The sequence below is a fragment of the Cibotium barometz genome, chromosome 1 (genome assembly GCF_041138505.1).
Source record: "Cibotium barometz isolate CiBa-2024 chromosome 1, ASM4113850v1, whole genome shotgun sequence".
NCBI classification, from domain to species: Eukaryota; Viridiplantae; Streptophyta; class Polypodiopsida; order Cyatheales; family Cibotiaceae; genus Cibotium; species Cibotium barometz.
The window spans coordinates 23,681,550-23,753,638 of NC_141046.1; the positions used below are offsets into that span (position 1 = coordinate 23,681,550).

At 42.6% G+C, this 72,089-nt stretch overlaps 1 protein-coding gene and 1 pseudogene across 1 annotated transcript; both read right to left on the minus strand.

Annotated features, from left to right (window-relative positions):
* Positions 1 to 15,839: 15,839 nt before the first annotated feature.
* LOC147641757 (uncharacterized) lies at positions 15,840 to 60,709 on the minus strand. Its single transcript, XM_086799179.1, has 6 exons — positions 59,779 to 60,709; positions 59,473 to 59,655; positions 58,180 to 58,376; positions 16,739 to 16,889; positions 16,516 to 16,635; positions 15,840 to 16,392 (listed from the first exon to the last, which is right to left on the minus strand). Exons 1-6 carry the CDS (start codon positions 60,619 to 60,621, stop codon positions 16,204 to 16,206), a joined length of 1,683 nt encoding a protein of 560 aa, XP_086655305.1. The 5' UTR covers positions 60,622 to 60,709; the 3' UTR covers positions 15,840 to 16,203.
* A 9,247-nt stretch (positions 60,710 to 69,956) lies between these two features.
* Positions 69,957 to 70,226, minus strand: LOC147641758 (small ribosomal subunit protein eS28-like; annotated as a pseudogene).
* Between the last annotated feature and the right edge of the window lie 1,863 nt (positions 70,227 to 72,089).

The window sequence follows — 72,089 nt, forward strand, 5'->3', positions numbered from 1 at the left end:
AACCGAACCCGGAAAAACTTCCCTTGCTCGGAAGGCACGGGCGATTCCACCAGGAAAATCATGTAACGGGAGAATTAATCTAATGAGTCAAGGTCTTACCTAACCAAACTGATCCAACAGAACCTGAAAGTCACATGGCCAGATCAAGGAAGAGACTTGCACTTGGTCCATGGAATCACCGCTTTTTCCCCCCTTTAACGAGGCACAGCCACGCTGATTCCCTCCCACAAAACAAGGGTCTTCCTAGAACTTAATCCAACTAACGTAACTTAATCGTATCTATTTGTAGCACAAGAATCCCCCAATCCAACTGGCCCATGGGTTAGCCAACCGCCCGACCACTGTATTGGTGCGACAACAACTAAACTATAGGTCAACACATCTAATCTTAAAGTTTGCATACCTAACCTTATGGGGCAGACATGATAAGGGATCCTATATAGTGAACTTAAAGTGGACACAACTAGTCGGTAAAGACTAGTGGACACAATAAGTCTCTTCGTGTGAGGAAAAATTAAAGTGGACACAACTGGTCAGTAAAGACTAGATTGGACACAGCAATTGGCTTCGTGTGAAGATAACCAAAGTGGACACAACTGGTCAGTAAGACCAGAATGGACACAGTAAGTGGCTTTTGTGTGTGAGATTAACTTAAAGTGGACACAACGGGTCATTGGTAAAGACTAGAGTGGACATAGTAACTGGATTTCTCTGATGAAAACTTAAAGTGGCCACAACTGGTCACTAAAGACCAAAGTGGACACAGTAAGTGGCTTCCTACAAATTGAACTTACTGTGGACACAACTGGTCCTCACCAAAGTGGACACAGTAAGTGGCTTCCTACAAATTGAACTTAAAGTGGACACTCTGGTCAGTAAAGACCAGAGTGGACATAGTAAGCTTAAACTTGAAGTGGACACAACTGGTCAGTAAAGACCAGAGTGGACACAGTAAGCTTAAACAACTATTAGTGTTTAACTAGAGTGGTCACACAACTACCCCATACGGGTGCTAGAGTGAACACAACTAGCTTTTTTCAAAAAAAAAAGCATAAAAACAAAAACAAAAATCAAAAAGCAAAAAGCAAAAAAAATGTCAAAAATAATACCTCCTAATCACCCTAAACTTGCACACTAATCACTCTCTTCACTCTCTCTCTAATCACTCTCTCTCTCACACACAGAAAGCTTTTGAAAAGATAATCGATCGAAAAGCTTTTGGATGCTTATAAAGCCAATTTTTTGATCGATAATATATCGATCAATAAAGTATTGATGATCGATATACTATCGATCGATATATTTTTTTATCATATAGATCAATAAATTTATCGATCTATAATGTATCGTGATCGATAATTTATAGATTAAAAATCTTATCAATTGAGAATGTTATCAAATCAATCAATAATTTTATCGATTGAAATAAAAAATAAAAAACGTTATTCGTCTATTTAAACGAGAAAACGACGAATAACCCATGTTATTCTTAGTAAATCCATTATATGACCCGTATAATGCTATGTAGTGTCACAGTAGAAACACTTTGCCTTAGATTTCTTCTTCTTTTGCATTAGGTTTACCACAGCCCTTCCCCTTTCCTTTCTTTGCATTTGTGGAGAATGCAACATCATTACCATCTCTAGCTTTGAAACGCATCTCCTCCTCCACCAACATTATTCCGAACTCCTTAAAAGTAAGAGGCAGGTTGTGCATGTATATGTTTAGTGAGATCACCAAACTATCATACTTTGGGGGTAGCAGGTTGATGAATCTTTATTCCAATTCTTCACTAGTCTTAGTGATCCCCACTGCCACCACATCTGATCTTAGAGATTCTTTATTTGTGATTTAAAAACCTGCTATTTTGCTTCTCCATTAGAATGAATTTGTTGCAAAATGAACCTCAAGGTTTTGAATCCTTCATCATCTCATAATGGTTCTTTAGAACTTGCGATGACCGTATAAAATATTTATTTTCTCTTAAATTTACAAAGCAATGTCTCTCATTCTTCCACATGTGAAACCAAAAGCCATCAACAAACCTCCTATCCTCCTTTAAACCGAGAGACAAAGCTTTCAAATTCCAAGTAAGTTAAGTTTTCATGTTATTTTTTCTTCTTCAAATTTTCTATAAAATTGATTTTTAAACAACTAAATTCCAATAAAAAACCAAATTGTTTATTAATATCCAACACATCAAATACATATTTCATACCTTTTGTGGGGCTAAAAATGTGTTTTTTTGCTTGCATATGTTTTGGTGAATTATGTCATGGAGGTAAGTGATTTGCCATCGTCGCATATATTTGAATTTAATATTTCTAAATTATTTTTATGTAAGAAGGAATTATGCAAAATTATGTTTTTAATATTTTGAAATTTTATTTGGTTTATGCCATGAGAAGCACATGGGATTTGGTTATTTATTGAGAGGTCTCCCATGCTTGGTAATTTGGGAAAGTTATGTCAAAAAATTTCAAAAATTCCATGCATGAAATTAGAGAATAAAACTAAAGCTTTATTTGATTCTAATTTGCAAACTCGACATGGAGATTCTAGTACTTTGACATCTTTTATTTTCTAGGTGCTTACAACTTAATCCTATATTTTTTGAAATCTTCCTTTATAATAGCCGACAAAAAGCAATCTTGACTTTGTTTAAAACAAAAAACCATATAAAAGATTTCTTTTCTCTCGAATTTACAAAGGCAAGGTCTCTCACTCTTCCGTATATGAAACCAAAAGCCATTAGCAAATCTCCTTTAAACCAAAAGATGAAGCTTTCCAATTCCAAGTAAGCGGAGTTTTTCATATTATTTTTTTCTTCTTCAATTTTTTTATAAAATTGATGTTAAAAAAATCACCTATATTCCAATAATAAACCAAATCATTATAAATATCCAACACATCATAATACATATTTCATACCTTTTTCTATGGTGGAGGTGAAAATGTGTATTTTTTCTTGAATATTTTTTGGTAAATTGTGTAATAGGGGTAAGTGATTTATTTACGGTCACATATATTTGAATTTAATATTTTTTAATTATGTTCATGTAGGAAGGTATTATGTATAATTATGTTGTTAATATTTTAAAATTTTATTTAGTTTGTGCCATGAGACGCACATGGGATTTGGTTAATTTATTGAAAGGTTTGCCATGCTTGGAAATCTAAGAAGTTATGTCAAAAATTTTCTAGAAATTTATGCATGAAATTTTAGAAATTTAAAGAAGAAAGCTAAATCTGTGTTCCATTTTATGGGTTGAGAAAGATGATTTACACATAAACCAAAGCTAATTTTTTAAAATTTGTTTGGCAGAAAATATGACAGCATCTTCTTCATTCCAACAAGTTCAAGATCTATAGAGTCAAGTAGCACAAAGTGAACAACCGTGGACAACCCCACAAATTGGGCCATTGGGTAATTTTGGGACGTATCCTCCTTTTACTTCAAAGTTATTTTTGGGGAGAAGAAGAACGTCATTCAGACTTTGTCGAAGCTTGAGTAAGTCATCGGGAGACACATTTCGCCATTGTTCCCAAAGGAGCATAAAATAATGACGATAGAAATGTTTTTAATAGGTTGTGTGTTCACTTGGTGGCAAGATCTCAATCAGAACTCACTGCTCCTAGGGTCTAGAAAAACTTCAAGATTGTGTTCTTAAGAGAACGTGATGAAACTATGGATTTTCACCAACTTCAAAAAATACAATTGGGAGGGAGGCCTTTTGAGGCTTTCATCCAAGAGTTTTGAGATCTTATAGCTAATTTCTTGGATCTCTCAAATCACTACATCCATCTATTCTTTCTTCAAGCTTTACCTCATGATTATCAAAATGAGGTAAGATAGAACATAATTAAGTCCTTTGAGAGTGCAGTAGTGCAATTTACACGTATTTATGATGATACAGTTACAGCAAGGACATTGCAAGTCCTTCAAACCAATGAATTGCAATGAAGAAGAAAAAGAAAGGTTAGAGAAACCACCAAGCAACGAGCAGTATCCTCTTTGAGGCCTAGTGAGTAGCCTTTTTGGGCAAACCTCATCATTGGAGTAGTACTAGGGACTATATCCTTATGATCGGCATAGACATCATCCCTATGTCCATGATCCACAAAGTTGTCCACATAGTGCTCATCACCCGAAACATCATCCTCAAGATGATCTGCATGCAGATCATCATGAACAATAGTGTCATGTATCACATCCCCTGTAGGCTGCTCACAATCATTAACATCATGCACAAGCATATACGTCATATGAAACAGCCTCATAAATATCACAATAATAAATCTCCCAATCCTTTATCAAAGATTGCTCGAACAATGGATTGCAATGGATCTTCCAATCCAAACTCAAGAATGGTTCAAACAATGCACTCTGACAAAAGTTCCAAGTGCCACCCAAGTCATGATCATCCGATGCATCATCACATATGTCACCAAAATATGCATCATCACGTGTCACCCACAAATGGGTCATCATCTGATGACCTCACCTCCTCAATGATCATGTCCTCATGAACTCGTGGCATCATATCATAGGCTGAAAATGCATCAATGGAAGCACCCATGGCTATTGTCCCAACACCTTCATTTTCCGTTTCCAAATGCATTCACTTATGCCTCTCTAGTTTCTTGTTTTTCCTTGATGTAACTGTATAAAAGAACCACTATCTTCAAGCTTTTGAATCCCCGGTTGAAACACATAGACCACATCTTTTTCCACATAGCCTACCTTGTAATTCTTCATGAAATTGCGAGAGTGAATGATATCCACCAATCCGTGGGAATCACTAAATTCATAGCCATGTAAGCACAAACTCATTCTTTACATATTTCTAGTGTTTCTCTTGTGGTCCACTAGAGAGCGGAATACCAAAAGCCACAAGTTTGTCCTTCCCATTACTTGTTGTATCATCCATCAAAAGTTCTTCAACCTTTTTGTCACTTACATCAATCCATGATTGTGCACCATGCACATGGGTAGAAGCATTTTCACACACATCATGGAAGTATGACCATAAATACTCCTATCCCTCCTACAAGGTACCATGGCACTAAAATCATTGAGGATCGTCCATGAGGATTATCCACGATCCTCATGGACAATCCCAACAAGATGATCTACATGGTTGTCCTCTTTTGAAAGTAGACATCATCACTTGAATCATTATCCATGCCCTCACTCTAAACAAGATATGCATCCACTTGCTCTTCTTTGACCTCATATTTTTTTTGAAGAGTCATGGATGTCCACGTGTTCGTTATTTAGCCCCACCATTACATGCATAAAATCCCCTTTGCACACCTCATTGGTGTCACCGTCTTCACAATAATGATGGTGTTCTAAGAGAACTATGGACTAAAGTGAAATCCTTGTGGAATGCCCACAAAGTGATGAATTATATGTGTGGAATAGTCCACACGATGCCAAAATATCATCAAGAGCAATGTCATCATCCTTGTCCACAATGCACTAAACCACTTCCTTGTTGAAACCTTTGTCTAGATTTTGCACAAAACTCTCAATGCTTTCCTTCTCATTGATGTGTGACACAAAGAAATAAATGTACCAATACTCCTTTGCATAGTTAGAGAGCGAATCCTCATATAGAAGTGGCATGAACCTCTCTCTAAAGTTCCTTTTCTTCGGAGCAGCCACAAAGTTTTACACAACTTCATAAGCTAACTTTTTCCAACACCAATCAAAGTCATGCATCATTTGCAACCACCAAATCTTGGCTTTTCCATAGAAGTGAGAAGTCACAATCTCAACTTGCTCTTGCTCAACACATGGAAAGACATGGAAGTATGCTTCCCAATTCTGCATCCGATCCACGAGACTCAAGCAAGTGAATTCTTTTCCATTGAATGCAAACTTAGCTTGCTCAAATGACACCCTACCATCAAACCAGAATGCAAACTTAGCTTGCTCAAATGACACCCTACCATCAAACCAAAGGTTTCCAGGTTGAGTAGTGACAAGTGTGATTTTTTTAAAGCTTCTACATGCGATATTTTTTTTAAATTTTTTTGAGCTTTTTTCCAATGCTCAAGACCATCACACCAAGTTTCTAACATCAAGATCAACATTATAGCAAGAATATATTTGCCTATCACTCGAAATGTTTACACATAACCTACATTATTTGAGGGGTTACACTATTTAAAAGAAAAAGGGGACTCTAATGGGTTTAAATGATACATTAAATTCAAAACTTATTTGGACTGTAGAATTTGAAAGTTTTGACATGAAAAATGAGCTCAGAAAGGCCCAAAAATGGTAGAATCGATTATAAACATGCTTGGGTTCAGACCATCTTTCTCCGATTAATGCTCAAGGAAAGGGAGTGCAATGCTGACGGTCTAGGGGCTAGCAACAACCCCCTTTCTTGAACATCAGTCGAAGAAAGATGGTCAGAGCCGAAGCTCATCTCGGATATTAAAAGTGCCAAATTCTACACCTAAAAAATTTAAATCTAATCATGGAATTTTGGGACTCCTTGAAGCCCTACTTTTTTAAAAGTGTGCTTCTTCTTTCTTTTAAAATTTTCCCCAATGATCTAGAGTTTTAAAAAAAAGCTCGTAAATGAAAAAATCTTACACATGGAAGCTCACAAAAAAATATTCTCGAGTAGTGATAGTCTTACTCCATACAATGCCTTCTAGCTCCACCTTTAAATAGGTGAGCTAGTGGACCATAAGTCCATTCAACCACACACCCTTCTTCTCCCCTTTTACAAGACCTTAGTCTCTTAATATTGTTGCCTCCACGAGTTGCTGGAGCTGCTCCACACACTGGCAGGAGGTTCAGCTCCACAAAGAAAAAAAATAATAGAGTTGACCTATTCTACACCACAAAATTGACCTAAGCAACCAAAGCTCTAGATACCATGTTATAATTTCGTGGTGCTCATGCTAGATCAAAGATGAGGAGGAGAGACTCTCACAAAATACAAGAAAATATCTTGCTTATTAAGTTGCTCTCAAAATACAACTAGGCTTCTTGCTCAATATAATGCCTTCTAGCTCCACCTCTTTAAATAGGTGAGCTAGTGGACCATAAGTCCATTCACACACACACCCTTCTCCTCCCCTTTTACATAACCTTAGTCTCTTAATATCCATGACCAATTATTGGTAATGGGAGTGCTTGCTTGTCCTCTGCTTAGCTAGCTCCACTTATCCTCACAAAGCTTCCCTTGGAGTATGATGCAGTTTCTCGAGCTTTGAAGTGCCAGGTCACAACCAGTCAACTAGATTTTGATGACCTCAACTCCATTCTCTTGGAAGAAGAGTCCGTCCTCATTTCTCATGGTAAGATCAAGGTGTCTCTTAATATTTCATATCAAGCACTTACTACACTTCAAAAGAAAAGTCAAAGTTGTTGCTTCTCGTGTGGGAAGAGAGGACATTTGTCTAAGGACTACTTGTCCAAGAAGAAGGATAAGACCAAGGGTAAGTCTTCATCTCACAAGAAGGGCAAAGACACAACATAGGACAGTGATATAGATACTTCTAGTGACTTATCTAGGGCTCCTAGTAGGGGCACTTCCATTTCGAGAGGACTAGGATTGTTTTCTTCTCTATCTATACAAAAAGTTCTCCCATGTGCTTCGAGCCAAAGTGGGCGGGAGAGGGGACTATTAATAGCTCCATTTTCAATTCATGGGAACCATGAGTCGGAGTTCCAAGCATTAAAAATCTGGCAAGACACGGTCAACTTTGGTGTAGTAGAGACTATGGACAAGATGTGTTCTAAGTTCATTGTTCAAGTTTTTTTTCTTGGACGTGATGTGTTCACAGTCCACTGTTGGGGGATAATGGACATAATGTGTCTAGCACTTCATCATTCTATACTTGGGAGCTCACTGCACACTAGTGTTGGAATGCGAAGCTAAGCAAATTTCTTTGTTGTTAAAGGTGGCATTCTATTTCGAGAATGTCACATGCACTCCAGCACTATAGTGCATGGTGACAAGATAGCTCATCATCACTGCAATAGTGTACAACAGTAGAACCCTTTAGGATTTGATATTTGTCATACGTCGTGACCCCATTGTAATCCTCGATCTAAAATATGTCAGGCACAAGCTAAGTAGGTCATTCCTTAGCCTTAGAGAGTCGGTCAGTCAATCAAAGTCCCTTAACCCACTTGGAGAGATTATTCATGCATATAGAAGTCATGGAAGCCTTAGGGTTTGCATGAGATCATGACTGCATTTTGCATATCATTCATCCCATATGCATATAGACCATCTAGATCATTGTAGAAGACTCAGAATATCATGTAGTATTTTTTCCATATTTTATATCATTTATCTGGCATTTTACCATATTATTATCAACATTATCCATTTAATGCAAGACATGATGCAATCGGCCAGCTTTCAACCAACAGATTACACATGAAAGGCATATAAATAGCCTAGCATTGCATTCATTCATATCATTCAATCATCAACAATCAAGCGTTTCTTCCTTTAGCACAAGGAGCATCCACGATTGAGAATTCACCATATCTTCATCAGAACATAGCACCTTCAGCATCATACAGCCACTACAGTACCTTGCATTTTCAACATTCACACAGTTTTCAGCATTCATCATATCATCGTTTTGCTACAGCCCTTCCGGTGAAGGTAAAACGCATTCATACATTCATTTTCAGCATACATTCATAGTCTAGAACAATCCTACTCAGCCCCTTCTCTCAGTCTCAGATTTACAGCCTTCCTACATTCCATTGGAAGAGTGCATAGGCTTGAGATCAGTCATCATTGGTGCTTCTACAGCCGTGTACAATTCAGCCTGACTCTTGGTCTTTCAAAGATCTTGTGTTTGGCTTATCTACAATCCAAAGTCAGTCCCTCTTTCATTCTCTTCAAAGATAATAAAGCAAATACTCCTAGCAATAGAAGATGGCCCTTCAATGGGTAATTTGGGACCAATAAGGTGTACAGATTTATATCTCTCTCTCTCTCTCTCTCATCTCTAAAGTTTGAAGTGATAAAAGTGGATTGCTAAAGACTTGCAAAACTCAAGATAAATAAGGCGTTGTGAGACTTGTGTGTGACAGGATCCTTCATTACGCATAATTCTGCTGCATGTTACATTTGTATCAGATTCAGCTTGTCCACACACACCGCATCCTAGCGTGAGAGCATCCTTGGATGGTTATAATTCGCTCCGCAACAACCACCGACTTCAGTAAGCATGTTTATAGATAAAGTACACATTAGCAGGAAGGGGTCCCCTCAAGGAGACCTTGCTCTTTCGCCTACTACAGATACCATAGCTCTACTTTGAGTACAGAACCAGCTTCTTATGGGAGTGTCTCAACTCTTGGAGGCAACAACAGTAAAACCCACTCCTCCAGTTACCCCGGACTTCGTCACCCTCTTCTTTCGGATGGAACAACAAAGACGAGAGGATGAAGCCAGATGCCAAGAAGAAAAAGCAGACATATGGGACTATGAGGAAGCCCAACACACAGGATTGACGAAGACCGACGTCAGGTTGAACTCGCCGCTCGGGAGCACCAACACGATCTCAATCAGAGAGTGCACATTACTTGAACACCAAAGGGAAAATAAGGCCATACATCTGAGGTATCAGCACCTCTCTTCAATATCCCCACCCATAGGTTCCACCGGCCAAAATCTCGCGACATCGATTACCATCATCTCAACTCAACCAATCTTTAGTAAGTATGTAGGTAAGTGTGATCATTTAGCTATTAATCAGTTTATTCATCAATTTAATGCTCATTTTCCTTTAGCTATTAATCAGTTTATTCATCAATTTAATGCTCATTTTCCTTTTGCTATTAATCAGTTTATTCATCAATTTAATGCTCATTTTCCTTTAGCTAGGATCACGGATTCTCAAGATAGAGTACACAACAGCTCCCCACCTTACGGGTGAGGCACTTGGTGGCAACATTAGTCTAGTCTCTATACATACTCGACCACAAGTCTAGCTTTTCGCTAGGATACCTTTGTCCCTGACCTTAAGACCAGATTTCTCCCTCCCCTGTATTTGACCAACCTGGCAAATGAGTTCTATGGACTCACATAGAACGGGTCACCCGAGCTTCAGTTTTTCGGTAAGGTTATAACTTTAGCACACAACAGTTAGGCTTATCTGAGCAAGCTAAGATGGATCAATTCATTCGTGGATTAGATTCTAACATCCGGTGCATAGTTCGTAACTTTGAACCCAGCACATATATGCTACTACCACAAACGCAGTTCAACTTTTAGCTTCTATGCATCCTATGCCATCTATGGTATTTGATGCTAAGTAGGAGGGTGAGAGTGATGCTGCACAAAAAAGCCTCATCCGAGCTTATGGCTCTACCAAGGGCTGCCAGTTGCTAGTCCTATTTGACATGGGAAATTCTGAGGATGTTGTCTCTCCCCAATTGGCTACCAAAATGAGCTGTACATTAGTGCCATATCATTTGGATGTGGACGGGTTCACACCTAGTCTCTGCACACCAACATATCTCAAAAGGCACAGCAAATTTTCCTTTGTAGTTCAAAAGGCCTCATTCCAATGAAAATTCATTGCCTCTCCTCTTCTGGGATGTGACATGATCTTAGGAATCCAATGGTTTCATTAGTATGAGCCTATTCCCAATTGGGGACATGACACTTTTACTATCTCTGTAAAGGTTTTCCTAAGCTCGTCATGATTCATGGGGATATAAACATTCTTGACATCCCGTTGATTTCTCATCTCCAGGTCCGACGAGCTATCCGCAAGGGAGTGGAAGGAGCATTGCTTTATGTTCGTGCTCAGACATCAAGACATTATGCTTAGGGATGATCTCCCGCCCACTCTCCCCCTATCTCGTCTTGAGAAACATCATATCGATTTGGTACATTGATCAAAACCTCCTAGCAAGTTTTCCTATCATCTTTCCAAGACTTTAGAGGGCGAGCTAGAATAGCAGTTATCTGAGCTCGTCTAAGCCGGATTTGTTTGGCCTCGCCATTGTTGCACCCATCCTATTTGTCCAAAAGAAGGACGAGTCTGCATGCCTTTGTGTAGACTACATGGCATTAAGCAAACTCACCATTAAGAATAAGTTTCCTATGCCAAGGATTGAGTACATTTTGGAGCATTTAGACAGTGCAAAATTTTTCACTGAGATCGACCTCAAGAGTGGTTACCATCAGGTCCACATTTCTTAAGCTGACATTCCAAAAACAGCTTTCTGGACAGAGCATGGTCACTACGAGTTCGTAGTCATGCCCTTTGGGCTTACTAATGAACCTACAACCTTCAATAAAATGATGTCCAAGATTTTCGCACTCCTCATTGGTAAGTGTTTTCATATTTCTTGATGACATACTCATATTCTCAGCCCCACTGCGGAGGAGCGGCGTGAGAAAGATGTGGAGAAAGTCTTGCAACTTTTTGAGATAATGTGCTCTACATAAATGCCAAAAAGTCTATCTTCGACATTACAGAGGTTCAATACTTGGGCTATATCATCGATTCTGATGGGATCCGATTGGACCCCTCAAAGGTTCAAGAAATCTTGGATTAGGACATCCCTCAGACCGCCCAAGAGATCCATTCTTTCGTAGGTCTTTGCCAAGCCTATAGCACTCATGTTCACCAGTTTTCCAACCTTACAGCACCTCTCACCGACTTGCTCAAGGGGGTGCAAACTCGTAGACAAAAAGTCACAGTCGCAGGCAAGGCGCTTGATGCATTCCATGCACTCCAGAGAGCAGCCTCAAAAATGCCTGTTCTGAAGTTAGCAAGGCTTGGGATGAACATTTCAAGGTCATTACCGATGCCAGCAATGTAGCCATAGGTGTCGTTCTTCAATAGGACAATAGACCCGTGGCTTACTACAGTAGAAAGTTGGATGTCGCCGAACAGAATTATTCGGTTTATGACAAGGAGCTTTTGCATGTGATCACAGCGCTAAAACATTGGAAGCCTTTCCTTTATGGATAGGTTTTCACAGTCAAAGCAGACCACCAAGCACTTAAGTGGCTTCAAACCATGCCAAGTGCCCAGTGTAGTGATCGACAAGCCAGATGGAGTCAGATCTTCCAACAATTTGGAAGAATGACTTAGATAGCATGAAAGATCAGTATGTCGATTCCCCTCAGTTTGGTACTTAATACAGTTTGGCCCTCACAACTCTGAGCCTGGCCATTACTCAGTGCAGAATGGACGCAGGTCTTCTCCATGATGCCCATAACTCCTTAGTTGGAGGACATAGAGGTATCGATAGTATACTCGAGAAATTGGAATGGTCCTTTTATTGGCCAAAAATGAGGCGTGATGTTTATTCACATGTTCAAGCCTGTAAGATTTGTCAAAAAGTTAAGGTTCCACATACGAAAAAGGTTGGATTACTTCAGCGACATTTCTATGGACTTTGTAGGGCCTCTACTAGTATCCACCGCATCTCGTAACTCTCAATGTTTTACCATTGTGGATCACTGCAATAAGTTCTGCATGCTTATCACATGCAAGCATACGGCCATAGTAGAGGACGTAGCACGCCTTTTTCTCAAGCATTGGTACCCCATTTGTGGTTTGCCTAGCACCATTACATCAGATAGGGATTCCAAGCTCACCTCGCATTTTTGGAGGGCATTATTCGAGAACTTTAGGACCAAGTTACAGTTGTCTAGCGCATTCCATCCACAAACAGACGGCCAGACAGAAATCTATAACCAGTTGGCCTTTGATGTTCTCAAGTCATATAGTCATGGACCAGAAGTCCAAATGGAAACATTATCTTCCATTGGTCCAAGCCATCTTGAACGATACTCATTCATCCAATGTCGGATGGACTCTGTAGTAAAGTTGAGCACTTGAGATGTGGTGGCTTGTTGTGATGTCATTGGAAATACCTAAAAAGAAATGGCAAATTATTTTTATTGATTTGGTGGTTAGATTACCACACGAACTTTGAGGGGGAATAATGCCATTTGGGTGATCGTTGGATCGACTCACCAAATTGGTAGATTCATCCCTACAAAAGAGAAAATCTCAGATGAACAGCTTGCTCATTTGTTTATTGAGAACTTATTTAGCCTTTATGGCTTGCCAATTGATATTGTAAGTGATTGAGATACAAAGTTCACTGGATATTTCTCACATGAAGTATTCAAGAAATTGGATACTAATTTGAGAACGGGTTTATCTGACCATCCTCAGTCCGATAGCCAGACATAACGTGTAAATCAGACATGGAAGATATGCTACATGCATATGCCTCTTTGAGGCAGTCTGATTGAGAAGATTACCTTCCATTAGTAGAGTTTGCTTATAATAGTGCTAAGAATTATGCTCCTAAGATGAGCCGTTTATACTCATGTATGGATCTCAGCCTAGAGCCCCATGGATGATTGGCTTACAGAAAGTCCAAGTTGGTGCTGCTGTTGGTTGATTTCTTGAAACAACAGCAAGACGTACTATAGTTTGCAAGAGAGAGCATAAAGAGTGCGCAAGATAGAGCACAATTTTATGCTAACCAAAAGCGATCACAACTAGAGTCCTAGAAGAAGGTCAATGGGTTTACTTAAGAATCCCAAAAGCCTTTCAAGTTATAAGGACTCGAAAAGTTTCTAAGTTGTCTCCGAGATTTGCTAGACTTTTATGATCTTCAAAAAGATTAATGAGATTGCTTATAGGTTCTCTCTCCCAGATTGAGTAAACGTGCATCCTGTCTTTCATGTTAGTAGACTCAAAGAGATGCTAGATGCAAGAGATAACTTAGTTTCTAACCAGGAGCTCACGAGACTTGAGAATCTATCTGTCTATGTTTCCCACCACGAACCAAAACCAGTAATGGGGAACATAGGAATCTATCTATCTATGTTCCCCACCACGAACGAGTGGCCACTGAGGATCGTCAAAATCAGATTATTCCTAAGTGGTTTATTAGATGGAGATATCATATTGATGAAGACAACACTTGGAAGAATATTGCTTCGCTTCAACGCCGCGAGTATCCTGAGTTTGCCTCCCTCTTGCTAGGAGGAAGAGAATGTTGTCCCGTGTTGTGAGGACATAACGTGGCTAGTGTTAGAGGCTGGTGGAACAGTTCTTATAGTAGTGTAAACTAGTCAAGTGGCTCTAACGTTGGGATTATGGCTCATTTGTGAGTAGTTCTAGTTGTGGAGCTCAACCTTGGGACTGGGGCATCTCAAGGGTCCCAGCTAGTGGTTAGCCCATTGATGAGTAGTGCCACTGATAGCCAGATGGCTGGGAGTGCGAGGTATGGGATGCACATGCTTTGTGGGCACATGCTTGCTAGGGTTATGCCGATGTCTAGCTCAATGGGTGGCTTACCATCATGTGTGGTTTGGAGCCTAAGGTTGGGTGGCAGGTACTAGCCAAACCCTTATATTTTTGCTTTGTTGTTTTGTGACCATATGATGATATGCAACAGTGCCGAGTAATGGATGAGCTTCTAAGAAACAGTAAGAATTGGTCTTGGGTGAGCACACAAATAAGTGGAACCTTATGTTGGTGTGTTTCACCAACATTGTCAAAACTTGTGTTTTGAAACAATAACTAAATTTATACATTTTACTATGATCCTTCAAGTAAAAAAGTACTAGTCGCGTGAAGAGAAAAATAAATTGCTCATTATTAAGTCTTTTTATTATTTTTTGGCAAAACATATGTTATCACAATTTTTCGCATTTGACGGTTTTCGACTAGCACATCATAAGCGATTTTCCTATAACATGACAAATAATTTTATAGTCATATGTTGCACTGTATTTATTTGTACATAACTAATCATGCCATGAATTCACATGGTCATCGTGCATTCATGTGATGCATGTCCCCATCATTCAAGTACATAATGCATGAAGCGACACCCTCGAATGTGTATTTGCATCTTGTTTTCACACAGGTTGAATAAGTGGGAGAGATCAAAAAGACTGGCTTATAGATCTACCTTCCAAACTTTAGGTGCATCATGATACAATTCAAAACTTCATGCTTGACTTGTGTGACTTCGAGCTTTGACTCCATGCTAGATTGTGTGTCCCCAACCCCCCAACCCCTCCCAAAAAGAAAACAAACAAACAAACAAATATAAGTCTCTCTCTCTCTCTCTCTCTCTCTCTCTCTCTCACACACACACACACACACACTTTAAAAGCCGTTATACTTTAAGAAAGCAAGAGTAACATTCAAACCCACTTTAGCAGTATTTATTAGATATTGAAAGGAAAATCTTACTTCTTGATTACACAAATCATTCTGAGTGATATAAGAGGAAGGCATGCATTTGGTGAATTTTTCACTTGTTTCAATTAGCATTAAAATAGCCAAAACCCCTAACAAAAATGATTGAGGAACTTGGCATGCACATTGTTGGCTAATATTGTGGAAAATGAGGAGAGATTCCTTAATTTGCTCAAGAAAAAAACATGTTGATCTCACTAAAATCAAGTAGAATTTATAGGCATATGTAATGGCCCTATGGTGAAGATTAAGAAATAAATTGGCAAGCTGGGTCAAGCATCACCATAGTCTCCAGATAATCATGGAAAAAAGCCTATTAAACAAGACAGTAAGATAAAAGTGTCATTCTGATGAAGTAATTCATGCATGAATAAAATATAGCACTCAAGGAAGCCTTATATGCCTTGAAAATTTCAAATTGGCAAGCGCACCTTCCCAAAAACAACGAAAAGGGTGTGGCAAAGATGGCCTTAAGACCCTTAAAGAACAAAAGCAGAAAGAAAGAGACCATAAAGAAAAAAGAAGGCAGGGAGGGGTTGTTTGTATGCCGGGTTACTCTACCCTAATCTCTACACATGGAGTGCCACATTATCAATAAGTTAATACCATGTTTCCACTCTTTTGACAACTAGAGTCTTTACCATCAACCTTTACCTCATACAAACTTCTCTATCTACTTCAACAAAGGCCAAGAGTGAAAGCCATCTGTAGAGTCAACAATATGTAGTCATTGCTTACTCGTTCGGCTTAACACGCACATGCACACCCACATTCTCAAGGGTCCACCCTGCCCTAGAATTTAAATTTAGCTTAGTTTCAGGCCTTCATTGCATGTCCGCTATTGACACTTGAAAATTCCACCTATTTTCTAACTCTGCAAAATTAAGTTCATAAGCATCTAGGTAAGACATAATTTGCCACTATCATATTTACAAGAGTCTGCACCTGTCACATGAACATCTTTTTTGGTAGCAAAATAGGCTTTTTACTAATCTTTTCCCGACAAAAAGGGCAAAAGCCTTTCATTTGAAACACTTCAGTGGCACACTCTATACATATCGTTGCATGACCGCATGGTATGAAGACAGCACGGTTATCTTCATTGATAGGATCCAAGCACAAACCACATTCACAAGCCTGGATCACACCAGAATATGAAGAATAAGTCAGAAACAGCCTTAAACAAGCTATGTCAGGCATGGCAAGAAACATCCCATCAATGCAAAGAGTACAAAAGTAGGGCTTCATGTCTGGTCTAACCACTTCTTCTTCAAGTTGTTTCTTTGCTTGCTTTGCTTCTTCTCCTTTCTTGAGAATCTCTTGCTTGCCCAGCCACTCTTTCAGCAACTTCTCTCTCTCTTCCTTAGCCTCCTCCAAAAGCTGAAGACAAACACTCAAGTTCAAGACTACATCACACCTTAAAACCCGCATTACACAAGCATACTTACGAGCAAAGCTCTCCAATCCAAAATGCTCTGATTACCTGCATCATTTCGTTGTGTTGCCTGTCCTGTAAATTCGACTCCTGTTCACGGGCTTTTTGATTGAAAAGAGCTTCAACCTTGGCCATCTCTGCCATAAAGTTTTCCTTCTTCTGCATGACTTCAAGCTCTCTCTCTAAAGCCTTCTGAGTCCTTAAGAAGATCCCACAGCAAAACACGTTGCTATTTAGGAGTTGATATTCCAGCAAACCACAGATGGAATCAGTGCATACAAAGAAGGATTGATCCTGGATGGGGGAAATATTACCGCTTTGAGAATGATTGCAGCAACAGTAACATCAGGAGATGGCACATCAGCCGTATCTTATTTGATGCTATGTCGTACAAACTGTGCTATACGGAGTAGAGGTATGGGGTGGAAGTATCTCACCATCAACATGGAATGACATTGAGAAGATGCAAAAGGCATTCCTCAGAAGACACCTAGAAGTCAAAACCACTACACCTTACTCTATATTAATGCTTGAAACAGGCAGCAGACCCATCGAGCTTCGAGCACTCCAAAGGGTTTTCAAGTACATAAAGAAGGTCAAGTCCATGCAGATGGGGAGACTACCGAAGAAAGCTTTGCTAGCAAGTAAAAGACCTCAGAAAACAAACAAAAGCAAGATGCTATCTTCAGGATGGATGCATGACATCAACGGCTGGTTTCAAAGATGGGAGGTAGACTCCTATCTAAATGCAGCATCAGATGAAGTAGATGAGAAGGCATTTCATCAAGCACTATTGGAAGCACTCCACTGTGAATGGCAATCATCAGAAAAAAGGGCTAAATTTGAATATTATGGCTCACACATCAACCCAAACTATTGAGTCACATACTCAAGTGAAGAAGACAATGCTCAGAAATACATAAGCATGCCTATTCCCACCAATGCAAGGAGAGGTCTTGCACTTATCCGGACTAGGTCACACACACTCGAGATTGAAAAAGGAGCATGGAGCAATATCCCAAAAGAGAAAAGACTATGCAAAGTATGCACTTTGGGAGCAGTGGAGAGGGAGGAACATGTCCTTTTAACATGCCCACAATATGACCACATAAGAAAGGACTTTAATACCATTCTAGAAGGATATCATGACTTGGTGGATGTGCTCACACATGCCAAGCTTGCTGCTGTAGGCATTTATATCACCAAGATTCTTAAACATCATGGCTAACAATGCGACCATACGACAAGCTCCATATCACTCCCATGAAGGGAGAAGGCTTTGTATTTCCCTCCAATGAAGGGGGGAGGCTTGGTTTTTTGTTTCTTACAGCTTTGTAATAATTTCGTGGAGGTCCCATGGGCCGTTTATCGGCTCCCAGAGGACGATAATACATTCTTCTTCTTCTTCTTCTCTCTAAATGGATGAAGGTAACAAAGAAACAGAAACCAGTTACCAGCCCAAAACACAATCATGATGACCACCCTGGAAAAAAAGGAGGCAAGCACTGTTGGGATTCAGAGTCTTGTATGTGTGTATCCGTCTGTGTGTGTACCCATCATGTACGTGTACCCCTGTTTGTGTACCCACTTGTGTCTATGTACGAACAGCGCCTAAAAGGGCTATTGTTCTTTGTGTGTGTGTGTGTGTGTGTGTGTGTGTGTGTGTGTGTGTAAACACTCAATTATGTGTGTAGGTGAGTAAGTGTGTGAATAGCCTCTTAGAGTGGTTAGAATAAATATCTAGATATTATACCTTTTGGACATAAGCAATGATGTCATTTAGATGAGCCTTTAAGGCTATAAAAGGATTGTACTTGGTGAAGCTTTATCATCACAACTAATCAAAAGAATATCATTGAGTCATGTATTCTCTTGGTTGTCAGATCACTCTTTCATTCTCCCTTTCCCTTGTCCATTCACCATCATGGACATCTTCCATCCCCCTGTAGCTTCTACATCTCCTGTGGACTGCAGCGCTGAAACCTTCAATTGGTATCACAGCCATGGTTGTGCATAGTGCTATGGTTGGTTGACTGGCAAGTTTTTTGATTAAAGATTAAAGCATTAGTAGTGAGTTTAGCACTTAGATTAGGGCAGTCCACGTCTCCTACAGTCTACTGCTGGGACATATAGCACCCACTTGCCATAGGTTACAGGTAGCAACTCCAGAACTTCAAAATCACGCCTGTGAGCTTCAGCTTCTCAACCACAAAAGCCAGCATAAAGCTCACCATTGTCTCTTCAATGTAGTGGCGGCCTTCCAATTGCCAAGAGCAGCTACAGAAGAGCAACAAGCTAATCCACATAACAGTTGTGCAAGCTTCCTATGCTAACACACTTTTTAGCACCTTCGTATTCCCAACAGCCTCAGCTGGCGGCAGTGCAATGGAAGAAGTAGGGTGGACAACATCAAAAGGCAGGAGACAGCTTCAGCAGGCATAAGGCCAGGAAAGTGAAGTAGATTCTATATACCTAGATGAATCCAAGAACATGCCCAAATTCACTTTTTGAAGATACTCCACAATCAAAAGTCCATTTCTTTGAATCAAGCGACCAGCAGCTCGACAGCTGGCGGTAGTACAATAGCAGAAGTAGGCAGACAACATCAAGAGGCAGGAGACAGCTTCAGTAGGCATAAGGCCAGGAAAGTGAAGTAGATTCTGTTCCAACATGGGCAAGCAGCACTTTTTGAAGATACTCCACAATCAAACTCCATTTCTTTGAATCAAGCGAGCCAGCTCAACAGGGATCTGAAGGCGGCAACGACGATCACAAAAAGAGGCCATCAGGTTTTTTGAGGCTAGATACAAAGACATTGCCTGCCTTGCATGGCGATCTTACATGTACACGTGTTTGTGTCTTCAGACATATAACGCGTGCAGTTGATCTTGATAGGCAGAGAATCATGCTGGGAAACTCTTGCCCGAGGGCGACCCTAGAGGTGCAAGGGGTGGGAGTATCTCCCAGAAAGGTCAAACCCAAGGTCACTTTATGTGAAGGGTGAAAACCGTGAGGGCAATATGCTCCCCGGAGCCAAGCACAAGAGAAGAGGACATTCCACATGAAGAACCATGTCTCAAGAGCCATAGAGAGGAGAGCTAGGCCCGCAGCAAGAAAAAGCAAAGAAAAAGGCAAGAAAAAAGCAAGGAAAAGCTAAGACAAAGCTAGACCTATCAATTGAGGAGACTATTTAAGAAGTTGGGGGGATGTCACCGAAGCATCAAAATACAAGTTATTGACATGCAAAAATGCAACGCAACTCCCAAGAAAAAAAGGATAAGAGCCGTGACACTGATGACATGGCAATGATGACATGGCACTGCCATGTGGAAGGATAGCAGCGCAAGGCAACCTTGCAGGCTTGGAATGATGCGATCATCTTTTGGAAAGCAAAAGACTAAAATACTAAAAAGAGGAGAGCTTTTTAGTTTTAAAAAGATACTTTTGGGCTATAAGTGAGTTTTAAAGCACATTTGCCAAGTGCTTTTGGGCAAGAACTATAAATTCAGCTATTCTCTCATTGTTGAGACATGTAAAAAGACGAGAGCTCTCTAGCTCTAAGAACTTGTACTCAAGACTCCTCCAAGGGGTTCAATCTAATATAACTTGGAGGGGGGGATTGGCCCAAGGCTATTCCGACCCCTAGTGTGGTTTCTTCTCTCTCTACTCTCTCTTTTGTTTGTTTTCTGATTTTCTCAAGGTTTTACATGTGAATTTGTTGTTTTCTTGAAGATAAGCTAAGTACCCATGCCACAGCACTTACAAAGACCTATTACACAATCTAATGTGTAGTCAATCCAAGGCATTGGGAATTTATTCTTGATTGTCAGCTTGTTGAGCGCCTAATAATTGATTGTCAGCTTGTTGAGCGCCCAATCATCTATGTAAAGTCGAGAAGATCCATCCCCTGTTACACAGTCTAATGTATAGTCAATCCGAGGCATTGGGAATTTACGCTTGATTGTCAGCTTGTTGCGCCCAATAATCTATGTAAAGTCAAGAAGATCCATCCTTCTTTTTCACAAAAAGGATCGGGGCTACGAATGGAGACAAACTAGAGCGTATGAAACCAGATTGCAGCAACTCATGGAGTTGACGATCCAACTCCATCTCCATGGCCTTGCTAAGGCGATATGGAAACTTGCTCAAGGTTTCGGAACCTAGGAGAGTTCAAATTTATGTTCCTCCAATCTAGATGGGGGGACCTTAGGAGGCAAGTTGTCTCAAAGAAAAAATCTTTTGGAACCGGTCATGCATGGCCTAGTAACCGTAGGTTGTCTTCGAAGCACTAGTAATCGTCTTTGAGTGGTCTGAACATAGATCACCGCATACTATGCATAGTTGTTTAAAAACGCACTTTTTTCAAGGAATAAAAAACGTGAACATTTTGAAACGTTTTGTTTTTGAGAATGCATTTTTTTGCAAGTGATTTTTTTTTGGTGAAAAAATCCTTGGATAACGTGTCGCCGCCTGTACTTTTTCGTTTGTACTTCTTCGATTCTTCGATCTTGCTGCCGCCGCCCTCCACCGTACACGAGCTGCAGCCGCCTGTTGCTCCAAGCCTGCTGCCGCTGCTCCCTCTACTCCAACCTCCGCTTGCTCCCACCTGCAGCAGTGCTACTTCAGTCTCTGCAGGCTGCACCCTCCTATCTGCTGCAGGCAGCAACCTGCTCCCGCCTCTCTACTGCTCCCACGGGCCACCTCAAACCTACCCCTTCTGCTCAGTGCTCCCGCCTCTGCCATCTGGAGCTCTGCTACCGCCTTTTGCCTCTTCTACATCCGTCTTTGCCCCATTTGCTCCTGAGTCTTGAAATGGGCCGAACTTCCGATCTAGTGAATGCACATGTAGAGGACCTAACTAATAACAATGAAAGTGGCCAATGCAAGTGGAGATGCAAATAATGTGGTGACATTTATACAGGGAAGGCTACCGTATCAAAGCCCACTTGGCCGGGTTAAAGGGAAAGGGCATTGCTATATGCCCTAGAGTGCCCAAAGATGTGGTGAATCAAGTAAGAGCACAGATGGCTGCAAAGTCTCAAGATGAGGGAGAGGAGTTGTCGGGCAGTGGTCAAGGTGTGACCAAAAGGGCAAAGGATCAAGAAGAGAAAAGTGAAGGATTGGGTCAAGCTGGGCAAGATGTGGCTTCAAGTTTGGTGAACATGCAAATGCATGTTAGTGGCGCACCGTCACATCCACCTAAGTTGCCCATGGTGAATGCATTGAAGAGGGGGAGTGTGGAAGCAGGCATCCAAAAGCAAGCTGTGGCAGCGGCTACCAGGGAGATAACCAAATTTTTCATTCAATGTGCATTATCCTTCCACATATTGAAGACAAAGCGATGGAAAAGTTGCATGAGGGCACTGAGCCGCATCGGCTATGAGTGGGAGGGACCTTCATACGAGGCCTTGCGCACTTGTGAGCTTAGGCGAGAGCGTATGCAAGCAAAGGAGGACATACAACCCCTTAGAGCTACATGGGAGAAATATGGATGCACACTTCTATGTGATGGATGGTCAGATGTACGCAAAAGAAGTGTGTATAACATTTTGGTGTCCTCCTGCAAGTACACTATGTTCTTAAAGGCTATCGATGCCTCTTTGCCAGGTACAGTGGTGACAGGAGAGTTCATTTGGAGACACTTGCGTGAGGCTGTGATGGAGATAGGCCCAAAGAACATAGTGCAAGTTATTACAGATAATGGCTCTAATTATGTCGGTATGGGCCGTATATTGCATGAGTTCCCAAAAATTGTTTGGACTCCTTGTGCATCACATAGCTTGGATTTGTTGATGGAGGATATAGAAAAGATGCCATGGGTTGCCAAAGTGTTGGCCACTTCAAAGTTCATTGTCAAATTTGTGACAAAGAGGCCAGAGGTGCTGAACATCTTTAGAGTAGAGAGTGAGCTGCAGCTCCAAAAACCCTCCTCCACTAGATTTGCCTACATGTTTATTCTAGTTGACAGGGTACTACGAGTTCGGTCCGGACTCTTGCGCACAGTTGTTTCACGTGCATGGTTTGAGATGAATGAGGTAAAAGAAAGAAGGCCCAAATATGTGAAGTTTAAAACCACTATAATGGGAGATGACGCCTTTTGGAAGAAGGCTGCAGCATTGCCATGAGAGTTCTCTCACAGGACTGCAGCTCGGGTCCTTGTGAGAGAAACTGGAGTACTTGGGCCCTCTTTCACACAAAGAAGAGGAACAGATTATCTATCGCTCAGCCGGAGCGTTTGGTGTATTGCCACTGCAACCTTCGTCTTCTTGAGGAGAAAGGCAATCCCATTGAGCCTCGCCAGGTGAATGTTGACTTGATCGACATCGAGAGGGTGAAGGAAATTCCAGAGATCCCACCAAATGAGTGAGACATTTATGCTATGCTCTACGAGGAGGCCATGCAGTCGATTCAGACCACGCGATCCATTCGAGAGTCAGACCCAAGTTCAAGCCACGACCAATTCATCAGCAGCGAGATCTAGTGCTCGAGTTAGATTCAGAGACTGAGGCATCTGATCATGATGTTGAGATGGATGTGTAGACTCTAGAGTGTCAGTCTTCAGTCTTGACATTATTTTTATTTCATTTGTACTTGGCACTTGTGATTGGAATTTGGCATTTTGATTCGACTTTGATCATGGATCATGGATGGTGGATTATGTTACTTGTCTCTTCATCTTGAGTCTTAGCTCTAGCCTCTGGAGTCTGAGTTCTTCAATTATCATTCTTTCGATTTTTAAACTTTACAATGTATATGAATGGTTAATGTTGAATGGTCATTGGTAAATTAATATTAAAGTCAATGAAGATGCAGCTTCTCCTAATGCGAGAACTTAAAAGAACTTGAAATCTGTGGTTCCTTGGTCATTGTTTTCATGAAATCTATGGTTCCAACATCCTAGGCTTAAAAACTATAGATACAAGCCATAATTACACTTTAAAAAATTAATGAATAAAAAACTTCTCCAAAAATAAAAAACGTTTTTAAAAGTATAAAACTTCCCGTTTTAAAAACGTCAAGCAACTATGATACTATGCACCTTTCCACATCTCTCATTTAGCCTAGATATGACTAATGACCAAAAAGTTAGATATCCACGGTTGACACTTAATGATCACGAGAGCTTTGAACACATTTCGGAAACGTGTGCTGCTCCCAGTCAACGTCTGGGGTAACTTGCAAAACCATTGGATCCCTAAGATAATATCTACACCCACTAGAGGGGCAACCATGAAATCGCACACAAATTATGTGCCCTAAATGACGAATTTAGCACAATGAGCTTCAAACTTGATGCTCGTTGTCATGCCTGTGCTAAATCCCTACACTTTCTTATCTACCGAGGTCAACAAGAAACGGGCTCGCCGAGCAGCCTGTTCTGTGACCACGTCCTCTGTACTGCCGCTGTGAAACAAGACGACAACTCTCTAGCCACCTATTGTTATGAGAATATTATTTAAATGATTATTTGAATCGTGAATGCTATATAATCCATGTGATAGTTACCAACCCTTGTACTTACTGTACCAACCATTGTACCAACTGAGTGCAAGGTTGTACCTACAGTTTCAAATTTTGTAGCTGTTGTACCAGCTCTATTGGTGCTGCCATGACCTGTTTTGGTTGCCCATGGTGCTGCCCAACTTGTTCATGGTGATGTATATGGTATATTGTTTGCTTCAGCTGAATTTTTCACATATGGCATCTTCAAGACCCCTAGCGATGGGGAAGATCAGTACCCTCACAGGACGAGGTGGTTTACACACATTCATAGTATTTAGGGGCTTCTTTTAATGAAAGCCCATGTGTATGGTCCAATGATGGTTGTATATGGATAATCCGGCATCTCCCATGGGAAGAGTAAGGCATCTCCCATGGAAAGAGTAAGGCCCTCAAAGCTTGTACATGTTATATTTTCTCCTTGGGTAATAAAATACTCCAGGGGGAGGGGGGGCCGGCCCATTCTGAATGGGAGAGAAAAAGAATTAGGGTTGGAGATTCATGTGGGAGACATACACACAGAGAGAACAAGGGAGAGAGAGAGAGAGAGAGAGAGTTGTGGGGATAAGTCAACTCACCAAGAGATGAGTGTGTGACTCCCCTATCACACATGTATATTGCACTAGTACACAGTGTGCACTTAGTACATTAAAAGTACTAAGTGTACTATGTACTATAACTTATGGGCTTGTACACACTATAAGGGTGGGCATAGTGCCTTTACCCCAACAACCTCCCACTTAAAGGCAAAGTGCCCTTAAGTAAAGGAAAAGAAAAAAAATCAGCATGTCCATGATAATATACAAGGCCATATCAAGGCTGAAACTGGCCTCATCCAATGCCCATCAAGTGTCTGCAATGAGCAAACCGCTCCGGAGGCAAACTCTTTGTCAACAGATCAGCCGGGTTGTCATCCGTATGAATCTTAACAAGCTGAATTTGCTTGTTCTCTATCACCTCTCTGATGAAGTGATACTTCACATCCACATGCTTCGTCTTTGCATGAAAGACAGGGTTCTTTGCCAACTGGATGGCACTCTGACTGTCACAATGCAACAATGGAATATCCCCTGTATAGCCCAAATCAACCACTAACCGAGATAGCCATAATGCCTCCTTGCAAGCCTCTGTGGCTGCAATATACTCGGCCTCTGTGTAGATAAGGCAGTGCACTTCTGCATCCTGGATATCCATGACACAGCACCTCCTGTGAATGTAAATACATAACCGGTAGTAGACTTCCGGTTATCTGGATGACCAGCATAATCCGAATCCGTATAACCATGCACTAATGCATCCTGTTTGCCAAAACAAATGCACATATCCTGTGTGCCCTTCAGGTATCTCATGACACCTTTCACTGCTTCCCAATGCTTCTTGCCAGGGTTGGCCATGTATCTAGAAACCACTCCCACTGCAAATGCAATGTCCGGCCTAGTAGCAACCATGGCATACATGAGACTGCCACAAGCTGAAGCATACGGAATCTTGGCCATATCAGCCCTGCCATCATCTGACTGTGGGCTGTCCATAGCACTGAGTTTCACATACGGAGGCAAAGGAGTACTAGTCTTCTTCCCCCCGTCCATATTGAACCTCTGCAAGACTTTGCCAATGTATTCCTTCTGAGACAAATACAACACATGCTGATTTCTGTCCCGAAGTATCCGCATACCCAAAATGTGATTTGCATCACCCAAATCCTTCATATCAAAGGTTTGATGCAGCCTCTGCTTCAAGGCATCCATCTCCTTACGAGATTTCCCGGCAATCAACATATCATCAACATACAAGATGAGGATCAATAGACTGCCATCCAAAGCTTTCTTGGTGTACAAGCAGTGATCTATGTCACTTCTCCTGAATTTCTGGGATTTCATGAATGTATCAAATTTATGATACCATTCTCTTGGTGCCTGTTTGAGCCCATAAAGACTCTTTTTCAGCTTGCATACAAGCTTCTCCTTTCCACTCACTGCATAACCCTCTGGCTGCTGCATATATATCTCCTCATGGAGATCACCGTGAAGAAAAGCAGTCTTCACATCCATCTGAATCAAGTCCAGATCATCATGTGCAACCAAAGCTAACACAGCTCTAAGTGTGGTCATTTTGACCACTGGAGAGAAGATCTCCTCAAAGTCCACACCATATTTCTGCTTGAGGCCCTTAGCCACTAACCTGGCTTTGTATCTTGGCTTTGCATCTGGTGCAACTTTGAGCCTGTAAACCCACTTGCATGGCAAAACCTTTTTGCCTGCAGGCAAATGCACCAACTTCCATGTTCCATTTTTGTACAGAGAATCCATCTCTGACTTCATGGCACGCTCCCAAAGAGCCTTGTCTGCCCTCTGTAAAGCCTCCTTGTAACATGAGGGCTGCCCACAGTCAGTGAGCATCAAGTAGTCAACCCCTGGAACAAACCTGTCAGGGGCTCTGGAGGGTCTTGTGGACCTCCGTACCCAATGACCATCATTTGCAGGTTGCTGTCCAGCCTGCATATCACCCATTGGTGGCTCCTGTTCCATGCCATAAGGCTGAAAAATCATGCCCGGTATCTCCTCTAACTGTGGTATATCCATAGGGATATCTTCTGCCATCTCTGGCTGTCCATTTGGACCATTTTCAGCACCATTTAAGAGCTGGTTTTGCTGCTGTAATGGCTGATTTACAGCCCTTGGTTGTTGTCCATGATGTCCATCATCATCAAAGATGACTCTGCCAGGCTCCTGTTGCCTTGCAGGCTCCTTATACATGCATGTTTCATCAAAAATGACATCATTGCTGCGTATAATCTTTCTATTCACGGGATCCCAAAGTCTATACCCCATTTCACCTCTGTCACCATATCCTAGGAATATGCATTTGTGAGACTTAGGATCAAGTTTGGTGCGCATTTCCCTGCGTATGTGCACGTACGCAACGCAACCAAACACTCTCAAGTGCTTGTATGATGGAGGCTTCCCTGTCCATACTTCCTCTGGCACTTTCCCACCAAGCCTCGTGTTAGGTGACCTGTTTATAAGATGAACGGCTGTCATAACACCTTTAGCCCAAAAACCATGAGGTAATGCAGCATGTGACAACATAGAACGGACCTTCTCCTGAATGGTCCTGTTCATCCTCTCTGCTGTCCCGTTTTGTGGAGGATCATAAGGAGTAGAGAGCTCCCTCTTGATGCCTTTAGCATCACAAAAGTCCTGAAACAGTTTGGACATATACTCTCCACCATTGTCGGAACGCAAAGCCTTCAGTGTTTTGCCAGTTTGATTCTCAACATGAGCAACAAACTTCTGAAACACTGCGAATGTATCACTCTTCAAACGAAGAGGATAAACCCACACCTTGCGTGTGGCATCATCTATAAAAGACACACAGTATTTTGCCCCTCCCAAAGAAAGCTGAGGCATCTCACATACTTCTGTATGCACAAGCTCTAACTGAGCATCTTTCTGTCCAAGAGCTTTCTTGTGGGGGCACTGCAGTTGCCTGCCATATATACAATGCTCACAAAACTGAAAACTTGAAAACTTTAGAGAAGGCAAGTAACCCAAACGAGACAATTGCTCCATTCCCTTGACACTCATGTGTCCCAACCGGCTATGCCACATAGAAATTTCCGGCAGCTCGGTTGCATTTACATTAGCATGGTGACAAACACCTGCATGCATAAAGTAAAGAGTGTCCACCTTAGAGCCTCTGGCAACAACCAGTGAGCCCTTACTAATCTTCCACTTTCCACGACCAAATGTGGTAACATAATCAGCATCATCAAGCTGTCCAGTAGAAAGCAGATTCTTCTTGATCTCAGGCACTGACATCATGGAGCATAAGCTGTGAGCCATCTGAAAACACAAGCCTCACATCACCTCTGCCAAGAATCTTGCATGCATGGTTATCACCCAAATAAACCACTCCTTCATTGCCAGCAGTATACCTGACAAACAAGTCTCTGCAACCTGTGACATGAAAGGAGGCACCTGAATCAATGATCCATGAGTGCATACCATGACCACCTGTAAGAAGTGAATGGGCATCAAGTGAAGACGTGAATAGGACTTCATCCTCACGGTCACCTGCATGTGACACATTGATTTCTTCAATCTTGACTCCACTTTTGCCCTTTGGCTTTACATCTTTGGCTTCATCTTTGTCTTTGTCTTTGCCTTTTCCCTTTTCCTTTTGATCATTTTTCCATTTGTAGCATTGCTTTTTAATGTGTCCCTTCTTGCCACAATAATGGCATTCCAAGTCCTTTTTGGAGCGGGACTTGCTCCTTCCCCTTTCTTGGCTTTTACCCCTTTGTTGGGATCTCCCACGTGCATTCATTGCATTGGACTTTCCAACAGAATTGTTCTTCCTGTTCATCTCTTCTTGAAGAAGAGCACCCTCAACAACTGCATATGACAGCATAGCATTCGAATTGCTAGTGGCTGTCCTGAATGTCCCCCAACTCTCTGGCAAAGTGCATAAGAGAAAAGTGGCTTTGAACTCATCGTCCATTGCCAGCTTTTGATTAATAACTTGGCTGACAATACCATTAAACTCATTTAGATGGGCTGCCATAGACGCCCCTTCCTTCATCTGAAGACCTATGAGTTTCTTCAACCAATACACTTTGCTTGAGGCACTTTGCTGGGCATACAAGTCCTGCAATCTCTGCCACATTCCCCAAGCTGTCTTCTCTTCACGAATGCTGAAAAGTAAAGTGTCTGACACAGACAACATGATAGTAGATCTTGCCAACTCATCCATATCTTCCCACTCTTCAGCAGTAAGAGAAGCGGGCTTTACACCCCTTTCTTTGATAGGCTTGTGCTGCTTCTTCTGGAGCAACACATTATAGCACTGGGTTTGCCAAATATCATAGTTATGTGAGCCTTCAAGCTTCTTGATGTGAAGCAATGAAGAGCTCTCACCTGTGGTTGCCATAGCAATATGCAACCTATAAATGCCTGACTCCCTGCAAAATGTGCAAACACTGCACCAAAGCACACAAAGTGCTCACAGTTATTCTCCCAAGCTTTATCTCCCACTGCGGAAGCACAAATGCAACTCTACTCCCACTGTATGTGATGAAATCACCAAAATCTGGTTGCTGCAGATTTAGGACAGCACCTTAAATGTGCTCTGTTGCCCTTCCAAAGTACTGTACAACAGTACCAAGTGCTCACCAATGATGTACCAAACCTGTACCGGCAAGTACAGCAACTGAAAATGAATTTTTTCCTCACTCAAATCAGTGTACAGCCATGCCAAAACTTGTACAAAACTGTACCAAATCTGTACCAGCCGGTACAGTAGCAATAAATGCTATCCTGGCTGTCCAAATGAGTGAAAATCAGACTTTTACAGTCCCGAACACTGCATACAACAGTCCCGAACAGAAATTGGGCAAAAGCCCCTTGACTGCAAGCTGATTTCTGAGGATTCAAGGCATAAATGTCTTGCCTGCTGCTTTGCCAAGCTTAACAAGCATAAAATCTTGAAAAGCCCCTTGATTTAAGATCAATTTCTGATCATACATGGTACATTGACGCACATGAAGGCATCCAGAGTGTTCACAGTGCTTTCCCCTGGCCACATATACATCAAATACATGAAAGCCCCTTGATTTACAGGCACATTGAGTGCTTGACAGGCATCAACACGTTGCCCAAAGCGTCAACTGTGATTGCCTGCATGCAAATCGATCAAATCGGCACAAAAGCCCCTTGATTTGCACTGCAATTTGCTGCAATTTTGCCCAAATGTGCGATTTCTCACACCATACAGCATGTATGACTGCTTAATTGCACAATTACATCAAAAGCCCCAAATTTCGACATCCAATTTCCTGCAAATTGATCCTGATTGTGACCAATGTCACCCAATTTTGCCAATTTTGCTCAAAATTGAGCAATTCGGCACCTGTACCTGCTCAATTGATTGAATTGATAAGAAATTCCCAAAATTGAAGGCAAATGCCTCTTAATTTTTGAATTTCTCAGATTTGTAGGCTGAATTTCATGTTGATGCTGTTGCAGAAATCTGATGCAGAAAGGGGGGGGGGGCAAAACTTGCTGATGTTGATGCTGATTCTGTTGCTGCTGCAAAAGGGTGAGCTTCTTGAGGCAGCTCTACCGCATGCTGGGAAGTGATTAGAATGGCAACGGCAACTGCAGCATTGGGAGCCAGCAGGCTCACTCTGATAACCTCAGATGCCCACTTCCACGTATCCTTCACAATACGGCGCTCTCCACTGCTCTTGAGCTCGCCTCTTCACCTCGGCTCCTCCAATTGAGATCCCTTCGCTAATCCTGCAATAGCCCAATTGCTGTGCGCTTAATAGCCTTTCGCTACGTGTGTTTTCGCTACATGCGTTGCTGCACTTTTTGGACCAACGCCTCAACGCCACGTGCTCGCCCAGCCTAGCTTCGAGCTGACACCTAGTCGACCTGTGTTCGCTCGCTGCTGAGCGCCACTCGCCTAGGTGGCCAGCGCTTCTACACGCCCTTCGCCACAGGTTGCTGTAGGCGCCTGACTACGCCTGAATGGCTGGACAGTCTGCTTAGCTACCTTTCTGCTTAGCTACCTTTTTCCACGACCTGCTTGCTGGTGGAGTTTAGCTCCTCACCTGCTGCGACGAGCGCTGCTGCAACTGTCTGTGGGAAATCCTTTGCACCTTTTCCTCCTGGTTGCTACTTCTCCAGCAACATGGGCCTGCGAAGCTATGAGCACCCTTGAGAACAAAACCCTAAAACCAGGGCTCTGATACCAGTTGAATGGGAGAGGAAAAGAATTAGGGTTGGAGATTCATGTAGGAGACATACACACAGAGAGAACAAGGGAGAGAGAGAGAGAGAGAGAGAAAGAAAGAAAGAAAGAAAGATTTTATTAACGTCTTCCAAAAGGCCGAACTCGGCCTATGAGACAAATCGGAGTACCTGTATGGGGTATCCTCTGTCATCCCAACAAAATGAAAAAGTACTGAATAAAAAAGCTGAATCTGGGTGTGCAGGGGATGGAGCTCTATTACTAGGAGAATGCAAAGCTATATGCATGGAGTTGTGGGGATAAGTCAACTCACGAAGAGATGAGTGTGTGACTCCCCTATCACACATGTATATTGCACTAGTACACATAGTGCACTTAGTACATTAAAAGTACTAAGTGTACTATGTACTATAACTTATGGGCTTGTACACACTATAAGGGTGGGCATAGTGCCTTTACCCCAACACATTCCGACCTCTATGTGGTGTCATCTATGCACATGTCTCTTTTACAATTGGATTAAGTAGCATATGTTTAAGGCTGTGGCTGGTTTCAATGTTTAATTGCATTAATGGTCAAGTGTTTTGTGAAACCCCCTCCACGCTGTCTCCCGGAAGTTACATACAACCGCTGCAAGTTGCAGACCTGTACCTACATACACGGAGTCAAGAGAGACTGAGACAGGAAAACATCTACAAAGAGTATCAGTTTCTTCTACTGTTTTTCTTGTATGGTTCAATTATTTCATGAGTGAGAGAGAGAGGGAGAGAGGGAGAGAGAGAGAGAGAGATAACTCTATTAAACATGATTTGTAAGAATTGCAGGTTCCTTGGATGAGCTCTCCTTTCTTTCTATATTCTCTTTTCTCCTCTGATGAGACGATGTCTCCTCTCTATCACAGAGATTGATTATACCAAATTACTTCGTATCTTAATAAAGCATTGAAATACTCATGTGTGAGACCGGGTCTCACACATGGGGAGGTAAATTGGACCCAATATGGTGTTTATGTATCTATGCTTTATTTTCTTGCAAATTATTATTTGAAGTGAAAATTTGATTATTTTGATTTCAATTTATTTCATTGTGCAATAGTGGCATTAGAGCACTCACTATGCTCCAATTGATACTTTCGAGAACAGGTGCAAGGTTTTCATTTGCCTTAATTAGGTTTTCTTTCAATAATTTCGTTTTTATGTGTTGCTGAAATTTTATTTTAGAAGCATAATTAGAGAAATCTGATCTCAAAATCAGATTCCTCACCACTTAAAAATCCCAAAACAACTTTTGTCTTGTTCGATTCCGACACCCAAAGAGGGAGAAACATGATGCTAATTTTGGCAGTTTTCTTATATGCACGATTTCTATTTTTGTTTGAAATATCAATTTTTAATCATAATTACAGAGATCTAATGCTAGATTTAGATTCTCCATACAATCTTGATTAGCATACTAATTTTTCAACTTCCCTTGAGCTTTTAATCAAGATTTTACAAATCTCTTGTATAAAAAGAGGATGCATCGCTTTTACATATTGTATATCAAAGGTGACTAAAGAAGTGGCATGGCGAGATACTTTCGGGAACTATCGGATAAACTATCTTTTGTATTGCAATTTTGTTCTAGTCCTTTTTTTGCATGTAAATATTTGATTGATGTTCCTTATGTTCTATATTACACACTCACAACCTATTATGACTATATGTTTCACTAGGAAGTAAGGTTGCACTTCTAAATTTTGAGAAGTTTTTCATTCTGAAATCTTCCCGACAACCCTGTTTCAAAGCTTTGTAACTTTTGTTCATTTAGAATTTGGATTTTCTTTAAAAAGAAAAATTTTAGCTCTTAGAAAGTTCTAAAAAAACCTTGTGAGACAAACAAACCTAGATGAATCCAGGAACATGTCCAAATTCACCTTATAAGAAAGTGCAATTTATAACCTCATGGTTGTCATCCACAAGACAATAAACCATCAACTCCATCATGCTGCATGCATGGTATGGACTAGATACGATGACATCCCCACTAACGTCATCAGTGTCCAATAGTGGGTGTAGAACTTGGTATCAATATATGCTCCCACACACACACACAACATACATTCATACAAAGGTCTGTGTATGATTTTCTGTTAGAGCTCCAGAGATACATGGCAGACTCAGCCATAATGAAGCCTAGTACCAAGGATCATAACAAATAGAAAGAATTATTACAACAAAAAGGTAGTTGATAGGGCATATGCACCACTAAAGATAGATAGAATTAACACAATATCAACTGGCTGCAACTTGGATAAAAACTTCACAATGTGAAAGTTGCATGTCCGCTAATACAGCATAAAGATATATATATACCTAGATGAATCCAGGAACATGCCCTTTTAGGAACGTGCATGTTATATACTCATGGTAGTCAGCCCACAAGACTATATAACTATCAACTCCATTATGCATAGTATAGACTAGATACTACGACATCCCCACTAATGTCATCAGTGCCCAATAGTGGGTGTAGAACTCTGTATTAAGATATGCTCTCACACACGCACGCCACACAAACACGCACACACGCACACACGCACACATGCACACATAAGAGCATATATTCACACAAAGCCCTTCGTACTGAGTTTCTGTCAAACGGTAAACCTCCGAAGCTGTAGGGCACACACAGCCATAATGAAGCCTAGCACTAAGGGAAGTAGCGAATAGAAAGAACTAGTACAGCAAATAAGTAGTTGATAGGGCAAAATGCACCGCTCTAAAGATAGAAAGAATTAGCACAATATCAACTGGCCGCAACTTGGACGAAAACTTCACAATGTGAAATCTGTATGTCCGCTAATACGGCTGAATTATATACCTAGTTGAGTCCAAGAACATGCCCAAATTCACCTTTTAGGAATGTGCATGTTATATACTCATGGTAGTCAACCCACAAGACTATTTAACTATCAACTCCATTATGCATGGTATGGACTAGATACTACGACATCCCCACTAACGTCATCAATGCCCAATAGTGGGTGTAGAACTCTGTATCAAGATATGCTATACCTAGATGAATCCAAGAACATGCCTAAATTCACCTTATAAGAAAAAGTGCAATTTATAACCTCATGGTAGTCATCCACAAGACAATAAACCATCAACCCCATCATGCACAGTATGGACTAGATACTATGACATCCCCACTAACGTCATCAATGCCTAATAGTGGGTGTAGAACTTGGTATCAATATATGCTCCCACACACACACATCCCACGCACACACACAACATACATTCATACATTCAAACAATGCTAAATTCTATTGGTTTTAAAGATATCTGAGAGTCAAAATAAGCATTTTTTGTTTTTTGACGATTTTCTGCAAAAAATCAACATTTTTGCTATTTTGGAAGGTCAATTTAAGCCTCTTTCACTCATTTTTGGAAGTCCATCACTCAAATACTTTTTATAGTATTTTCTCTAGTCTTAAACTTTGTAGTTTTAAGTTTTTTCTAATTCTTGATAGTTTGACTGTTATGACCTTGCCAAATTGCCCTATTGTCAAGATTAACTACTAGTCACCTAGTCGACATTTTTTTTTTGGAGTCCTAAAACCGTCGACAAAGTCTTGGGTGAACTAGTTCAATGACTTAATAGTCATGTAAAAAGTGATCAATTGCATGTAAAACCAAATTTAATACACAAATCTAATGTGGCAAATGGCATCAACCTAGAGCTATACAACTTGTTGATATCAGTCCTATGACATTTCCTAGTTCTACGACCCTGCTTCAAAGGGTACCCAAATACTATATATTGTTTAGAGGCAACCTACCGTGCAAAATAAGTGGCGGACGACCATAAGATTGATCTCCTCCCAGGCTCGGAACCCCCAAGCAAGTTTCCATATCGCCTTTCCAAGACAATGGAATCGGAGTTGGACCGCCAACTCCAAGAATTGTTGCAATCTGGCTTTATCCGCCCTAGCGTGTCGCCATTTGAAGCATCGATCCTGTTTGTCAAGAAGAAAGATGGGTCTTCTCGTTTGTGTGTCGATTATCATGCACTCAATAAGCTGACTATCAAGAGTAGATTCCTGATGCCTCGAATAGATTATTTTCTCGAGAGGCTGAATGGGACTAGGGTGTTCTCGAAACTCGATTTAAAGAGTGGGTACCACCAAGTGTGGATTGTGGAGGGACACATCCCCAAGACAGCCTTTCGCATGGAACGGGCCCACTATGAATTTGTGGTCATACCTTTTGGCTTGACGAACGCCCCAACTGTCACCAATTGGCCAACCATTTGGTCCATCTCCAATTTTGTGTCTCGTTCACTTGAGGCCAGGCCGGTGTCTCATGTGAAGAGGCCAGTATTTTTGCTTGACATGGACGGGAGCCAGACTGGTGCCACCCGTGTGTTAGCAGGATGGTGTCGTACGGACGGGAGCCAGACTGGTGCCTCCCGTGTATGACCTAGACTGTGTTCTATCATCACGCCATGGAAGAGCCAGTATTTGTGCCGTGTCTTGCCTATGGGATTGTCACTCCATAGAGAGGCTCGTGCCTGGAACTGTGTTTTACCTATGGGACTGTCACTCCATAGGAAGACCAAGATTTAAGTTTTATGTCGTGCCATTTTGTGCCCGACAGATATTTTGTACTTGTTCCATGAACGGGAGATATGTCCATGATACTATTTGCACATGCACTCATGTTTTGCATGTTTGAAACTGTTTTCGCATGACTTGTATTTTTGTGTTTGCCCGCTTGACGTGTCACTTACTGAGCGGGGACGCCTGCCAGTGAGTCGTGAAGTTTGCTCTGTCTTCTGACGAGTTTTGTTGCATGTGAACAGGTGGTAAGTGTATTACACTTGGTGGTGTAATAAGTTTTAATTCTAACCTTTTATTTTATAAGGTTGTATGTTCACATTTCATTAAAAGTGGGCACCCACATATGGGCCAAGGTGGGGAGCCACACTTAACCTTTTGTGTGTGTGGGGGTGGGTGCATGACCACCTACCCACACCACACCATGAAGCTGGCCGCCCCCATGCAAACTTGGGGAGCCGGCCAGCTGTGGTCGTGAAACTCCCCTCCAACACCTTCAAAAGATGGCGACCACCCTTCTGCTCTGGACACACACGATCGTGCGCTTCCATCTCCACCACCTCAGCAGTCGGCGACTCTGTTCCTCCACGCCTCTTTAGGCTGCGCTACTTTTCCTCTTCAGACTGGCGGCTGAGCCACCCCATAGGCGAATGTGTTCTGCATACAGGCGGCGGCTGTGTTCTGCATACAGGCGGCAGCTGTGCTCTACAAACTGGCGCCTCCTCCACTTCAGAACTGCTGCGCCTCCTCCACTTCAGAACTGCGCTTCTGCTCTCATCCTCTCCTACAGCCAGGCGGCTGTGCACTGCAGCGAGACGGCTGCTGTATTTACAGCTGGTGGCTGCACAGGCTTTCCATCTCCTTTTTGCAAGAGGTTGCACTTCCTTTCCATAGGCGGCTACAAGTGGATTTTGCACCTCCTAGGTGGCTACACCTTCAACACAGGCAGCTCCTCCTCCTCCTCCTCAACAGGCTGCTGCGCCCTAGTGTTCCCTTCAAGTAGCTGCACACAGACACCTCAGGTATTGGTCTTCCATCTACGAGCTACAAGTAAGTGAATTCAGATTTAAGTAAAGACCATTGTAGTAAATCTGATAAAGGATTCTCTCTCTACGGCTAACACCCATTCGGTGCCGGGTAGTCCAAGCTCTTGAAGAACCACGGTCCAAAGGTGCTGAGATCGGGAGAGCCAGGCGTTAGTACGGGAGCGCCTGTTTGTGCGTGGTCCTGAAACACCAGTGGGGTGCTCTCCACGGAGTCCAGTGAAGGCACGGGACCGTAGAGACTGGACCACTCAAGTGGTCGCTCTCCTTCGAACATCTACTTCGAGCCTCTTGTTTGGTACTGTTTTCATTTGTACATGGACATCATCTGGTTCAGTGAACCCATGGAGCATTGTATTTGTTAAATACTCCCAATAATATATCATATATTGAGGGGGGGCTCGGCCCGTTCCGGCCCCAGTGCTGGTGTCCATCTTTCAACATTTCATTTCATTTCAATTTCAAGTTGTAATTAACATGTCCATTTCAAATTGTGATATTAAGTTGTGCTATTATGCGTGTGGGTGTCCAACGAAGTCTATTCCCACTTGACGGGATCGGTTTCATTGGTTTCAGAGCACGGTTGTTTCCCACTTCTTAGTGGGGAAACGAACTTGTGTATTGGACACCCCGCTTCTAGCACACTTGACACGATGGACAGCCAAGGCAACCCTTTGGAAGTGCCATATTCAAGGGTCCCATCTAGTGCCTCGCGTGGTTCTGATGCTCTACGAGGAAGGCACAAGCCCCTTGAAAGGGTAAATGATAGCGATTCAAAGGGACAATTGTCTCAAGGAAAGACAGTCATGCTAGAAGAAGAGCCTGATGCAATGAGGGCTGAAATGGAGCATATGAGAAAGCTTTTGCAGGCACAAGAGCAAGAGCTGAAATTTTTGCATGAAGATCCCCATGTGCAAAGTGCCATTGAAGCAAGGAAAGCCGACGCAATGGTAGATGTGACTTTTGTGAAGGGAGGGAGTTAGGGTTTCATGTGGGAGACATACACAAAGAAGAAGAGAGAGAGAGAGAGAGAGAGAGAGAGAGACATGTGGGGATAAGTCAACTCAAGTATGAGTGTGTGACTCCCCTATCACACATGTATATTGCACTAGTACACATAGTGCACTTAGTACATTAAAAGTACTAAGTGTACTATGTACTATAACTTATGGGCTTGTACACACTATAAGGGTGGGCATAGTGCCTTTACCCCAACAACCTCCCACTTAAAGGCAAAGTGCCCTTAAGTAAAGGAAAAGAAAAAAAATCAGCATGTACATGATAATATACAAGGCCATATCAAGGCTGAAACTGGCCTCATCCAATGCCCATCAAGTGTCTGCAATGAGCAAACCGCTCCGGAGGCAAACTCTTTGTCAACAGATCAGCCGGGTTGTCATCCGTATGAATCTTAACAAGCTGAATTTGCTTGTTCTCTATCACCTCTCTGATGAAGTGATACTTCACATCCACATGCTTCGTCTTTGCATGAAAGACAGGGTTCTTTGCCAACTGGGCGGCACTCTGACTGTCACAATGCAACAATGGAATATCCCCTGTATAGCCCAAATCAACCACTGTGGCTGCAATATACTCGGCCTCTGTAGTAGATAAGGCAGTGCACTTCTGCATCCTGGATATCCATGACACAGCACCTCCTGTGAATGTAAATACATAACCGGTAGTAGACTTCCGGTTATCTGGATGACCGGCATAATCCGAATCCGTATAACCATGCACTAATGCATCCTGTTTGCCAAAACAAATGCACATATCCTGTGTGCCCTTCAGGTATCTCATGACACCTTTCACTGCTTCCCAATGCTTCTTGCCAGGGTTGGCCATGTATCTAGAAACCACTCCCACTGCAAATGCAATGTCCGGCCTAGTAGCAACCATGGCATACATGAGACTGCCACAAGCTGAAGCATACGGAATCTTGGCCATATCAGCCCTGCCATCATCTGACTGTGGGCTGTCCATAGCACTGAGTTTCACATATGGAGGCAAAGGAGTACTAGTCTTCTTCCCCCCGTCCATATTGAACCTCTGCAAGACTTTGCCAATGTATTCCTTCTGAGACAAATACAACACATGCTGATTTCTGTCCCGAAGTATCCGCATACCCAAAATGTGATTTGCATCACCCAAATCCTTCATATCAAAGGTTTAATGCAGCCTCTGCTTCAAGGCATCCATCTCCTTACGAGATTTCCCGGCAATCAACATATCATCAACATACAAGATGAGGATCAATAGACTGCCATCCAAAGCTTTCTTGGTGTACAAGCAGTGATCTATGTCACTTCTCCTGAATTTTTGGGATTTCATGAATGTATCAAATTTATGATACCATTCTCTTGGTGCCTGTTTGAGCCCATAAAGACTCTTTTTCAGCTTGCATACAAGCTTCTCCTTTCCACTCACTGCATAACCCTCTGGCTGCTGCATATATATCTCCTCATGGAGATCACCGTGAAGAAAAGCAGTCTTCACATCCATCTGAATCAAGTCCAGATCATCATGTGCAACCAAAGCTAACACAGCTCTAAGTGTGGTCATTTTGACCACTGGAGAGAAGATCTCCTCAAAGTCCACACCATATTTCTGCTTGAGGCCCTTAGCCACTAACCTGGCTTTGTATCTTGGCTTTGCATCTGGTGCAACTTTGAGCCTGTAAACCCACTTGCATGGCAAAACCTTTTTGCCTGCAAGCAAATGCACCAACTTCCATGTTCCATTTTTGTACAGAGAATCCATCTCTGACTTCATGGCACGCTCCCAAAGAGCCTTGTCTGCCCTCTGTAAAGCCTCCTTGTAACATGAGGGCTCCCCAAAGTCAGTGAGCATCAAGTAGTCAACCCCTGGAACAAACCTGTCAGGGACTCTGGAGGGTCTTGTGGACCTCCGTACCCAATGACCATCATTTGCAGGTTGCTGTCCAGCCTGCATATCACCCATTGGTGGCTCCTGTTCCACGCCATAAGGCTGAAAAATCATGCCCGGTATCTCCTCTAACTGTGGTATATCCATAGGGATATCTTCTGCCATCTTTGGCTGTCCATTTGGACCATTTTCAGCACCATTTAAGGGCTGGTTTTGCTGCTGTAATGGCTGATTTACAGCCCTTGGTTGTTGTCCATGATGTCCATCATCATCAAAGATGACTCTGCCAGGCTCCTGTTGCCTTGCAGGCTCCTTATACATGCATGTTTCATCAAAAATGACATCATTGCTGCGTATAATCTTTCTATTCACGGGATCCCAAAGTCTATACCCCATTTCACCTCTGTCACCATATCCTAGGAATATGCATTTGTGAGACTTAGGATCAAGTTTGGTGCGCATTTCCCTACGTATGTGCACGTACGCAACGCAACCAAACACTCTCAAGTGCTTGTATGATGGAGGCTTCCCTGTCCATACTTCCTCTGGCACTTTCCCACCAAGCCTCGTGTTAGGTGACCTGTTTATAAGATGAACGGCTGTCATAACACCTTTAGCCCAAAAACCATGAGGTAATGCAACATGTGACAACATAGAACGGACCTTCTCCTGAATGGTCCTATTCATCCTCTCTGCTGTCCCGTTTTGTGGAGGATCATAAGGAGTAGAGAGCTCCCTCTTGATGCCTTTAGCATCACAAAAGTCCTGAAACTGTTTGGACATATACTCTCCACCATTGTCGGAACGCAAAGCCTTCAGTGTTTTGCCAGTTTGATTCTCAACATGAGCAACAAACTTCTTAAACACTGAGAATGTATCACTCTTCAAACGAAGAGGATAAACCCACACCTTGCGTGTGGCATCATCTATAAAAGACACAAAATATTTTGCCCCTCCCAAAGAAAGATGAGGCATCTCACATACATCTGTATGCACAAGCTCTAACTGAGCATCTTTCTGTCCAAGAGCTTTCTTGTGGGAGCACTGGAGTTGCCTGCCATATATACAATGCTCACAAAACTGAAAACTTGAGAACTTTAGAGAAGGCAAGTAACCAAAACGAGACAATTGCTCCATTCCTTTGACACTCATGTGTCCCAACCGGCTATGCCACATAGAGATTTCCGGCAGCTCGGTTGCATTTACATTAGCATGGTGACAAACATTAGCATGCATGAAGTAAAGAGTGTCCACCTTAGAGCCTCTAGCAACAACCAGTGAGCCCTTACTAATCTTCCACTTTCCACGACCAAATGTGGTAACATAATCAGCATCATCAAGCTGTCCAGTAGAAAGCAGGTTCTTCTTGATCTCAGGCACATGCCTGACATCATGGAGCATAAGCTGTGAGCCAAATGAAAACACAAGCCTCACATCACCTCTGCCAAGAATCTTGCATGCATGGTTGTCACCCAAATAAACTACTCCTTCATTGCCAGCAGTATACCTGACAAACAAGTCTCTACAACCTGTGACATGAAAGGAGGCACCTGAATCAATGATCCATGAGTGCATACCATGACCATCTCCTGCAAGGAGTGAATGGGCATCAAGTGAAGACGTGAATAGAACTTCATCCTCACGGTCACCTGCATGTGACACATTGACTTCTTCAATCTTGACTCCACTTTTGCCCTTTGGCTTTGCATCTTTGTCTTTGTCTTTTCCTTTGCCCTTTTCCTTTTGATCATTCTTCCATTTGTAGCATTGCTTTTTGAAATGTCCCTTCTTGCCACAATAATGGCATTCCAAGTCCTTTTTGGAGCGGGACTTGCTCCTTCCCCGTTCTTGGCTTTTACCCCTTTGCTGGGATCTCCCACGTGCATTCATTGCATTGGACTTTCCAACAGAGTTGTTCTTCCTGTTCATCTCCTCTTGAAGGAGAGCACCCTCCACATCTACATATGACAGCATAGCATTTGAATTGCTAGTGGCTGTCCTGATTGTGTCCCAACTCTCTGGCAAAGTGCATAAGAGAAAGGTGGCTTTGAACTCATCGTCCATTGCCAACTTTTGATTGATGACCTGGCTGACAACACCATTAAACTCATTTAGATGGGTTGTCATAGACGTCCCTTCCTTCATTTGAAGACCTATGAGTTTCTTCAACCAATACACTTTGCTTGAGGCACTTTGCTGGGCATACAAGTCCTGCAATCTTTGCCACATTCCCCAAGCTGTCTTCTCTTCACGTATGCTGAAAAGTAAAGTGTCTGACACAGACAACATGATGGTGGATCTTGCTAGCTCATCCATATCTTCCCATTCTTCAGCAGTAAGAGAAGCGGGCATTACACCCCTTTCTTTGATGGGCTTGTGCTGCTTCTTCTAGAGCAACACATTATAGCACTGGGTTTGCCAAATGTCAGAATTATGTGAGCCTTCAAGCTTCTTGATGTGAAGCAATGAAGAGCTCTCACCTATGGTTGCCATAGCAATATGCAACCTTTGACACAGTCAATGCGTGACTCCCTGCAAGATGTGCAAACACTGCACCAAAAGCACACAAAGTGCTCACAGTTGTTCTCCCAAAGTTTATCTCCCACTGCGGAAGCACGAATGCAACTCTCCTCCCACTGAATGTGATAAAATCACCAAATCTGGTTGGTGCAGATTTATGACAGCACCTTAAATGTGCTCTGTTCCCCTTCCAAAGTACTGTACAACAGTACTAAGTGCTCACCAATGATGTACCAAATCTGTACCGGCAAGTACAGCAGCTGAAAATGAGCCTTTTCCTCACTCAAATCAATGTACAGCCATGCAAAAACTTGTACAAAGTTGTACCAAATCTATACCATCAAGTACAGCAACAATAAATGCTCTCCTGGCTGTCCAAATGAGTGAAAATCAGACCTTGACAGTCCCCACCACTGCATACAACAGTCCCGGACAGAAATTGGGCAAAAGTCCCTTGACTGCAAGTGGATTTCTGAGGGTTCAAGGCATAAAAGTCTTCCCTGCTGCTTTGCCAAGCTCAACAAGCACAAAATCTTGAAAAGCCCCTTGATTCAAGATCAATTTCTGATCATGCATGGTACATTAATGCACATGAAGGCATCCAGAGTCTTCACAATGCTTCCCCCTCGCCACATATACATCCAATACATAAAAGCCCCTTGATTTACTAGCACATTGAGTGCTTGACAGGCATCAACACATTGCCCAAAGCATCAAATGCCAGTGCTTGCATGCAAATCAACCCAATTGGCACAAAAGCCCTTTGATTTGCACTCCAATTTCCTGCAATTTTGGCCCGAATGTGAGATTGCTTACATCATACAGCATGTATGAATGCCCAATGGCACAATTACATCAAAACCCCACATGTTGACACCCAATTTCCTGCAATTTGACCCGGAATGTGACCAATGTCACCTAATGTTGCCAATTTTGCTCAAAATCTGAGCCATTTGGACCTATACTTGCTCAATTGATGAAAATTAACATGCAAATCCCAAAATTGAAGCAAATACCTCGTACAAATTTCTGATTTCTGTAGGGCAGCAAACAGCGGGTTCCTCAGGCAGGAGTATGGTTGAAGGGTTGATACTCTGATGTAAGCTGTAGCTCTAATGTGTGCAAAGCTTCTCTCTGTGCAGGCTCTCTGTAGACTACCGACAGCAAAATTTTCTTTGGCAGAATCCCTTCAAGATGTATGCTGCCAGTGTTCTGTGTAGGTCTTGCAAGTTGCAGGTTAAGGCTTCTCCTAGCTGCTACAGACGAGGTGCACCAGTTCTGCACACGCAGCACATGTAGGCGACCAGCGACCAGTTCTGCACACGTTACAAGGCATTGGAGCCGGTGCTGCTGCTGGGGCGCAATCGCTTCGCGAGGGTGGACTTTGTTTGTTGACGCCGCCTCCGCCTAGTGGCCAGCGCTACACGCGACAGGACCTCATTTGTTGACGCCGCCTCTGCCTAGTGGCCAGCGCTACACGCGACGAGGCCTTGTTTGTTGCCGTTGCCTCCGCCTAGTGTCCAGCACTACACCCTCTTGTGGCCAGGCGTCTGACGCCCAACGCCTTGCTGTAACGCACTGCTGCCACTCCCTCTCACTGTCTTGCAGCGCATGTGCTCCTTGCTGAGCACCAGAAAGCTCCAAGCAATCTCCTCTGCTCGTGCCAAGCTCAAGGCTCCATAGCCGAGCTTCTTCTTCGCGATGAAGACGACTCCGCACACCCGCACACACACGGACACAACCGTGGCTCTGATACCAGTTGAAGGGAGAGAGTTAGGGTTTCATGTGGGAGACATACACAGAGAAGAAGAGAGAGAGAGAGAGACATGTGGGGATAAGTCAACTCAAGTATGAGTGTGTGACTCCCCTATCACACATGTATATTTGCTCTAGTACACAGTGTGCACTTAGTACATTAAAAGTACTAAGTGTACTACGTACTATAAAACTTATGGGCTTGTACACACTACAAGGGTGGGCATAATGCCTTTACCCCAACATTTTGAGTCCATGGCACGGGAAGTGGGCAAGAAGACAAGGGAGTTGGGACTTTCCTACCTCCTCCGCAAAGGTGACATCAAAGAGGGGAAAGATGGAGAGCTGGAATTCAGAAATCCACCTCGCTTGAAGCATGGAGATCCCGCATCTCAAAGGTTGAGGTCTTTTATGCAAACGGAAGAGGTGACAATCACCTCTCGTCATGCATCTTCTCCACTAGGCACAAAGCCTGACAGGTATATGTATGGTAGTGCTCATGGAGGACATGATGGTCACATGCATTCAAGACATGTATCCCATGGTAGGGGTGACAGGTCTGCCACTAGAAGAGCTTTGCCTTCTGAGTTGTCTCATGGAGAGACATTGCCTTATGCAGGAAAGTCACATGCATGTGATTCTCAAGTTCGTGGAGCACATGCCACCGTGCTTCATGAAACTTCCATGATGGCCCATGAAGCCCATGCAGATAGGGCTGCCCTGTTGAATAAGGGGAAAAGAAAAAGAGAGGACCATGAGCCTCATGCCAGAAAGCTCAAGGAATTTAAAGCCGGTGACAAGTTTGTTAAGTTTAATGTTTTTCATGGAGAGCATGATGCTTCCAAAGTGTTAGCATTTGTGGCACAGTTTGACATTGCTTTTAGCGATGAGGACTTCACTGAGAAGTCTAAAGTACGCCATGCTAGCATGTTTTTGAAGGGGACCACTGCTCATTGGTGGATCACTGAAAAGATCACCAAAGACCCCATTTGCACCTGGAAGGAGTTTAAGGACAGATTCTATGCTCAGTTTTTGCCACCACATGCGGAGTAAACTCTCACCCAAAAGTGGGATAGACTTGATCAAAGAGATAATGAAAGCGTGCAACAGTATGTCAACAAGTTTTGGAAAGTATTGCCTGAGGTAACTCCTTTTATGCAAATCACTGAGGATGAAAGAAAGAGGAAGTTTTGCTCTGGATTGCAACCAGCTTATCGTTCGGGCATTGAATTGCACCCGAAACATACTTTGCAACAGCTCACAGCCTCTGCTCTTGCTACGGAGCAATTGGTGCTCAAAATTAAGCAGGATCAAGGCGCTTCAAAGGGGAAAGACAAGGCTGTCCCAAATCTGCAAAAAGGTGGACAGCCACCTAAAAAGAACTTCCAGGAGACCCACAAGGGAGGTAGAGCTGAAAATACCTCATCTAAAGATTAAGGCCCAAAGAACAAATTTGGCTTGACCTCGGAGCAAAGAGAGCAATATGCCAAAGAGGGAAAATGTTTTTCTTGTGGTAGCAAAGAGCACATGTTTCGACAATGCCCTGACCGCAAACCAAAGCACGAGGATAAGCAGACCAAGGCTAATGTACATGCAGTTCCCGATGTGCAGGGAAACACAAATCATGATGCAAAAGAGCGGACGATATGCAAGGCTTGGGGTCAAATCAAGGATCAGCCCGCCTTATTCATATTGGATGACTGTGCAACCGATAACTTCATCTCTATACAAACGGCAGCTGCATTGGGTATTGAGGTTGAGAACATGGGACCTCAGATTGAAGCCGAAGCTGCATTTGTTGGTAAAGAGGTGCAGGTTACCCCATTGATAGGGAAGTTGCGCATACATATCCAGGGCTACCTTGATAATGAACATTTCTTAGTTGCACCATTAAATGGATGTGATGTATTGTTGGGCAAGCCATGGCATCATAGGCTTGAGCCCCGCAAAGAGTACAAGACCAACATGATTTCTTTTATGCATAAAGGCCGCATGCATTTCATTGATGCTGGCAAAGAAGGGGATTCCATCCCACTTGTATCTCACATCCAAATTAATAAAGCAAATAAAAAGAGTCTTTCTGCGTACTTGGTTTTTGTTCGTGATAGCATTGTACCAAGTCATCAAAATGTGGATGCTATAACTAATGATAGGCTGAATTCTCTTCATGCATTCAACGATTGTTTTGCTGATGCACTGCCAGGTGAATTACCTCCCCAAAGGCCCGAAGATCTTAAGATCTTGTGCCAAGTAGTTCTCCACCTAACAAACCCGCATACCAAGTGAGTGCCACACAACAAGAAGAGATCATGAAGCAGGTAAATGAGCTTTTAGAGAAAGGTTTGGTTCAGCCTAGTTCCTCACCTAATTGCTCTCCTGTGCTTCTTGTTCAAAAGAAAGACGGATCATTCCGCATGTGTGTGGACTATAGAGCTTTAAACAAGCTTACCATCAAGAACAGATTCCCAATTCCGCGTATTGATGACATTTTGGATAAGCTTGATGGTTCGGCTTGTTTCAGCCGACTTGATTTGAAGAGTGGTTATCCCCAAATACGAGTGGTGCCACAAGATGTCCATAAAACTACATTCAGGACAGCCTTTGGATTATACGAATTTTGGTAATGCCTTTTGGTCTCACCAATGCTCCTGCCACGTTTAATCGTATGATGGATAGGATATTCCGACCCCATCGCAAATTTACAGGAGTATTCTTTGATGATATCTTGGTTTTCTCCAAGAATGAGCAGGAACACAGAACTCATTTGGTCACAGTGTTCGAAGAGTTGCGCAAGCATAAACTTTTCATTAATGCCAAGAAAAGTGAGTTTTTCCTTTCAGAGATACATTATCTGGGTCACATTGTATCCAAGGATGGAGTAACAATGGATCCTGCAAAGATAGAGACCATCCGGAATTGGCCAGAATTGCAAAACGTACATCAAGTACATAGTTTTCTGGGATTATGTTCATATTATAGGCGTTTCATAAGGCATTTTGCTATGATAGCCACCCCTCTACATGATCTCACAAAGAAGAAAACCACTTTCAAATGGACTTCAAAAGAACAGGATACTTTCTTGCAGCTCAAGCATGCTATCATATGTGGACCTGTATTGATTGTTCCTGACTTGCAAAGATCATTCGTAGTAGAATGTGATGCTTGTGGCGATTGTATAGGAGCTATTCTAAATCAAGAAGGACATGCAGTTGCATAGGAGAGCCGTCGTTCGCATGATGCTGAGCTTCATATGGATATCTATGAGAAAGAGCTCTTGGCTGTAATTCATGCCTTAAAGATATGGAAACATTATCTTCTTGGGGCTGAATTTGACAGATCATCAAAGCTTGAGATACTTTCTATCTCAAACAAAGCTTTCGGAGAAGCAGATAAGAATGGCAAACTTTCTTTCCATGTTTCATTTTCAGATTGTGCATACTCCGGAAAAGAAAAATGTGGTGGCAGATGCATGATCCAGGAGACCTTATATAGCTGCAGTCTTAGTGGGCTCTCATGGGGACTTATCTGCTATGCGAGATTTGTATCATTTGGATGCTAATTTTTGTCATATGGACTGATTTGATGGCTCCGTTTGAGATTATTTATGGCAGAGTGGTTTTGCCACCCATCCTTCGCACAAAGGATGAGATTTTTGCAGCTGATGAATATGTTCATGACTTGAATGTAGCCTTTGCTCAGGTGCGCACAGCCATTGCAAGGTCACAAGATAAGCACAAAATGGCTGCTGACAAGCATAGAAGGGACATGCAAGTCAAAGAAGGTGATTGGGTTTTGCTGAAATTTGAGAAGACTAGGCTTCGGAAGAGGCCAGGACGAGAAGGATCATATCCTAAGCTTTCTCCTTGCTATTATGGACCCTTCAAGGTGATTCAAAAGATCAATGAAGTGTCATACAGGCTTGCTTTACCTAGTCACTGGAAGATTCACATCGCATTTCATGCGAGTCTTTTTCAGAAATATGTGGGGCCAGATCCTGATGAGCCTGTCACAAAAGATCCGCCAGAGATTGATGAGCTTGAGGAGATCCTCCAGCCAGAACAGATTGTCTTTCACAAGGAGAGAGAGCTACCTGCAGGCAAGCTTTCTAGGAGATACCTTGTGAAGTTTAAAAATTATTTGCCTATTGACGCAAAGTGGGTAAATGAGGATTATTTTGTTGACTACCCACAGTTGTTGCAGACATATCTTGAGGCTTTTTATCTTGTGACCTTGCAATGGCTGTCCGCACCTGACCAAAGGCTACATCGATGGGTGGCAATACCACTCTGCCATAAATAATCTCAAACGGAGCCTTTCCCGTGGAGGCATGGATCGTATTGTTGTAGGCAAACTCAACAAGTGGAAGATACTTCTCCCATGCAGTCTTTTGATCTGCCACATAACACTTCAATAAATCCAACACGGCTGAATTTGCAGCTTCACTTTGGCCATCCGTTTGGGGATGATAAGCTGATGAAAACTCAAGTTTAGTACCCAAGTTATCAAATAAAGCCCTCCAAAAGAGGCTCGTAGTCCTGGGATCTCTATCCCCAACAATAGATTTAGGCATACCATGATGCCTGAAAATATTAGCAAGAAAAAGCTTTACCATATGATTAGCTTTAATGGTTTTCTTGACGGGCAAGAAATGAGCTTGCTTGCTAAACCTGTCCACAATGGTCCAAATAGCATCATTCCCATGCTGGGATCTTGGCAAATCCATAATAAAATCCATAGTAATACTTTCCCAAGGTTGCGAGGAAATAGGCAATGGCTGAAGCAAACCTGGAGGTTTTTGCCTGTCAAATTTCACCTTTTGGCAAGTAATACATGCACGCACATAAGCCTCAATGTCTTTACGCATGGTTGGCCAAAAGAAATATCTCTGAATCATGCGTGTAGTGGGCATAATACCTCTATGACCAGCATAAGGTGGGCATGACATTCCTCCATAACCTTTGGACACAAATCCTTCACCACACATAGGCAATTATCCTTCATAAGATAACCCTCATTGATAACATAAGAGGCATGTGAATGACCAGCCATCAAATCAGTCCATATATGGCAAAAATCAGCATCCAAATGATACAAATCTCTCATAGCAGATAAGTCCCCATAAGAGGCCACTGAGACTGCAGCTACATAAGGCCTCCTGGATAATGCATCCGCCACCACATTTTTCTTTCCTGGAGTATGCACAATCTGAAAATGAAACATGGAAAGAAAGTTTGCCATTCTCATCTACTTCTCTGAAAGTTTTGTTTGAGATAGAAAGTATCTCAAGCTTTGATGATCTATCTTGACTACAAATTCAGCCCCAAGAAGATAATGTTTCCATATCTTTAAGGCATGAATTACAGCCAAGAGGTCTTTCTCATAGATATCCATATGAAGCTCAGCATCATGCAAACGACGGCTCTCGTATGCAACTTGTCATGTGCACAGTGTGTATCTACCGTGTGCTATACGCATGCAAGACTAGTTTCGAGGCTTGGAAAAGCTTGGAACTAGGCAGGCTGATTGACGAGCTGAGTTAGGGAAATACTAACGGGCGGGCACCCAAGTATGGACGGACGGGCGACCAAGTGTGGACGCCCGATGACCGGCCAAGAGCCTATAAAAGGGTGGCCAAGGTTAGTTATTGGGATATAGAGAGTCTCGCGAGTTTGTGAGAGCTCTATGGTCTTGGAGCCTGGATCTAGTGCAGACGTGCACCTGCTTTATGCAGTTGAGGCCGATAGCAATCTCGAGGCCCACGAGGACAGCTTCGTGGCAGTATGGGACGTCGCGAGGAGGAGATTGGTCGGTACGTCATCCTAGTTAGCTCAGCTCGTGGCTCGGTGGGGACAGCCAAGACTGTGGTCTCGCCCACGGCTGTCATGGTTGGGAGGTGAGTCAGGCCTGCACCCCCTTGCTTGTTTGTTTGTTCGTTTGTTTGCAGGATTCGAGTTTCAAACCAAGATCGATCACGAGGAGATCCGTGGGGATTTGACAGTGGTATCAGAGCATACCTCGTGAACGAGCAAGTCGGTAGGTAGAGAAGAAGAGGTCGAAGAATGGTATGTGTTAAAAAGCTTGCTGTTTTTTCTGTGCATACTGCAGATTTCAGATTTAGTATGTGTTTTTTCTTCATCACCTTATCCAACGGGGCAGCCCTATCTGCATGGGCTCCATGGGCCATCATGGAAGTTTCATGAAGCACGGTGGCATATGCTCCACGAACTTGAGAATCAGATGCATGTGACTTTCTTGCATAAGGCAATGTCTCTCCATGAGACAACTCAGTGGGCAAAGCTCTTCTAGTAGCAGACCTGTCACCCCTACCATGGGATACATGTCTTGAATGCATGTGACCTTCATGTCCTCCATGAGCACTAGCATACATATACCTGTCAGGCTTTGTGTCTTGTGGAGAAGATGCATGACGAGAGGTGACTGTCACCTCTTCCTTTTGCATAAAAGACCTCAACCTTTGAGATGCAGGATCTCCATGCTTCAAGCGAGGTGGATTTCTGAACTTCAGCTCTCCATCGTCCCCTTCTTTGATGTCACCTTTGCGGAGGAGGTAGGCAAGTGCCAACTTCCTTGGCTTCTTGCCCACTTCCCGTACCATGGATTCAAAAGTCACATCTACCATTGCATCGGCTTTTCTAGCTTCAATGGCACTTTGCACATGGGGATCTTCATGCAAAAATTTTAGCTCTTGCTCTTGTGCCTGCAAAAGCTTTCTCATATGTTCCATTTCAGCCCTCATTGCATCAGGCTCTTCGTCTAGCATGACTGTCTTTCCTCGAGACAGTTGACCCTTTGATTCACTATCATTAACCCTTTCAAGGGGCTTGTGCCTTCCTCGCAGAGCATCAGAACCACGGGAGGCACTAGATGGACCCCTCGAATTAGGCACTTCCAAAGGGTTGCCTTGGCTGTCCATTGTGTTAAGTGTGCTAGAAGCGGGGTGTCCAATACACAGGTTCGTTTCCCCACTAGGAAGAGGGAAACAACCGTGCTCTGATACCAATGAAACCGATCCCGTCAAGTGGGAATAGACTCCGTTGGACACCCACACGCGTAATAGCACAACTTAATATCACAATTTGAAATGGACAACTTAATATCAACTTGAAATTGAAATGAAATGAAATGAGATAGATGGACACCAGCACTGGGGCCGGAACGGGCCGACCCCCCGCTCAATATATAATATATTTATTGGGAGTATTTAACAAATACAATGCTCCATGGGTTCAAAGAACCAATGTACAAATGAATACGGTACCAAACAAAAAGGCTTGAAGTCGACGTTCGAAGTAGAGTGACCACTTGAGTGGTCCAGTCTCTACGGTCCTGTGCCTTCACTGGGCTCCGTGGAGAGCGCCCCACTGGTGTTCCAAGACCACGCACAAACAGGCGCTCCCGTACTAACGCCTGGCTCTCCCGATCTCAGCACCTTTGGACCGTGGTTCTCCAAGAGCTTGGACTACCCGGCATCGAACGGGTGTTGCAGTGGAGAGAATCCCTTATCAGATTTATCACAAAGTACTTTACTTAAATCTGAAAATTCACTTACTTGTGGATGGCAGATGGAAGTCCAATACCCATGGTGTCTGTGTGCAGCTACTTGAGAGGGACACCGAGACACAGCAGCGTGTCGAGAGGAGTAGTTGCTTTGGGAAAAGTATTACCTCCTGAAGAAAAGAGATGCCGCCTATGTAAAGGAGGCACACCCGCCTACCAAGGAGAAAAGGGAGCAGCTGCGGGATATAGATACACCGGGGCCTGCTGTGGAGGCAGCGCAGCCTGTATGGAGGTGTCACACAGCCTGTATGGTTGCCAGGCTACAGTGGAGAAGAGGCAGTCGTCTGCTGGAGGGGACAACCACCTGATGGAGGAGGCGGCGCAGCCTGTGCAGCCTGTGTAGCCTGCTGATGATGGCACACAGTCGCCTGCAAAAGAGGCAGCGTAGCCTGTGCAGAACAGTCACCGCCGCCTGTATGCCTGTATGTAGAAACGCAGCCTGTTCAGTAGCGGCCTGGGAAAGCATGCGCAGCAGTTCAATAGCCGCCTGGGAGAGCATGCGCAGCCAGTTCAGCAGTCGCCTAGGTGAGCATGCGCAGCCAATTCAGTAGTCGCCTGGGAGAGCATGCGCAGCCAGTTCAGCAGTCTGAAGGATGAAGCGTACAGCCTGAAGCGGAGGAGATGTTCGCTTCATCACCTACCTGGAAGGATGGTCGTGGTGCTTCCTTTGTAGATATTGGAGTGGAGTAAAACAAATAGTGTTGGCTGGCTCCCCACGTTTGCATGTGGGCGGCCAGTTCCATGGTGGGATGGGTAGGTGACCATGCACCCACCCCCACACACACACAAGTGAAGTGTGGCTCCCCACCTTGGCCCCAAAGTGGGTGCCCACTTTTAAGTGAGTGTGAACATATAGCCTTATAAAATGAAAGGTTAGAGTTCAAAGTATTAAACCAACATGTGCAATACACTTACCACCTGTTCACATGCAACAAAACTCGTCAGAAGACAGAGCAAACTTCACGACTCACTGGCAGGCATCCCCGCTCAGTAAGTGACACGTCAAGCAAGCAAACACAAAAATACAAGTCATGCGAAAACAATTTCAAACATGCAAAACATGAGTGCATGTGCAAATAGTATCATGGACATATCTCCCGTTCATGGAACAAGTACAAAATATCTGTCGGACACAAAAATGGCACGACATAAAACATAAATCCTGGTCTTCCTATGGAGTGACAGTCCCATAGGTAAGACACAGTTCCAGGCACGAGCCTCCCTATGGAGTGACAGTCCCATAGGCAAGACACGGCACGAATACTGGCTCTTCCATGGCATGACAATCCCATGGATAGAACACAATCCAGGTCATACATGGGTGGCACCAGTCTGGCTCCCGTCCATACGACACCTTCCTGCTAACACACGGGTAGACCAATCTAGCTCCCGTCCATGTCGAGCAAAAATACTGGCCTCTTCACATGAGACACCGGCCTGGCCTCAAGTGAACGAGAGACAAAAACTGGAGATGGACCAAATGGTCGGCCAATTGGTGACACTTGGTAAAACCAAGGTGATGGTGTTTAACACCACAGCACAGTGGGTTAGGAGGTCAGCACCCACCTTTACATATGGTCAGGAGACAGAGGAGTATACAGATGCATATACTTACCTTGGTGTGGTTTTTAGTGGCCCACTATTTTCCTTGAGGAGAGCAGCGGAGACCAGATTGACCAGAGCTTATGCAGCATTGGGGAGACTAGAGAGGATGTGTTCGCAGGTTCAGTTTCAGGAACCTCGAACAAAGCTCTGGCTCTTTGACACTTTGGTCACTTCAGCCATGCTTAATGGAGTGGAGATATGGGGACCCTCAGTGGATCACCACAGCCGAGCTGGTAGCACACTGATGGATGGAGATGTATGAAGAGGCCCTTGGTTTCTATGATTTCCCGGATGATTAGGGCCAAGGCCTCCGTACCACATGATATTATCCATGCAGAGATGGCTCTCGATCAGTCTCCTTTATACATAGCACTTGGGCTCTCCCTAGAGACAGATGTATGAAGAGGCCCTTGGTTTCTATGATTTCCCGGATGATTAGGGCCAAGCCTCAAGGCCTCCGTACCACATGATATTATCCGTGCAGAGATGGCTGCCCCCCCATTGGTAGTAGAGACACTCACTCGATCAATCTCCTTTATACATAGCACTTGGGCTCTCCCTAGAGACAGATATGCTCGCTTAGCCCTAGAGTCTTCACGACAGTTGGCATCACAAGGAGACGGATCATGTTGGTATGCACAAATGACAGCTTGGTTCCAATTGCATGGCTTTAGTATGGACAGGCTACCTCCATTTAAGTACTCCCTGGATGCACCCTCCCTCTCTCTCACACTGGCAAAGATTACCAGACTTATCAGATAGGACTTGACTCAGCTGGACACTAGGAGGACATGGATACAACCAACACACGAGCTTGGTACGAAGATGGCTTTCTATAGAGATCATCTTCTCCAGCTCACGGAGAATGGGTTTGTGATTAGACCCAGCTACATGGTTACTCATCTTTCTCATGGGGTACAGTGTGCTATTGGTCAGATGCGCACATCCTCACACCAGCTAGAGATTGAGACTGGCAGATTCAGAGGAGTACTCATCTTTCTCATGGGGTACAGTGTGCTATTGGTCAGATGCGCACATCCTCACACAAGCTAGAGATTGAGACTGGCAGATTCAGAGGAGTACCAACTGAGGCCAGGATTTGTCAGTTGTGCCAGATGGAGCCAGAGACAGAGTTACATTACATAGGTCAGTGTCCAGTATATTATGAGATACGAGGCCGTTTTCACTGCCTGTTCAGAGAGGGTTTCGAACCACTTTCCAGAGTCATGAGATACCAGGATCAGAGATGCCTCGGATTATACTTGTTGGAGCTGCGTAGACATAGAGAGGGTCTCTTGAGAGGGAGGGGATCAGAGAGGGAGAGACGCCTACAGAGGCAGATTACAGACTTCTTTCGACCAGAGATTGAGCAGTCAGGCCAGCAGGCATTGCAGCTAGCCCCAGAGTATAGTCGCACCAAAGGTACACTGATTGATCGGGCTATAGAGCTGGGGCGGCATAGTCACAGGGGACGGCGGGGACGGAGCGTAGGAACGCTGGGACGCCGAAACGGGACGGCGCAGGGACGGGGACGGACGGGGACGGACGGACCCCCGACGGGCGTTTCAAACAGGGGACGGCGCAGGGACGGGGACGGACGGACGCCCCCCGACGGGCGTTTCAAACAGGGGACGGCGCAGGGGACGGGGGACGGCTGTCGGGGACGGCCTGTGCGGGGACGGCAGAGAGCCGTTGCGCCCGTTTCTGGCCGTTGCGCCTGCCTGCCGCCTGCCTGCCTTCGTAGCCGTTTATGGCTGTTGGGCTTGGGCTCTACTAGCCGTTTATGGCTGTTGGGCCTTGGCCCTCTCTCTCTCTCTCTCTTGCCCTTGAGGCTTTCCTCTCTCTCTTGCCTATCTATATAAGAGCCCACCTCTACAAGGCTACAAGCACACACAAGTTCATTGCTCATTGCTCAAGCTTTCAAGGCTCAAGCTTCTTGAATCTTCTCTCGAGTCTCTTCCAACTTCCAAGTTCCAAGCTCTAGGGCCTAGGCTCTCACCTCTCCCTCAAGCCTCTTGAGTCTTCCAACTTCCAAGCCTCTAGGCTCTCTCTCTCTCTCTCTCTCTCATTCCTCAAGGCTCTCTCTCTCTCTCTCTCTCTCTCTCTCTCTCTCATTCCTCAAGGCTCAAGAGTCAAGCGGCAAGCCATCTTCAACCATGGCATCCTCCTCACGTGCCGGGGCTTCTCGTAGAAGGACAACGGGATGGACATGGTGGGAGGAGATAAACTACACCACATCCGTTCATGGAGGCGGTTCTCGGCCATGGGTATGCAAGCTTTGCCCGTACCAGCGAACGGGTGGCGCCGACAAAGTGCGAGCCCACCTCTTGCATGAGAGTGGGCATGAGGTGAGGTTTTGCACGAATGTCACGCCCGAGAAGAGACGGGAACTTCTTGACAAGCTTAGCGTCTACGAAGCGGTCGAAGCGACAAGAAGGAAACCACGAGTGGCCGTGGATCCCGCAACGATGGGGAGAGGAACTCAAGCCTCTACCATGGAGTCATGTGGTGGATCGGGATCATGCACACCATCACCTTCGCCATCAAGTCGGAATGTTACTCCATCCACGACACCGGCACCCTCCATCTCCACGGCCTCTCAATCATTACGTGGCCCACGGCGACAATCTACACTTGGGGAGAATTGGAACCCCAAGTTGAGGGAGGAGGTGGATATGGCGGTGGCCCGCTTCTTCTTCCACGACCACATTGCCTTTCAAGCAGCTAGGTAAGTGCAATCGATCATTGCCAATTCATCATTCATGTTTTCATCATCCTAGTCTCCTTCTCATTAGTAAATTACTTTCTTGAATTATGAATAGGTCGGAATACTTCAAGGTAATGGTTAAGAAGATTGGGAAGTATGGCTCAACCTATACGCCCCCCTCATCCGAGAGCTTGCGCACTACATTGCTCGACAAGGAGAAGCGCATTGTAGAGCAAGCGGCCGACAACACAAAGCGGCAATGGGAGAGGAACGGAGTCTCCCTCATTGCGGATGGATGGAGTGACACCCGCAAGAGGAGTATTCACGACATGGTTGCATATTCCCGTGGAGAGATGTACTTCATCTCATCTCATGATGCATCCGGCACTGGGAAGAGCGCAGATGTGCTTGCGGCGGAGTGGGCTACCACCATGGAGATCGTTGGCCCCGAGCATGTAGTGGGCTTTGTTGCGGATGGGGAGCCTTCCAATAGGGCGGCGGGAGCTATTCTCCAAAGTATGTATGAACATGTCACGGTGTCCTTTTGTATGGCTCATTGCCTAAACAACCTCCTCAAGGACATCGGGGCATTACCATGAATAGGCCGCTCATTGAGGAGGCCAACACCATGGTCTCCTTTGTCCTCAACCGCCAAAGACTTCGGCATGAGTTCAACAAGAGGTCCTGTCTCTCTCTCCTCGAATATTCCGACACCCGGTTTGCCTACAACTTTCTCATGTTGGGCCGGTTGAAGGATTGTAGTGGTGCTTTGAGGGGGCTTTTCCTTAGCGACGAGTTTGTCGCTATGCAAGAGTCCCATACAAACACTGGCCAAGAGTGTAGGCTACGGGCGGATGACGCCTCTTGGTGGGAGCGTGTGAAGACCACAGATGCTATGGTGAGGCCCATAGTCCACCTGTTGAGGATTGTAGACGCTATGCAGCCATGCATAGGCAAGGTCTACGAGGCCATGGATCGCATGATAGAGAAGTTGAAAGACTTCGTGCCTGACGAAGACAGATACGAGGAGATCCATGCCTTGTGTCTAGGAAGGTGGAATTCCTACTACTCTCCATTGCATGCAGCAGCTTATGTGGTGGACCCAGAATTCCAAGGCAACAAGCAGGAGAGCGACCGGGAGGTGAGCGCTGGATGGAGGATCATCTTGGATCGTCTTGTGCCTGATGCATCGGTTAGGCGCAAGATCAGGGACCAGCTTTCGATGTACAAGTCATTTCATGGCTCCTATGGCTGTCATGATGCACAGGTTGACCGCTCCAAAGTTGGTGCTGCTCTATGGTGGGAGGACTTTGGTTCAGATGGACCGGAGCTGCAGCAGCTTGCCATCCGCATACTTAACCAGGCCGTCAGCTCCTCTTGCTTGGAGCAACTTTGGAGTACCTACAGCCACATTGCCTCTAGGAAGAGGAACCGACTCAGGGTAGAGCGTGCCAATGACCTTGTCTTCGTCAGCGCGAACTTGCGAATGCTTTGCAAGAGCGTGACCAAGAAGGCAGATTCCTTCACCGAGTGGGAGATGAGTCAACAAGAAGAGCAACGGGAGGATGAGGTGCAGGAGCAGCATGCCAGTGAGGATGAGACTGAGGATGAGCTTGATGCTTCTTTGGCAGCCGCACAAGCTACCCATGACCATGAGGCGAGCACTTCACGTGGATGATCATTCATGGATCATGATTCATGGGCCTTACTACTTAGCTCTAGCCTCTAGCCTCTAGCCTCTAGTCTTCAGCACTTTTTTGTCATTGACTCATTTGAGTCCGTCCTTGTATTTTGCCTCCTTAAGGCTTAGTCCTGACTCCTGAGTCCTGACTCTTGAGTCATGACTCATTTTGTATCTACTTAATTATTAATATGACTCAAAATCTTAGCATTTTAGTGTAAATTTGTGCTCATTTTGATGTACTTCCAAAGTAGAATAAGTGCAGAGTAGAAAAATTTTTAAAAAAAGTATTTTTTGAGTGCCGTTCCCTCCCCCGTCCCCGTTCCCTACTTATGGCCGTCCCCCGTCCCATCCCCGTCCCCCGTCACCGTCCCCCGTCCCTTGTGACTTGGTGGGGCGGTCCAGGCGCCCAAAGACGAGAGGCCCATCTCGACACCGGCGGAGACTAGAACAGAGGATCACGACCATACTAGCACGGCATGGGAGACGTCCAATCAGAGTACTCACCATGGAGAACATTGAGGATATCCGCTATTAACCAATGAGAGACATCTTTGGATAGTGATGTATATGATGCTTACCTTTGGTGCTGGAGTTTTCCTTCCCAAATGTTATCCATTAGGAGCTCCTAGTACCTTACTTTTCCTCATAGTTGCTGTTTCAGTTTCAATTAGTTGTTTAGTTGTTTTAGCTTTTCTTACACAAACATTGTATCAGATCCACCAATTGTTGTAACCTTTTTGGCCTTTTGAAGACGTTAATATATCATTTCATTTCTCTCTCTCATCACAATTATAAATGAATACCTAAAAGAATTAGCTAACACTCACATATATTAAAACCCAAAATACTCACTGTTTTTGTTTTATGTCTTCTGTTAATACTTGGAACTGCTTCTGCAAGTTCTCAATTTCTTTCATGCGAGTAATCCGCTCCTCTTCCAATCGTTTCTCGTTTTCTTGCAACTGCTCTCTCAATCTTTTTATCTTTACAATCTTCCTTGCCTCAAAAATCCTGATGTCATTTTGGAACTCCGCATCCAAGCTACGCATCTGCATAAGTAGTTTTTGACAAACTAGTGAGCTACCAGATGAGAATATATGAAGTTGACATAGTCAATGAGAACAATTCAGCTAGAATTTTCAGCTTGGTGTCCCCCTACATGCTTTCAACAGCAATCTTGAGCTTCCACAAGATGCCTCTTGACTTGCTTTAGATAAGCTACAGAGCAAGCCTGCGTGCATACGTGTTGGAAGTAGTGCAAATATTGATCTTTCCAGCAGCCCTTTGGTTGCAGATTTGTATATTTTCTTTAAGAAAGGCAAGCACATGATTATCATCCTTTATGTGGGCGACCTCATCTTGACAGGAAACCATAAAAAGATCTCAAAAATGCTTTAAAGAGTTTGAAATGACAAATCTAAGCTTATGCAATGTTGTTTATGAATCAAGTCTGGCAACAATCCAATGGCATCTTCACCTGTTAGTGCCCCCATGAAACTTGACAGGAGGCCATCCTCTTATAGACACTTCTCCACTTATGGAAGATTCATTGTCCAGGATACTCCTAATTATCGTCTAGAGCAGAAGGCCAAACATCCACATTGCAATTAGTGTAATCAGCATGTTCTCAAACAAGGCCTTAGAAGACAAGGACAAATTCGACAGAGCCTTGACCAGTTTTATGACTCAGAAGGTGATAGCTTAAGAGGCATGTTACTTCGTTCAAGGTGTGTATCGTGGATCAACAAATATTGCTGTGGCAATCTTATCTACAAAGGCTGAGTACAAAATGGCCTACTTTGCTTCATGAGTAATCGAAGAATGTGGGAGCAGTATATGAGCAGCTAACAAAGTTACATTGTGAGAACCAAAGCAACGAAAGGGTTGCACACAAACGCCATCTTCATGCTTGTAAAAAGCATATTGAGATCACATATTACTATGTGTGTGGGAACTCGTCATGGAAGAGAAGTTGAGATAGTCTATACAACTCAACAACAAAAAATCATAGGGCTCTAGAGCAACATCTTCATCTACTTGGCATCAGACTGAAGAGGTAGTCCACCTTCATATTGACATTGAGGGGGGTGTTGAAAAACTTCATTTCAAAAAAACTAAGCTTCACATAGAGATAAAATCACTTACTTTTTCTAGATAACTCCGCTCCATATCTTCTGCTCTCCTTCTTTGACTTGCTATTTCTTTTTGTTTGCTCTCAATAAGACGTTCAAAATGTTGTTTTTGTGTCTTGAGCTTCAACTCATTTTCAGCAAGATTTTCGACTCTTAGTTCCATTTCTTTGAGCCGTGCTTGCTCTGTGTCATGCTCCTGCAAAACACATAGCATAGCATCAAAATGTGCTAACTTCCCATAGAATTATTAGAAATGCCAACTTTGCTGAAAAACGCAGTAAGAAACACATGTCGTTAATAGAGCACATTGGTGGATTACCTCCTTGAACTTTTTTTGAGCCTGCTGGACTTTCTCATAGTAGCTTTCTTCTTTCCAATCCACTATCTTTCTTTCAGGATCTAGACCTTTCATGACATCAGGAGTGGCCAGAAATGCGAGCATCTCGGGTTGCCGGTAGTCATCGACCAGGCCTCGACGTTTCCTTTTGAGCCAGGTCCCATCATCCCTCCCATTCCTGGGCTCCGGGAACCTATTTGCTACCATCTGGGCCTCTAAGTAGCCAATGGCCTCTGCTCTGAACACAAGCAGGCCAAGGTATTCCGAATGCCGCAAAAACTTCGGCTCATGGAGCGTGGGAAACTCTCTACTCAGAAACACATGGACCATCTCACATAAGTCCCCTTTCACCGGCATGGTACGGACAATGAGGAGAGGCGGCCAGACAATGAGATGATTCTTGGCCGCCTCAGGGTCAATGGAGGCGGTCCGGGTGCTGCCGTGGCCACCATCATCGTCTGCTTGAGACCGTTCATTCACTCTGAGGGCTTCTTTGATTGCATCGCAGTAGCCGCGGTGTTGGTGGACCCTTTTCTTCTTGAAAGATTCAGCATGGGCAAGGAGGGCCTTCCAGCCTTTGAACCACTGCAAGGTAGGGCAGACTGCACAGCATTTTTCATCTCTGTCTGTGACAAGGTTGGGTTTCTGGCCTCCATGGGTTTCCTTCACCAGGTTCTTGAGATCAGGCAAGTATCTCTCATAGGCTTTCTGTCTGATGAGCCGCTTCTCGTCTTCATCATCTTCTTCTATGTCACCATCGTCTTCCTCGTCTTGGTCTGCATCTGAAAAGCAAGGCTCTTCATCGGACAGACGACCTCTCAGCATGGCTATATAGAAAAGCAGTCGCGCGTCAAGTTCTCAACGCATTTTGACCTTAGCCAAACAAAAAAGCTAAACTAGGTAATTATAACTCAATTGAACTCATTATTGGAATTGGATTTTCAAGTAAAGTACCAACTTTACTACTAATAAAGCAATACTAACCACCCTCGTGAGCTTTAAAATTTGGGTGAAAACATACAAATAAAACAATCTCTAAGGATCAATTAATTTCCGAGCAGGGAGATTGATAGGTAGGAGAGCGTTGGAGTTCCCAACCAAAATTGCCCAGGCCGTATTCGAGACTCAACGCTTTGAGAAATTCTATTCATGTGCACAACTCTCCCTATGTGTAAAAGTGCAAGAGCTTCCAACTAGTTGCTCCAGAGTAACCTAAAGATTCTATCGTGATAATTGGTGGACTTCAATTGTGCAAAATCTTCCCATCTAGAATGTGAAATCAATGTGTTCTTTGGTGAAATGGCAACATTATGTGCATAATAGACAAGGATGTCAACTCCCCAGCATAGGATTTGCCTAGGGATGGTGTGTAAAGATCGTGAGAAAAAAGCTGCATGTTAACATGTCTTGCAAAGTAGACGAGAGTGGCAATGTTTCTAGAGTAGATGCTTGCATTGGTCTATGATTACCTCACTGATTTTAATGTGTTCTTTGTGTGGCTCACTTCAAGGATTATTATGAGATCCTATAGAGAGGTTGAGGATTCAAGTCTCAACACCGTGGGGATGTAGAACAATGTTGTAGAAGAAAGTTCCTCTAAATTCCTCATGGATTAGATGCCACAAGCTCATCTTTAGGTGAAAGTTATGTAGTTTACAGCATTATGAAAATTTCAGTAACTAGTAAGTTATCAAAGGTCCACATGAAATTCTTCCACCAATTGTTGTATGAATATTTTTCCCATAAAAAAAGGAGCGACTAAATTGTATTTTTACCAATCTTTAAGCTTGAAAGCTTAACCCATTGTGAAACTTTCACATCAACATTTTATTTCTTGTTCGTCTTCCACAAGTGATATGAACATGGTCATTTGATCTTGACCTTTAGCATTTTTTTAGGTTCTCAATCCTAAAACTTATTTCTTGTTAGTCGTCCACAAATGATGTAAACATGGTCATTCGATCTTGACCTTTAGCATTTTTTAGGTTCTCTAATTTTAATCACTAAAAATTATCTATGGAATGTATAAATTTATCCTACTAGTATAGGATTAGTGACAGACAAACAAGAAACCCTATTTGCAATTGCTTTCCTCAAGCCATAACTTTGTCTTTTAATTTGAATAAATTAAAGTAAGGTAAAAAAACACGTTAAGCATACACTAAGACTAAACGCTTGGTCAATACTAGGCACTTAGGCTGGGTGCGTCCATTAAATTTAGAACAAAAAAATATAACAAAATCAAGCAAATTAGCACTCCTTTGTTGGAAATACAAGTGATGAAGGGTGCAATAATTTGGCACTAAGGGGAGGTGGGGCATGCAACCTTAGGATATAATGGAGGGGGATTTAGCTTATGTTCTTTCAAGAAAATATATCTTCATATAAAAAACCAATCAAGATAGTATTTTAATGATATATAGAATCAAATAATGATCTACAATCAACAACAATAACACAACCATCTTATTCACTCTTTACCCTCCCATGGATTTACTCCATCAAACATTGAATTCTTGATAAGATATGTTATTTATTTGTGTTCATATTGCTTATTATCATGATAAATCATTAAAAATGAGAGATTTCGCCACGTTCTTCATGATTCTTGACATTGGCACTTGAATCTTGATAGAAATCTTTCAATCTTCCATGTCTTTTGCATTGAAATCACCATATAAATACATTGTTCCTCGTGTATTTTGGGCTCATGGATGGCTCAATCACTCAAGGAAAAGGCGTGAATGCATATCCCTGCCCATGACCCTTCATGTCTCATCCCTAGTGTCACCACATTCAAACTGAGGCCTATGGAAATAAATTAAATCTTGTATCATTGGTCAAGGATAAATATCCATGTGAGTATGAGGAAGTGTTGTAAAGTTGAGGGAATAACTTTTGGCTTTGAATGTTGTCAAAATAGTGTAAGTGGAAAAACATCAAAAATGGCAAAATGGCAAAGATGTGTTGGAAATGAGTTGAGATTTATGGGAAAATCATGTGGATAATATTTTGTAGAGGATTTAATGGAGATTTTATTGTTTTGGAATTATTTAGAATAATTAAGGATAATAATAATGATGTGTAGTGAAAGGTATGTACATATAAGGGTATGTAAAATGGATATAATGGTCAGGAATTTCAATATGTTTGGCTATTACAAGGGATGGAAATGTAATATATTTTGTGTAAAAATGTGTAAAAATAATGTATATTTAAGGGTTCAACATTTTCCCCACACTTGGATGTGAAGCATCCTCACAACACCGTTATGACAAAAACCCTATCATCCCCATATCATGTACAAGGCATTCCCTTTCAAATTGGAATGTGGTAAGGTACTAGGAGAAAAAGGATAGACACTAGTAATAAGAGTAAATGTCCTAGCATATAGCTTGTAATTGAAGGAGAGGGTGACACCTCACTTCAACTGTCATATGCCAACACATCAGGACATGAATTAAGAATGAGTTAATCATTGCAATCATTAGAGGCAATGAAGGAAATACTATAAATAGTATAATCATGTATTAGAAAGGAAATGAAAAGGCATAGCTCAGTTCATTCCATTCTTTATCTATTTGTATTTTGGAAAGGTTAAGGGTTTGTAATTGATGAAAGGCTTCAATTGGAATTGTCTTTCCTTTAATCTATCTTTTCAAGTACATGTCAATCATTATCTCAATTTCCCTTCAGATTTTATAATCTTCAATAACCTACAACATATTCACTATCTTACCTTCCTTTACCAACATTTCCTTGGACATGAACATAGCCATCTATCAACCAAGCTTTATTATAACACATAGGGTTCCTTTGTTATGACTTGGATTTCATTTTAAGTTTTAATTGGATTCATTAGATTGTGTTGAATTGTCCATTAAGAAAATTAAGAGTGAAAGTAAAGGGAACTATTATGTTTGATATGGATATATCATTTTGTTATTATCATTGTCGTTTGAAAACATTGAAAAGTTATCACAAACGTCAACAATTCAATTCCATAACCCTCAAAAGCTAGATGCCAAATGGCATGGAAGGCAAGTGAGCTACAAGCCGATAGGAGTGAAATGAGCTCACATGCTTGACACAACAAACATTGGCAAGTGAGCCACAAGCTAGCAAGAGTAAAATGAGCTCACGTGCATAACACAATAAACATTCTCTACTCTTTGCATCCATAATCAACACAAAACACCATAATGTTAATTGAAAAAGAAAAGGATGTAAGGGTGAGGGTGGGAAATAAAGGTGAAACTTCGTTTTTAAAAAAATATTAGAAGGATTATATATATATAAAAAGAAAAAATATTAGAAAAAGAAAAGGATGTAAGGGTGAGGGTGGGAAATAAAGGTGAAACTTCGTTTTTTTAAAAATATTAGAAGGATTATATATATATATATTACACATTTACATTAATCTGAATGTTTGCTAGATTAGATATATAAGAGGAGTAGGGAAAAATAGAAATATTTGGTTTCTTGTCATTAAACAAGGTCAAAACAAGTGAAAGTTCTCCCTTCTAAACACACATATTCATCATCCTAGGAACATAATTGGAACAAAATCTAGTTGAAGATTTCCTTCCTCTTTATCAAACAATAAAACTTCCACTCTTGTTTGAAATTTAAACAAGGTTCATCATTATCATTTGCACCGTTTTCATTCTCTATAACCATGGCAAGGAAAAAAGAGAATACACAATGTTGTAAGTTAATGCATAAGTGTTACGCATGAGAGAATTTAGAGAAAGGTCTCCTAAGGAATTTTCAAGGTGTATTGATGAGGAAGATCTTGCTTTCTCCCTCTTACTACCAAGAGATAAAATTTGGATTTCTTCTTTCTTCTTTTTCCTCAAGAAAAGAAAAAGGAAGAGGTTGCTTTCTCCCTTTTACTACTAAGAGAGAAAATTTGAAATTCTTCATACATCCACATCCATTCTTTCACATCCATCCCATATTATTAGCCTGATTCACATGACATCTCATCACATCTATTCACATCACATCCATCCATTCATTCACATTTATCTGATTCACATCTATCCATCCATCCATTCATTCACATTTATCTAATTCACATCACATCTATCCATCCATTCGTTCTTTTATAAAAATCAACTTATGTGGAAATAACACTTTTATAAAAATCGACTTCTGTGGAAATAACACTTTTATAAAAATCCTTTTATACATCTATTTATGCATAAATTCAATTTTAAGGAAAATAACACTTTCAAAATTAAAAAAAATTCCTTTATGCATCTTTCTATGCATAAAATCAAAATCAATGAGAATAACTCTTTTGAAATAAAAATAAATTCCTTTATGCATCTTTCTATGCATAAAATCAAAATCAATGAGAATAACTATTTGAAATAAAAATAAATTCCTTTATGCATCTTTCTATGCATAAAATCAAAATCAATGAGAATAACTCTTTTGAAATAAAAATAAATTCCTTTATGCATCTTTCTATGCATTTCCTCAAGAAAAGAAAAAGGAAAAAGGCTTGCTTTCTCCTCATCAAACAAGGCTAAAATTTCTCTTGTAAAGTGCATAAATGAAGATCCAATGAAGTCACAAACCTTCAATTAAATCATCTTCTTCATCATTATCATTGTCACTCTCCATTATACAAGATCAAATACAAAAACACCATCCCTTCTCTCCATAAAAAAATCAATGAAATGAAAATACACACGTTTTGCAAGCGAATGGAAGTGGAAGGAGAGTATGTGTGTGTGAGTGTGGATACGTTTGTGGTGCAAGTATATATGTGTGTGGTGTTTGTTATGTGTATGTGTATGTTTATGTTATTATTGATGTCTTTATGTATGTGTATGTGTATGTGTATGTGTATCTGTACATGTTGGTTTGTGTATGTGTGTATATTTATGTTATTATAGATGTCTTTGTATATGTGTATATGTACATGTTTGTGTGTGGATTTATGTGTGTGCATAGTTCTATGTGGTGTGTGTGTGTGTGTGTGTGTGTGTGTGTGTGTGTGTAAGTGTGTTATTGTGTGTGCGTAGGGGACTGAGGGGGTTTGAAGGTTAAAAACCTTAGGACTTAAGGCTGAATTTGTTTTCTCTTCTTTGTTTTTTTTATATGAAGTAAATAAAAACTTACATGTATTTTTGTTGGGTTTGATGTTGTGCAAGTGGGGGACGGAGCTCTTGAACAGGTGGCGATTGGTTGATGTGGCAAAGGTGTCTGCAAGGTAAGGCTCCATGAGATCACCGACGGCATGCATTTGGTGGCTCAGGCAGCAAAACAGAGCAGTGGGCAGGAAGAGCGGAGGTTGTTTTTTTAATATTTTTCTTTTCTTTTACAATTTTACAATTTTATAAATTTTGTTATTTCTTAATTGTTTGTTCTCTATTTTTTAATAACTTTTGTTTTTGTTTTGGTTTTATTTTCTTCTTTTCTTGTTTGCTTTAGTTTGGAAAGTTACAAAGGGGGATTGCGTGTTTTGTTATAAATGGAAAAAATAAAGATAGGGGGGTTAGAGCTTGGGTTGATTTGTTTATTTGTTTTTATTTTATTTTAATGGGAACACTAAAGGAGAAGGGTTGGTAGTTAGGTTTTTTAATAATAGTTTTGGGTTTATTTTTTGGGGTTTTTGGTCAAATTTAGAGAAAAGCCTAGGGGGTATTTTTTTCTCGATAAGAAAGATAAATAGAAAAGGGGGAGTTTCTCTTTTTGAAATTAAAATGGGGTATGGTCGATGTGCATGAAATCATCAAGTGGTGGGTAGGCACATCATAAAGTGATCTTACAGGTGCAGGCCAAGGGGGCCCCTGGAGCCCATAAAGGGGGTATCCCTCCTCTGCACTTCCCCCATGAGGCACAAATAACTTATGAAGGGATTTAGAAAGGTGTCATGTTTAGCTGAAGAGCATTCAAAACAGGGTGTTTCTATGGCCAAGACAGTTTAATTGTGTCGGAGGGTGTGAAGAGGAAAATGGTAATGTGTGGGGTAGGCATGAAGACATGTAAGGAATGAAATGGTGCAAGGTTGGGAAGGGGGGTGCATGCATGTGCCACAGCAACACTTTGATGCACTTCTTTCTAAGAATAGCATAAATAGGAAAGATAACAAGGAGAAAAGGAGAATGGACTCTCTCAATTTCCACCATGTTATTGTATTAATCTTCACACGTCCACCATGTTATCGAATTAATCTTCATACATGCACAAACCATCGTGCTTCATCCTTGAGAGGATTGACAAGTTGCTTGCTTCTGTACCGTATCCATGAAGAATAACTTTTTACATTGCATCCATTTCAAACTTTCACAAAACAAGAACCTTGAGAAGTGTCCCCACACTTAAAAGGGGAGCCGAGTTTTGCCCACTAGGGGGAGTCATGAGATGATGTTTGATGGCCACTTATATCGGAGTTGACGAGACTTGATAAGCATCCCCACACTTGAAAGGGGAGATATGCATCTACCATGGGGGAAGATAAGCATCTGCCACCCACCACTAGGGGGAGTCATGACAATGTCACCTAGGGAGGTGACCACTTGTATCGGAGTTAATGCGAATATCACTAAAGGAGATGAGATGCATGTTGAAGGGTTCACTGTATGCATCCCCACACTTGAAAGGGGAGATATGCATCTACCATGGGGGGATATAAGCATCTGCCACCCACCACTAGGGGGAGTCATGACAATGTCACCTAGGGAGGTGACCACTTGTATCGGAGTTAATGCGAATATCACTAAAGGAGATGAGATGCATGTTGAAGGGTTCACTGTATGCATCCCCACATGTGCTTCTGCATTAGAACTTATCATCATACTTGAGGATAGATGGACAATAGGGAGGTGTTGACTAGGATTTATGGAAGGGAGACTATCATCTAGAGGAAGAAGATTGTTGAACACGTAGGAGTGCACGTGGAAGTACGGAAGGAAGGAGGCGATAAGGACGACAACCACATGTAGATAAGATTCTAGGGAGGGTTAAGAGACGTACTAGGAGCATCAGGGAAGCATTACAATCAGTAGTGGTTACTAACTATAGGAAGGGCTAGGAAGGAGAAAGGACTCATGCCAAGGATCAGTGATAGGATCGTCTAAAAAGGGCTAAGAAGGAGAAAGGTTGCATGCCAAGGAGAATCAACATGATCATCTAGAAAGGGCTAAGAAGGAGAAAGGTCTCATGCCAAGGAGCATCAACATGGTCATTTAGAAAGGATTGTTAATGGTGAGGAGAGTAAAGAGGCCCATCTACGAAGGTGTACCAACAAGGAATACTATCACTAGGGAGGCCGAAGAAAAAGGGGCCCATCTAGAAATGCACACCAATAAGAAGAACTACCACCCATAGGGAAGTAAGGATGGAAGTCGAGGATAAGGCAAAGGAAAATCTATAAAGCCTTAGGAGGACAATCACATGTGGAGAACAGTCTAGGTAGGGTTATGAGATCTACTAGGAGTGCTAGGGGAGCACTACCATCAGCAGTGGATATACTTACTAGGAAGAGTTAAGAAGGAGAAAGGGAGCATCAACAAGATCATCAAGAAAGGATTATCAATGGTGAGGAGAGTAAAGGGGCACATCTAGGAAGGTGTATTAACAACAAGAACTACCATCTAGGGAGGTAGAAGCACATTGATTATTCTACAATCCATGATTATCTCGATCAGAAAGGAACATGACATATGAAGGGGTTTCAATGATGAAGCTTACACAAGAACCTCCCATGGAGGCACCTAACTTCTCATCGACGACAAGGTTATAATAATGTGGAACTCGATGAAGAATATAATGCATGGACCACCTAGGAAGGCAGTCAAGAATAAGAAGGGTGCTCAGGGATGAGGCTACCACAGTGTCCACCAAGCTTATAATAATGTGGAACTCAATGACCAAATAACAAACTACCACCCATAGGGAAGTAAGGATGGAAGTCGAGGATAAGGCAAAGGAAAATCTATAAAGCCTTAGGAGGACAATCACATGTGGAGATCAGTCTAGGTAGGGTTATGAGATCTACTAGGAGTGCTAGGGGAGCATTGCCATCAGTAGTGGATATACTTACTAGGAAGAGTTAAGAAAGACAAAGGGAGCATCAATAGGATCATCAAGAAAGGATTATCAATGGTGAGGAGAGTAAAGGGGCCCATCTAGGAAGGTGTATTAATAACAAAAACTAGCACCTAGGGAGACAGAAGCACATTGATTATTCTACAATCCATGAACGTCTCGATCAGAAAGGAACATAATGTATGAAGGGGTTTCAATGATGAAGCTTACACAAGAACCTTCCATGGAGGCACCTAACTTCTCATGCAGCAAGGTTATAATAATGTGGAACTCAATGAAGAGTATATATAATGCATGAACCACCTAAGAAGGCAATCAAGAATTCGAAAGGTGCTCGGGGATGAGGCTACCACAGTGTCCAGCAAGGGAGGTGACACTAACTGGCTTGGGGCTGAGGCTACAAAAATAAATGGTTGGCCTACAATGTACAAATAAGGAAGAAAATAAATATGGCTAGGGGAGGCCACGCTCACCATATTGCTTTTTTGAAGCCATTTCCATCACAACCACCATAAGCATCATCATCATCACCTGGATATGGATTATAATGGCCATGATTTGGAAAAAAAGATGCCAAGAGGATGCCTAGCTGACACGATCTCCTCTGGGCATCTTTTTTTGTGTGAGAACATACTAACCACCACATCCCCATCTTTATCGCAATATATATATATATATATATATATTGCAAAGACGGAACCCATCATAGAATCCAAATCATCCCCATCTTCATTTTTATTTTTTTTTGCAAAGAGGGTTTATACCCAAAAAAAAGGGTCGAGGAGGCCGCGATGGCTTCAAAAAAACAATATGGCTAGCGTGGCCTCCCCTAGCCATATTTATTTTCTTCCTTATTTGCACATTGTAGGCCAACCATTCATTTTTTTGAACCTAGCAAAATATCTCTAGCTCGAGCATGGCCATTTTGTTTTTGTCTTTGCTAAAACAAAAGTTTGCAACTACAATTCAATCTCACAAAGTATCCCGTATCCATCCATGTATCGCATAACATGGCAATTCACATGTGTCAATTAACTCACTCCCACAAACAAAGTATAAATCCCACAAAAACTATGCAAATTTGCCACAAGACATCAAAGCCTCCTAGCCTCCCTTTCTGAATTGAGCAAAGTGAGAATATCACCTTCTCAGAATGAAAACAATTAGAAAGAAACCTTGTTATTGTCCCATGCAAGAAAACTGAAACAAAGACAATGCATACCTTCTCGAACTAGACCTTTCACATTTCTCATAATTAGACAGTTTTAATCATACAGAAACTTGACCCTAACTTGGGTCACTTGCCCTGTTAATCCAGTTCGTCCAACCTTCACCACTATTGCCAGCTTCACAAGCGCATCCATTTCTTGAAGCTCTCGATTTTGATTCCCGACATATGCACGATTTGCCACTAGCAAGCTGCTAGTGGCAAGCAAGAAAGAAGAGGGCATGGCCATTATAATTTATATCTATGTGATGATGATGATGATGATGCTTATGGTGGGTGATGACCATGGCTTCAGAAAAAAAATGTCTGTGAGGCCATGCCAGTGTGGCCTCCCTTGGCCGTATTGTTTTTAAGCCTTATTTGCACATTGTAGGCCAACCATTTTTTTTAACTCCTAGAAAAATGTATCCTAGCCTTGAACTAGCCTTGAACCATGTAACATACCATCTCCGTGAGAGATCTATTCTTCCTCTCAGCCACATCATTTTGTTGAGGTGTATAAGGTGTTGTGTATTTATGTTTTATGCCTCTTTCAACCATATATACATGAAACTCCTTTGACATATACTCCCTGGGTGCCAACTTTACATGTGTAGACACATTTTCAACCATAGAAACAAAATTTCCAAAGCATGTAAAAACCTCTTAGTTGGTCTTCAACGTATACATCTAGGTGTCCCTAAAGTAGTCAATAAAAGTCACAAAGTAGAGATATCCCCCAATTGATGGTGTCCTCATGGGACCACATATATCACTATGTATAAGTTATAATTTTTTGACAGAGCTGATTGATCCATCTTTTAAGAATGATTTCCCATTGCATCTTTGCCCAAATCCTCAAATACACGTTTGATAGAGGCCTTAAGATTTGGCAACTCTAACACTATCTCTTGCCTTTTAAGGTACAACAAACTTCCAAAATCCAAGTGACCAAAGGGGCACATGCCATAGCTCCACATCACTCATAGGAGATAGTCAATAAATTGAGTGATTGAAACCAAGCAACCCCAAAAATCGATCGAAAACCGTTGGAATTTCACTTCATAGAGCTAGCACGAATATTGCTCAACCTTATAAATATTGAGATTCTTTATCCACTTCATTGCCCTTAGTATTATCTTATTAGCATTAGAGCCATCATGCCCGCTCAAGGATTAACAAAATTACTTAATATACATATATTATGACATATTGAAACCTCACTGCCATGCATGTGGTCATCACAAATATTCACAATTCTCCAATAAATCCAAACTAAAATTCACTACAAACTATTGTAACACCACCATAGGGCATAGTAAAAAAGAAAATGATTGTTTTCAAAATTATACAACTCATGATCAATAAGCAATTGTAATCACATATAATCCTCTTCACACTCATCATCTATAAAGCCACTCTTTTTTTGATATCGGTCTCACTTCCATGCATTATATCTCCTATCCATGGCCATTTCTTTAGACATGGATTCTGCATAGATTGGGAGGTAGCTACGTTTCCAAAAAGATTCTAATTTGCAAGCCATACTTTAAGCAACTAAATGACATACAAGTAAGCACCAAGACAATAGTTAAGTAACTAATGACATACAAAATGTGTAGCCCCCAAGGGCACTACCAAGGGCACTACCAATACTCAAAATGTAAATAAACACACAAACTGAAATAGAATATGTCCATAAACATAGTGTCCACAAAGTGCATGTAGCGAAGATGTATCTCACTAGTCAAAAGGGCTCATAACTAACCTCTTCTTGTAGTCTTCGTCCCCCTCATCTACTTGCCTATCCTTAGCTGTTGCCCTCTTGCTAGCTGTAGCCTACACAAGAGGGACAACCAAGGCATCCACTATAGAGGCATCTGAGTCAAAGGAGAAAAACGGCCTCCCAGAGGCCTAGCAAGCTCTCACAACAAGGAGAATCGTCCCACACCCCATCTCTAGTATAAGACCACCTTCCACACATAACAACTCTAGGATGTAGGAAACAAAACTAGTAGAG

Excerpts from the sequence above, each read along its gene's own strand:
- LOC147641757 (XM_086799179.1), bottom strand. The coding sequence starts at position 60,621 with ATGCTGAGAGGTCGTCTGTCCGATGAAGAGCCTTGCTTTTCAGATGCA. Across the intron at positions 16,890-58,179 it reads GAAGACATAAAACAAAAACA|GACTCAGAAGGCTTTAGAGA; the intron begins GTGAGTATTTTG and ends GATCTTCTTAAG. Across the intron at positions 16,393-16,515 it reads AACAACTTGAAGAAGAAGTG|GCTTGTGAATGTGGTTTGTG; the intron begins GTTAGACCAGAC and ends GGTGTGATCCAG.